Here is a 70,686-nt window from a genome sequence, read left to right on the forward strand (position 1 = left end):
GAGAAAACACAGTAGTTTGACAATAAATAGCTTCACCCAACCACTAACCATGAGTGGAGAAAAAGGTTTGGTGTTATCATTCATATTCTCTGAAAAAGGGCCAAGAAAGCAAAAATTCTGCCGGGGTATGTGAACTTTTGAGCACAACTGTAACTACTATAATACTGCCCCCTATGTACAAGAATATAACTACTATAATACTGCCCCTATGTACAAGAATATAACTATAATACTGCCCCTATGTACAAGAATGTAACTACTATAATACTGCTCCTATGTACAAGAATATAACTACTATAATACTGCCTCTTATGTACAAGAATATAACTAATATAATACTGCCTCCTATGTACAAGAATATAACTAATATAATACTGCCTCCTATGTACAAGAATATAACTAATATAATACTGCCTCCTATGTACAAGAATATAACTACTATAATACTGCTCCTATGTACAAGAATATAACTACTATAATACTGCTCCTATGTACAAGAATATAACTACTATAATACTGCCCCTATGTACAAGAATATAACTACTATAATACGGCTCCTATGTACAAGAATATAACTACTATAATACTGCTCCTATGTACAAGAATATAACTACTATAATACTGCTCCTATGTACAAGAATATAACTACTATAATACTGCCCCTATATACAAGAATATAACTACTATAATACTGCCCCTATGTACAAGAATATAACTACTATAATACTGCCCCCGATGTACAAGAATATAACTACTATAATACTGCCCCTATATACAAGAATGTAACTACTATAATACTGACCCTTATATTAACCCCGTTCAACACAGTGTGCTGGAGCAAACTTCTGGTTTTCAGATTAGTGAAGCTAATAGCCTGTGTGAAACATATCTCTCCTATATCACAAAAAAACCGAGAAGACATACACCAAATGCAGGGCTCACCATAGAAAAATTATCTATTACATAGGATACACAAGACACCAAAAATTGATTAAAAACCATTTAAAATAGACAACGGTTATTGAACATAACCTATAAACCAGGGAGCAGTAACAAGCCCTACATAGCATCAACCAATTATATACACATAATGTGTGCAGCAAGTCCGCATAATAAATGTAATGGGTATAATACACTCAGCCCTGTACAAAAAGATCTAGATGTACAGTCATATGTTAAAGTTTGGGCACCCCTATTAATGTTAACCTTTTTTCTTTATAACAATTTTGGTTTTGGCAACAGCCATTTCAGTTTCATATATCAAATAACTGATGGACTCAGTTATATTTCTGGATTCAAATGAGGTTTATTGTACTAACAGAAAATGTGCAATCTGCATTTAAACAAAATTTGACCTGTGCAAAAGTATGGGCACCCTTATCATTTTCTTGATTTGAACACTCCTAACTACTTTTTACTGACTTCCTGAAGCACTAAATTGGTTTTGTAACCTCATTGAGCTTTGACCTTCATAGCCAGGTGTATTAAATCATGAGAAAAGGTATTTAAGGTGCCCACTTGCAAGTAGTTCTCCTATTTGATTCTCCTATGAAGAGTGGCATCATGGGCTCCTCAAAACAACTCTCAAATGATCTGAAAACAAAGATTATTCAACATAGCTTTTCAGGGGAAGGATACAAAAAGTTGTCTCAGAGATTTAACCTGTCAGTTTCCACTGTGAGGAACATAGTAAGGAAATGGAAGAACACAGGTACAGTTCTTGTTAAGCCCAGAAGTGGCAGGCCAAGAAAAATATCAGAAAGGCAGAGAAGAAGAATGGTGAGAACAGTCAAGGACAATCCACAGACCACCTCCAAAGACCTGCAGCATCATCTTGCTGCAGATGGTGTCACTGTGCATCGGTCAACAATACAGCGCACGTTGCACAAGGAGAAGCTGTATGGGAGAGTGATGCGAAAGAAGCCATTTCTGCAAGCACGCTACAAACAGTCGCCTGAGGTATGCAAAAGCACATTTGGACAAGCCAGTTACATTTTGGAAGAAGGTCCTGTGGACTGATGAAACAAAGATTGAGTTGTTTGGTCATACAAAAAGGCGTTCTGCATGGAGGCTAAAAAACACAGCATTCCAAGAAAAACACTTGCTACCCACAGTAAAATTTGGTGGACGTTCCATCATGCTTTGGGGCTGTGTGGCCAATGCCGGCACTGGGAATCTTGTTAAAGTTGAGGGTCGCATGGATTCAACTCAGTATCAGCAGATTCTTGACAATAATGTGCAAGAATCAGTGACGAAGTTGAAGTTACGCAGGGGATGGATATTTCAGCAAGACAATGATCCAAAACACCGCTCCAAATCTACTCAGGCATTCACGCAGAGGAACAATTACAATGTTCTGTAATGGCCATCCCAGTCCCCAGACCTGAATATCATTGAACATCTGTGGGATGATTTGAAGCGGGCTGTCCATGCTCCGCGACCATCAAACTTAACTGAACTGGAATTGTTTTGTAAACAGGAATGGTCACAAATACCTTCATCCAGGAACTCATTAATAGCTACAGGAAGCGACTAGAGGCTGTTATTGTTGCAAAAGGAGGATCTACGAAATATTAATGTCACTTTTATGTTGAGGTGCCCATACTTTTGCACCGGTAAAATTTTGTTAAAATGCAGATTGCACATTTTCTGTTAGTACAATAAACCTCATTTGAATCCAGAAATATAACTGAGTCCATCAGTTATTAGATATATGAAACTGAAATAGCTGTTACAAAAGCCAAAATTGTTATAAAGAAAAAAGGTTAACATTAATAGGGGTGCCCAAACTTTTACATATGACTGTATATTGCTAAATGCAACAATTTAAATGCATCAAAAACCATGTCCTGAGTGCAGATATTTTCAAATATACAAAGGGGGGGGGGGGGGGGGGCAAAGATGTAGGAAACACACAATGTGTATAGTATTCTCAGCCCTATACAGAAAAATCTAGATGTATGATGTTGCTAGATGCATCAATTTGGGTGCATCAAAAACCATATCCTGAGTGCAGTTGTTAAAGAATATATGTGGGGGGAGCAAAGATGTAAGAAACACACAGTGGGACCATAATAAAACACGTCAAAATAAAGTATTGTGGCATCAAATATTAGTCCAGTAAAATAAACTGTAATATGGACCCCTGTATTAACCTGTGTTCAGTGGATAAAAAGAACTATAGGGTTAAAGGGAGCCAAAACACTTGTCAAATAAATCAGAAATAACCCTCCCTTCCCATATACTTTACCACCCAAGACAACAGGTCTTACTCTTCCCCTGAAGTCACAATTGTGACGATACGCGTCAGGTTATGGGAGCAATACCTGGTCCTCTTGCAACTATGTATAATGGTTATTTGTATTCAGTGAGCATGTCCGTCATTATTCCATCAGCCTGTTGTCTTGGGTGGTAAAGTATATGGGGAGGGAGGGTTATTTCTGATTTATTTGACAAGTGTTTTGGCTCCCTATAGTTCTTTTTATCCACTGAACACGGGTTAATACAGGGGTCCATATTACAGTTTATTTTACTGGACTAATATTTGATGCCACAATACTTTATTTTGATGTGTTTTATTATGGTCCCACTGTGTGTTTCTTACATCTTTGCTCCCCCCACATATATTCTTTAACAATTGCACTCAGGATATGGTTTTTGATGCACCCAAATTGATGCATCTAGCAACATCATACATCTAGATTTTTCTGTATAGGGCTGAGAATACTATACACATTGTGTGTTTCCTACATCTTTGCCCCCCCCCCCCCTTGTATATTTGAAAATATCTGCACTCAGGACATGGTTTTTGATGCATTTAAATTGTTGCATTTAGCAATATTATACATCTAGATCTTTTTGTACAGGGCTGAGTGTATTATACACATTACATTTATTATGTGGACTTGCTGCACACATTATGTGTATATAATTGGTTGATTCTATGTAGGGCTTGTTACTGCTCCCTGGTTTATAGGTTATGTTCAATAACCGTTGTCTATTTTAAATGGTTTTAATCAATTTTTGGTGTCTTGTGTATCCTATGTAATAAAATTGATAATTTTTCTATGGTGATCCCTTCATTTGGTGTATGTCTTCTCGTTTTTTTGTGATATATATGTAATTTGGACATACTGTGGTTGGATCCCCTCTATTTAGTCTTATTATTTGATGGTGCCCTCTGCATTCTTGTAAACATATCTCTCCTCCAGCACTTTGCCAGGGACTTTGTCACAAAGAATATAAGTAGTATAATACCGCTCGTGTGACTATCCAGTAAAGAATACAGACAGGTCACATTAGTTATTCTTATTTAATACTGTACATTGTTAAAACACACCCTCCCGCCAGCTCCTTCTGTATGCGGCAGGACACTCTGTATATACAGATGGTGGGGTCCCCGGAGTCTGTCACTATGTACAGGTCTGTTGGAAATGAATCATGTAGAGAAACCCAGGTCATGTTTTGGTCTGGCAGTACAACACTCCTCTACATGTATGATGTCCACCAAGTTTTTCGTATCTCTCCACTTGAGCTTCGTCGGAGTAAACTGTAAGTGGAGTGAATACGCCAACATACACGCCATAGTCTTCTAGTGCCAGTAGAGGGAGCCAACTGATTCAAAAGGCATGAACAAGATCCCCCCCCCCCCCATGCCGGAGAACCCCAATATGGCAGTCTTCACAAGGTGCTCTCTAGGGTGTTGTAGTTGTCTTTGAAGTTCTTCAGCTCCAGGAAGTGTTTGGGTCTCTTGCTCTTCTGGCTAGAAGGCAGGTAGGTCACCTGGATGGTGGGGGTCCCGGCGGTCTCGGGAGACGCAGTCAGGTCCTTGACAGCAGATTGGTGGTGCCTGTGGCTTCCCGCCTCCCTGGTCAGAACACTGGTGTAGAAAGAGAAAGTAGCGGTTAATAATGCTGCCCAACGGTGCACACTGACGCCGGTTGTGAAAATGTGCCTTACAATGCCGATAACTCTGCCAGCGCCTCCATGAACTTCTCGTGCTCCAGCCTCCCGTACACCTGGTAGACACAATAAAAATGAAGCAGTCACGCCATGGCGGTGGTCAACCCCCTTCCCAACCATATTTTATGGGTGAGCTCAGCTCCTGAGTCAGTCCCATACATTTTCAGTCGTGGAGTGGTTATAGCGCCCCCTATTACCAGGAGGCACAACTTAGGTAGCGTCCGTGGGGAGGAAGCTCTTACCCCGGTGCCGTAACGTGCGGAGTCATAGCCCTCAGTCAGGGCATCCAATAATGTCTTCCGCACCCCCTTGAAGGGCGAACTTGCGTTGGTCATTTCTAGAAGGTAGGCCTGAAAGTTCTTCCCCACCGAAGATTTGGGGAATTTTCCGTTCTCCCGGAAGGGGATGTCTACAAGAAGGAAAGATGGAGAGATGATGAGTGGACGGCGCCACCAAGAGAAGGAAGGACACCCCTCATCAGTAAAAATAAAAGCAAAGCCGCTGCAATCACGACTACGGAACACATCTCTCGCTTAGCTCTGATACTCTGTAACAGCCCCTCAAGAGTGCAAGCCAGTGTCCAGACACCATGGCGAATCGCAGCTCATGGCTGCATGGAGCCGCTTCTCTCTAATAATCGCTAGGAGGGCAGTTACCTGACTCTTTCACAGCATCCAGTGTCTTCATCCTGTAAAGGTAGTTGTAGCCTCCTGGAAGACACAGACAAGAAGAGTTACAGGAAGACCCGATGGGAGGAAAAGATGCCCAACATGGTTGCAGCGGCACCAATCCTCACCTGGAGAGGGCAGCTGTAGCATCCGCTCATCCCCCTTCTCCAGGAGCCGCGGCTCAAACCTTATGTCTTGCACCTTAGAGAGACGGTTATCGATCTCCTCCCGCAGGTCCTGGAGGAAATTAGCAGAAATATTTCAGAGAGGTTACACGGGAGCACCACCAACTGGAGAAAGGAAGGGAGCACCCTCCACTCGAGAAAAAAAAAAAAAAAGAAGCAACACCACTGGAAAAAGGAGGGGAGCAATACCACTGGAAAGAGAAGTTGTGCACCCTGCCACCAGTGAAAAACATGGAGGAGAGAGAGGATAGGAGAGGGTATGAGAGGAAGATATGAGAGGTGAGCACACCCAACTGCCTGCAACGTTTAGACTGTTTACCTTGGGTGCATTATGTCCTACTGGCACGTGGGGGCCACGGCGAGACTTCATTGCAAATCGCATGATCTGTCTCTTCACAAAGATGAACAGGAGGACGAACACCTGAAGACAGCAAAGGGTTAAATAAAACAGTGACCTGCCAGTAATCGGAACCCTGCAAACAGCTTGGCATCCCTGCAGCCAGGTGGCCCCTACTCATTCATTGTCCCCTCTGTGTGGCTCCCTTGTTCACTTACCTTCCCTCCCCATACAGCTCCCTGCTCGATTGTCCACTGTCCTCCGACACAACCTGCTCCATTGCCCACTTTCCCCTTTGTCAGACCCTTGCTCACTCACCCAGTGTACCCCCACACAGCCCCAAGCTGCATCTCCCACTGTTTGCACACACAGCCCCCTGCTCGTTCACCCACTATCCTCCCGCACGGCCCCCTGCTTGCTCACTCTTCCACAAACGGCCCCCTGCTCTCTCTCACTGTCCCCCCCGCACAGCCCCCTGCCCTCTCACTGTCCCCCCGCACAGCCCCCTGCTCTCTCACTGTCCCCCCCCCCGCACAGCCCCCTGCTCTCTCACTGTCCCCCCCCCCGCACAGCCCCCTGCTCTCTCACTGTCCCCCCCAGCACAGCCCCCCTGCTCTCTCACTGTCCCCCCCAGCACAGCCCCCCTGCTCTGTCACTGTCCCCCCCAGCACAGCCCCCCTGCTCTCTCACTGTCCCCCCCAGCACAGCCCCCCTGCTCTCTCACTGTCCCCCCCAGCACAGCCCCCCTGCTCTCTCACTGTCCCCCCCAGCACAGCCCCCCTGCTCTCTCACTGTCCCCCCCAGCACAGCCCCCCTGCTCTCTCACTGTCCCCCCCAGCACAGCCCCCCTGCTCTCTCACTGTCCCCCCCAGCACAGCCCCCCTGCTCTCTCACTGTCCCCCCCAGCACAGCCCCCCTGCTCTCTCACTGTCCCCCCCAGCACAGCCCCCCTGCTCTCTCACTGTCCCCCCCAGCACAGCCCCCCTGCTCTCTCACTGTCCCCCCCAGCACAGCCCCCCTGCTCTCTCACTGTCCCCCCCAGCACAGCCCCCCTGCTCTCTCACTGTCCCCCCCAGCACAGCCCCCCTGCTCTCTCACTGTCCCCCCCAGCACAGCCCCCCTGCTCTCTCACTGTCCCCCCCAGCACAGCCCCCCTGCTCTCTCACTGTCCCCCCCAGCACAGCCCCCCTGCTCTCTCACTGTCCCCCCCAGCACAGCCCCCCTGCTCTCTCACTGTCCCCCCCAGCACAGCCCCCCTGCTCTCTCACTGTCCCCCCCAGCACAGCCCCCCTGCTCTCTCACTGTCCCCCCCAGCACAGCCCCCCTGCTCTCTCACTGTCCCCCCCAGCACAGCCCCCCTGCTCTCTCACTGTCCCCCCCAGCACAGCCCCCCTGCTCTCTCACTGTCCCCCCCAGCACAGCCCCCCTGCTCTCTCACTGTCCCCCCCAGCACAGCCCCCCTGCTCTCTCACTGTCCCCCCCAGCACAGCCCCCCTGCTCTCTCACTGTCCCCCCCAGCACAGCCCCCCTGCTCTCTCACTGTCCCCCCCAGCACAGCCCCCCTGCTCTCTCACTGTCCCCCCCAGCACAGCCCCCCTGCTCTCTCACTGTCCCCCCCAGCACAGCCCCCCTGCTCTCTCACTGTCCCCCCCAGCACAGCCCCCCTGCTCTCTCACTGTCCCCCCCAGCACAGCCCCCCTGCTCTCTCACTGTCCCCCCGCCGCACAGCCCCCTGCTCTCTCACTGTCCCCCCGCCGCACAGCCCCCTGCTCTCTCTCACTGTCCCCTCGCACAGCCCACTGCTTGTTCGCCAGCCCTCCTTCCTGCTTGCTGACTGTTTCAAGTGCTCTATGTGGTGCTGACAGTACAGGATGTGATTAGAGTGATCTGATATAAAGAGGAGCTCCACCAGTACATCAAACCGGTGAAGAGAGGAGGTAGCCACATATGATCAGGATCAGCAGCTCCATCCTCACCTCTCAGTCTGATGTCTATCTCTGTGCCACCTATATACCACCGCCAGAGTCACCCTACTTCAATCCAGACTGCTTAGAGATCCTACAAAGAGAAGCCGCCCACTATCAGGGCCTGGGCAAAGTTCTCATCTTTGGAGACCTCAATGCAAGAACAGGGAGAGAAAACGACTTCCTGACCACGGATGGGAACATCTACATATTTGGAGCAGAGAATGACGGCCAAGACTCAGTAGTCACAGAGAGAAACATCTATGACAGTACAGTCAACAAAAGTGGTAAAAAGCTCCTGAACGTATGCAGAATTTTAGGACTTCATATTCTTAACGGACGAACCAAAGGAGACTCCTTAGAGAGGTGCACACTAAACTCCCATGTAGGGAGGAGTGTAGTAGATTATGCCATTACAGATATGAACCTGGCAAATATCAGCACCTTCATAGTCTCCCCACAAACACACCTGTCAGACCACAGCCAACTTCTTCTGTACCTGAAATCTACAGAGAAACCATCCACTCAAAAGCCACAGCAGAGCGGCCTCTTCACCCGGCCTCCATCCTATAAATGGCACAAAATGTCGGCATTAAAGTATAAAGAGGCTCCCAGCAGACCTGAAATACAGCGGATGCTCCACCACTTCTACAACTACGAGTACCAGCCTAACCCAAAGGGAGTGAGTCAAGCTGCAAAAGACCTCAACAATATATTCTATGCAATGGCCAGACTGTCCAACCTTACAAAAGTCAACTACAAGAGACCAAAAGAAAAACAGATCAATGGATGGTTTGACAGAGAATGTAAAGCCGTACGGAAGACCCCGAGAACAGCCTCAAACAAGAAACACAGAGACCCCAACCACCCGGGTCTGAGGGAAGCCTATGACACCATACAAAGGCAGTACAAAACCATGCTCAGGAGGAAGAAGCAGAGTTACATCTCCACCAAACTTAACCAACTCCAAGACGCCCTCCAAGACAACTCCTTCTGGGAACTATGGAACCACATGGGCACAAAAGACAAGAAAAACAACATCCATATCCAAAATGGCAACATCTGGCTCCAGTACTTCAGAGACCTCTATAAAGACATCCCAAAGGAAGAACTAAGCCAAGAACAGGAAAGCATAATGGCAAAACTAAAAGCAAATGAGGAAAAAGTAAAACATTTCCAAAACCCCGTGGATGCACCTATTACATTACAGGAAGTAGCAGAGAGAATCTCTTCCATAAGATGTAGAAAAGCCGGTGGCCTGGACGGAATCCTACCAGAAATGCTGAAGTACAGCCCACCAGAAATACAGGCCGCAATGGTTAAACTCTTCAATATTGTGCTAAGTGCCGGCTACTTCCCTCGTACCTGGAATCAAGGCCTCATCACACCCATCCACAAGAATGGGGACAGGTATGACCCAGCCAACTACAGAGGCATATGTGTCAGCAGCAACCTGGGAAAACTGTTCAACAGCATCCTGAACAAGAGGATCCTCAGTTTCCTCACCGAGCACAACGTCCTCAGCAAGAGCCAAGTAGGGTTCATGCCAAACCACCGCACTACTGACCACATCTACACCCTGCACAGCCTCATTCAGAGCCACGTCCACAATACAAAGAACGGGAAGATATACGCCTGTTTCGTGGACTTTAAAAAGGCTTTTGATTCGGTGTGGCACCCAGGCTTATTCCTGAAGCTGCTGGAGAGCGGAATAGGAGGAAAGACCTACGATGTTATCAAAAGCTCCTACACCGAGAACCTCTGCAGTGTAAGTGTGAACGGCAGAAGAATGGCCTATTTCCAGCAGAGCTGGGGAGTCAGACAAGGCTGCAGCCTAAGCCCAACGCTCTTCAACATTTACATCAACGAGCTGGCTACCGCTCTGGAATCTTCCACAGCACCAGGTCTCACCCTCCACAACGCGCAGGTGAAATTCCTGCTGTATGCAGATGACCTGCTGCTTCTGTCACCAACCGAGAAAGGCCTCCAAGACAACCTGAAAATCTTAGAGAAATTCAGCTCCACCTGGGCACTACCGATCAACCTAAAGAAAACCAACATCATGGTGTTCCAGAAGAGAAATAGAAAATCAGACCAGCACCATTCATTTGTCCTCAACAACTGCGCCCTTACAGGAACGGACAAATATACCTACCTGGGCCTAGAGATTCACCGATCAGGGAGCTTCAAACAAGCCATAGAGACCCTGAAAGACAAGGCATGCAAAACCTTCTATGCCATCCGAAGGAAACTCTACCATCTAAAGCCACCAGTGAGGGTCTGGTTAAAAATCTTCCGACTCTATCATCGCCCCAATCCTCCTGTAAGGCAGCGAAGTCTGGGGTCCTCACACCTACCCAGACTGGTCAAGGTGGGATTCAAGCCCAACAGAAATATTCCACCTGGAATTCTGCAAGCACCTTCTCCAAGTCCATCGGAGCACCTCCAACAGTGCTTGCCGGGCCGAGCTGGGCAGATTCCCTCTACACCTAATGGTTCTAAAGAGGGCACTGTCATTCCGGGCTCACCTACATAGGAGCAATCCCAGCTCCCATCACCATAAAGCCCTGACACATGTAGGTGAAACAGAAAAACCAGGATCCTCGGAACAGCTCACCCAAACCCAACCTGACCAGAACACCAATCACAGCAACCTGACAAAAGCCGGAATCAGGAAGATGGTAGACGAAGGCCAGGAGAGGTACATAAGTGACTGGAAGAACGACATCATCACCTCACAGAAACTGACCATGTACCGGAGTCTACAGAGAGACTACAGACTGGCTCCATACCTGGAGTAACTCCCGGACCCCAAAGACCGCAAGATCCTGAGCCGGTATAGACTCAGTGCCCACAGTCTGGCCATCGAGGTCGGCCGACACAGGCAGAGCTACAAGCCCAGGGAGGAAAGACTGCCAACACTGTGACCAGGAGGCCCTGGAGGATGAGACCCACTTCCTGCTACACTGCCCCAAATACTCAGCAGTGAGGCACACTCACTTCAGGAGACTCTCACATCTCTTCCCGGATTTCACCACCATGAAGGAGGAAGAGAAAACATATATCCTGCTGGGGGAAGAAGAGAGAGCAGTGGAGATAGCAGCGCAATATGTGAGCGAATGTCATAGACTGCGAGAAAGAGAACTATGATATGCCATGGACTTCTATGGCACCCACCCTGGATATGCCCCAATCCCCCATCCACCTTCCCTATGCCATGGACTTCTATAGCCTCATCCTGGATCTGCCCCCATGCCGCCATCCACCTTCCCTATGCCATGGACTTCTATAGCCCCAACCTGGATCTGCCCCATCCACCTTTCCTACAGCCCCTTCCCAACATCCCTACAGTCCCTATCCCTATTCCCTTCTGTACACCTGCTTTGGCAAAACTAATGTGCATTTAGTCCTGCCAATAAAGCTTCTTTGAATCTTGAGTGCAGGCTTTTGGGCCCACAGTGTATATGATCTTCTGCTATCCTCTTAGTATGAGGGTTTAGGTGCAGTCAGAGAGGAGCCCACTGTATTGTTGCCCTGGGAAACCCCCCTTTACAGCTCTCCCGCCCTGTTCCTCACCAGGCTGCCGTAAGCCATGATCAGCACCACGTTGACCCCAGACAGCCAGTTACTCCTGTTGTGTTGTGTCTTCACCATCTTTTTATCTCGTTTTCAATTAGTTTTTCCGCTTTTGTCACGTGACCCTTTCAACCTGCAAACCACGCCCTTGCCATCAGCCATCCAATCACTTCCAATATCACGTTCTGGAACGCACAGCCCTGTGAAACGCACCCTGGACGCGTCTTGACGCAGCTAGCGTACGTGAGAGGGGGCGGAGCGGAAGTGCGGTCACGTGGTGTCAGAGCGGAGGAGCCGCAGGTGAGGACGGAGCTTTTCTCGGCGCTCGGTGGGAGGGGGTTAATATAATGTCGGTGGCGGAGGCACGGCGGCAGTAGCTCTGCTGGGAGAGCGACCCGGGCAACGTCGGTGGCGGCCAGAGAGCACACTGAGCCTCCCCGGTTCCTCCCGCGCTGCGGCCTGTTAGGCCGGGTGAAGCCTCGGGCTGGAGTAGCGGCGGTGGCCGCCTGGGCCGCCGGAGACGGTTGCGTCGGCTTTCACAGTGTTTTCGCCAGACTCCTTTTTGGATGAGACAAGTCCTGGGTAACCTCTTCTGACAGTGATGGCACTAGCTGTTGGGACTTGTAGTTCTACCACCACTCCATGTCCTGTGTCGTGGTCTGTGGTGAGGACGACCCTCAGTTTTGTGTCCCCGTGGGGTCTGCGGTGAGGACGACCTCCCCTCCCCCGATGCTGTGCCCCCCCCCGGGATCTGCGGTGAGCATGAGCCCCCCCCCCGTGCTGTGTCCCGCCGGGGTCTGCGGTGAGGACGACTCCCCCCCGAGCTGTTTGCCTTGGGGTCTGCGGTGAGGACCCCCCCCTTTGCCGTGTCCTCGGGGTCTGCGGTGAGGACCCCCCCCCCTTTGCCGTGTCCTCGGGGTCTGCGGTGAGGACCCCCCCCTTTGCCGTGTCCTCGGGGTCTGCGGTGAGGACCCCCCCCCTTTGCCGTGTCCTCGGGGTCTGCGGTGAGGACCCCCCCCTTTGCCGTGTCCTCGGGGTCTGTGGTGAGGACCCACCCCCTTTGCCGTGTCCTCGGGGTCTGTGGTGAGGACCCACCCCCTTTGCCGTGTCCTCGGGGTCTTCGGTGAGGACCCACCCCCTTTGCCGTGTCCTCGGGGTCTGCGGTGAGGACCCCCCCCCTTTGCCGTGTCCTCGGGGTCTGCGGTGAGGACCCCCCCCCTTTGCCGTGTCCTCGGGGTCTGCGGTGAGGACCCCCCCCCCCTTTGCCGTGTCCTCGGGGTCTGCGGTGAGGACCCCCCCCCCTTTGCCGTGTCCTCGGGGTCTGCGGTGAGGACCCCCCCTTTGCCGTGTCCTCGGGGTCTGCGGTGAGGACCCCCCCCTTTGCCGTGTCCTCGGGGTCTGCGGTGAGGACCCCCCCCCCCCTTTGCCGTGTCCTCGGGGTCTGCGGTGAGGACCCCCCCCCTTTGCCGTGTCCTCGGGGTCTGCGGTGAGGACCCCCCCCCCTTTGCCGTGTCCTCGGGGTCTGCGGTGGGGACCCCCCCCTTTGCCGTGTCCTCGGGGTCTGCGGTGAGGACCCCCCCCTTTGCCGTGTCCTCGGGGTCTGCGGTGAGGACCCCCCCCCCCTTTGCCGTGTCCTCGGGGTCTGCGGTGAGGACCCCCCCCCCCTTTGCCGTGTCCTCGGGGTCTGCGGTGAGGACCCCCCCCCCCTTTGCCGTGTCCTCGGGGTCTGCGGTGAGGACCCCCCCCCCTTTGCCGTGTCCTCGGGGTCTGCGGTGAGGACCCCCCCCCTTTGCCGTGTCCTCGGGGTCTGCGGTGAGGACCCCCCCCCTTTGCCGTGTCCTCGGGGTCTGTGGTGAGGACCCCCCTCAATAGGATACAGTGACAGGAGAAACGGCTCCTTATATAGCCACGTCGAACTCTTGTCCTGCAGCTGTTGTCACACGTCACACTAGATGGCCCTTCGTGGGGGTCACCGGGTGACGTAAGGCTGTGAGGCTTATTCCACTTATGTCAACATCCTCTGCGTGACGTGTCACCAGCGCTGTTCAGCTTATTTTCCTTTTTTCATCAGTTATACAGCAGTGGCCACGTTAATCCTCTGTGGGCTGTTGCATGGTCTCATGAATACTCTGCTCTCTATGAATGGTGCGTCTGCACCTGATGTAGGACTTGGGTCCTGCAGGGGGGCTCCTGGCCCATGCTGGACCTGGTGCAGGAAGGAGGAGGTGTGCTCCATGTATATGAGGCCTTATTAGAAGCCCAGCCCTGAGGGGTATAATACAGGATAAGTAATGTATAGATCTGCTGGCCTTTTGGGGTTCCCGGCGTTAACCCTCCCTTGTCCTCTTCCTCTGCAGAGCTGTAACTTGTAAATACTGTTATTTGTATATACTGTAAATGATGACCTCGGTGGCCACAACCCGCACCCGTGGAACCTGGGAACAGACACAGAACCAGATGCAGCACAAGCAAAGGCCTCAGGTAATGGAGGTTCCCCATGAGCAGCATCCCCTGTCACACTTGCCCTATCCCACTGATGTCTCTGTCTTCTCTCCCGGTCTAGGCCACTGCAGAGCAGATCCGGTTGGCACAGATGATCTCGGACCAGAATGACGCCGACTTTGAGGAAGAAGTAAAACAGGTGAGTGTGGCCAGAGCTGAGGATCCATTACAGCATGTCCAGCAGCAGCGTTGACCTCGCCTTACCCTCTGGTTTGGTGTCATGAATCCCTGGTGTATCCCATTCTACAGCCGCTGCCTTTGCCCCTCTGTTCACCTCCATCTTTCTTTCCTCAGCTGATCGACATCACAGGGAAGAACCAGGACGAGTGTGTGATCGCACTTCACGACTGCAATGGCGATCTGAACCGCGCCATCAACGTCCTGCTGGAGGGGAACCCTGACACGGTGAGCGATGCATGAGAGAGACGTGTCTGTGATGGCCATCACTCCCGCTGTGTCCCCTGACATGCTGTGTTCTGTCTTCCACAGCACTCCTGGGAGATGGTGGGTAAGAAGAAAGGAGTGTCCGGACAGAAGGAGACAGGGCAGACCGAACAGAGCGAGGAGACACGAGAGAACCGAGACAGAGAGCGCGACTTCAGCCGCAGGCGTGGAGGGGCACCGCGGAGAGGGCGTGGCGGGAGCCGCGGCAGAGAGTGTGAGTGACGGGTACTAACCGGGTGACTGCTGCAGCCAGTCAGTCTGTCTATGTCCTGCCATATGACCATGTTACTTTGTCTTCTTGCAGTTCGGGCACAGGAGAATGGTTTGGAAGGTGGCAAATCTGGCGGCTCTTCGGGCAGAGGCACAGAAAGAGGGCGCCGAGGGCGTGGCCGGGGCAGAGGTGGGTGCCTATGTCCTCAGGCCCCACAGGTGATGGACAGGCGGCTCCACAGGGCTCTAATGCTACTGTTTCTTTCCCGTTAGGTGGATCAGGAAGAAGAGGCGGCCGCTTCTCCGCGCAGGGCATGGGGTACGTGTGCCCGACCTTTTGTGCACGTGTGGGATTCTGTCTGACCCGTCCCCTGACTATTTTGGACCCTTTCTTCCAGGACCTTTAACCCTGCGGACTATGCTGAGTCCACCAGCACTGAAGACAACTATGGGAACAGCAGCACTTGGAATAACGCTGCCAGCTTTGAGCCGGATGATGGAACAAGTATGTCCCACTTCCCCCTGTGGTCCTTACACCCCTACCATGCAACCTTCGGGGAAGGGAGTAATGCTGTGGCCACCTATGGGGAGGAGGGGTTTGAGGAGATTCTGGGAACCGCCTGCTCTAAAGCTCAATCTGATTTGTCTTTGTTTTGTTTTTTTTGTTTTTTTCCCTTTTTGTTTCAGGACTTGATTACATTGGGGGTGAGGGGTCAGATTATCCCCGAAAATTTTCCACTGCTCCTGGTATGACAAATCCAGGTGCACTCATTGCCCCTGACAACCTCGTACTTCTGACTGTTGTGTGTTTTATCTCCCTCCTAACCTGTCCCTTCCTGCACGGGCCGGGCTGGGTGTGGAGAGCATGGACTGCACCCCTCTGCAGCTGCCCTCACTGTCTGTGCAGATTTTGGGACTTGTAGTTCGCTCTGGACAAATGACTGCCGCTGGTAGTGACCCCTACGTGGCACGTCCTCTGGCCAGTGGCGCCTTGTGCAGTGCCTGCAGGGGTGACCGGGTGTCATGGCTGCTCGTAGTACATGACTTGATTAATGTATTTTCTGCTTTTTATTCCGCTCTATGGCAATATAATAGTCTACTCCAGTTACATCCAAAGCTGCGTCCTCAAGATAAAGTGGGGAGACACTAAGCTGAAATGGTGGGGAGTACAGTAGAGATTTGGGTGATTGTTTCAGGAATGGGAGTAATGAAGTTGATGAACCTCTCTTCAAGACAGTGCAATCAGTAGAAGTGTGAGCGCAGCTCTGGGTGTGAGCGGAGAGAAGACTCAATGTGATTAGTCCTCTCTGTGAACGGAGGTTTCTTCCCTGCGGCAGACATTGGCTTCACTGGTGTCCTCTCACGGTGCAGTGTCACTCAGGATTACTCATCGTTCCAGGGCGTTAATATTCTTTAAATTCAGACATGTCGTATGTGATAAGTTTGCAAATCTGGGGGTGACCGCTGCCGGGATGGGACAGGGGGCATCTGCCTATCTGTGTAATTCCCCCTCCTCCGTGTGCTTCTTTACCAGGTGCTTGGAGGACGGCCACAGAGGAGTGGGGGACCGAGGACTGGAATGAGGATGTACGTAGGATTTGCACTCCCAGTTCTGCAGCATCGCAGTTGAACTCTCCTAGCAGATGAGTAAGGTCATGAGCTTTTTTTTTTTCTTTTTTTGTTCAGCTTTCTGAAACAAAGATCTTCACAGCGTCCAGCGTTTCTTCTGTACCCCTTGCCCCTGAGAGTGTGACGATCACTGCGGGCCAGAGGTGAGTGATCGGCAGCCCGAGGAGTGGTCCCTACACGCTGGGGTTCCTTATACATGACGCAGCCTTCATCTCCTCTGTCTCTACAGGATCGACCTGGCTGTTTTACTGGGGAAGAGCCCATCATCCCTAGAGAATGAGGCTTCCAGTCTGGATCCTGCACAGAACCCCACCTTATCCCAGCCCCTCGTGTTCAGCAACTCCAAGCAAAGCTCCCTGTCCCAGGCCAGTCCTGGCAGCTCCTTCTCTCACAACAGCATGGCAAGTGTCACTGCCAGTTTACTACTGCTTGTATGTATGGGGTCCTGTGTTGGCGCAGCTCTGGGTGTGACTGGAGCAGATGTAGCTTGAGAGCTGTGCTATAAGTTGGGTAGGCTATTTGATTGCCATTCTCTGAGGCTGCCGTAGTCTGTGCCGTGCAGCATGCCAGTAGACCCCTTTTGGCTTTGTGTGGCCATTAGGGGGGGACAGCGCATGCCATAAGAACTGTTGCCTCGCACCACTACCTGTAAGCTTCTGGCTGACAGTTGTGTGGGGCACTACAACGTTCCTGTCCGCTCTGCACATTGCAGACCCTCGTCCTGCTGTCCTGGTAACCATGCCCGTTTTTCAGGTCAGCATGCTGAGTAAGGGCTTTGGTGAGGGAGAACCCAAGGGCGGCACCACCACCGGATCTCAGTTCCTGGAGCAGTTTAAGACTGCACAGGCCCTGGCGCATCTTGCCGCTCAGAATTCGGACTCCTCTGGTTCCACAACCTGGGACCTGGGCTCCTCGGCGCAGACCTCCGCCCTGGGGCAGTTTGGTAAGACTTCTCATATATCCTGGGCTCGTCTGGGGATGAGGGGACGATTCACTAAGAGCGATCTCTCGCCACAGATCTGAAGAGCTCATCAGACCCCTTCACCAAACGCCAGAGCTTCTCCCCAGCCTCCACTATGATGGATGTGTACCTGCAAGAGAAGGCAACAGTCACCAGCGCTCCCTCTGCCATGCCGGTGTGCCCATCCTCCCCTCTGATGGGCAAAACTAACCATCCCCCACAGATGTCCCCAGTGTCGCCTGAAAATCAGTCAGGAAGTCCGCAGCCGGCCCACCATAAGATGAAAGTGCAGAGGAAGAAGACGTCGCTTACGTCAAAGGTAGTGGTGGTCTGCGTGTATCTGATTACATAGCATCTATAGGACAGGAGAGAAACCTCCATCCACACACACACTACCCAGATTGTGCCCAGAATTCCCACACATACAACCGGGCCCCCCAAACACCTGCATCTCCAGTGGTGTGGTTTCCTCTTCTTTATGTCTCCCGTTTCTCCGCAGATTCCTGCTCTGGCCGTGGAGATGCCGGGAACAGCCGATATGGCCGGGCTCAACCTACAGTTTGGTGCTTTGCAGTTTGGGTCTGAGCCTGTACTTCCAGAGTATGAGTCCTCTCCGAGCACCAACACAACTGTGAGCCAGGCCCAGAGCAACCTCTACACCAGCCCAGCAAGGTGTGATGATTGGTGTGCCATATGGGAGCTGGTGCATGGCAGTAGTATACCTTTTACTGATACCTCTATAGCGGACCTCTATAGCGGCAAAGGGGTTTCTGTTTGTGTAACAGCATCACAGAGCACTTGTGGACGATACCACTGACTACTCCCACCATATGCTCTGTGGCTCCTTATCAGCAAACATGTTCTGCTTCCAGGGGGGAGTGCTGGCCTGGCAGGGGTGGTGGTGTGATGTTTGTGTGGTCTGATTGTGGGTCTAACAGGCGCCATCTCTTGCAGTGAATCGTCCAGCAGCGCGGTCAGCAGTCAGAGTCCAGAGTCTGCGTACCAAGGGAGCGGCATCCAGACCACAACATTTACCTCACAGAGCAGCACTCAGGGCCCCTTATACGAACAGAGGTCCACGCAGACCCGGCGCTACCCCATCTCCTCCACCTCCTCACCACAGAAGGAGCTCAGCCAGTCCAAGGTACTGTAAGTTGCGGGCACAGCGCAGGGGCATCTTTCTCTGCAGCATGACAGTAGACCCTTTTTGGAAGCAATTGTAGCCATCAGGGGGGGACAGCGCATGCAATATTGTGTCCGCCACGACTGTCAGTCTAGGGTCCTGGCTGCCCGGTCTGTGTGTGGTCAGTACAGCTGCCATACCGTGCTGCCTGATTGGTCCTTTATGTGGCATCTCTTCTCTTGTAGAATGGCTACAGCTCCTCGCAGATGTCCACCATGCAGACTCCTGTATCAGGAGAAGGTATGTCCTCTGTTTGTCGGGGTGCGATGACACCGGACACCCGTAGACCCTTTCCGGCTGTATGTAGCCATAAAGGGGGGACAGTGTGTCGTACAGTAATCAGAGCGGTCATATGAGGTGTGACGTTTGTGATGCCTGGGACTGGTCTGTACAGCGATAGTACAGCATAATGGCTATCCTAACCTCCACCATTTTTGTTTTTCCCTTCCAGTTCCTTCAGCCCCCACAATTAAAGCCGATTCATCATCTGCTTCCAGCATAGTCTCCCTCAGCGACTCGGGGTCTGCGTCCTCCTTACTGACCACCGCTGGACCCCACCAGTCTCAATTGAGCCACACTGAGGAGCTGCAGAACCCGGTGGTCTCGGCTCAGCTCAGCAGGTAGTGTGCACTAGTGGGTATCCTGAAGTCCCACCCCCACCCGGGACAAAACCACTTTTCCTCTTGTCTTTTACAGTACGTTACCCCCTCAGCACCAGACGCCTGTATCTTCCACAGTACGAACCTCATCGTCCACACCTTTGGTGAGTTGTAGTCCCCTCTGTCCTGCATGTAAGTTGACCCTTCTGGCTGCTGCCTATGGCCGTGAAGGGGGACAGTACATGCTAGAGCAGCTGGATCTGCTGCCGTGTGGGCACCCACATGGTGCCCGCTGGCTACAGCGTCCGTACACCTGTACGCAGCATATATAACATGTTATGTACTCCATAACGCACCTGTCTCTTCCCGAGCAGCACAACAATGTGGAGAGCGACATTAGCCTACATTCAGTTGCCACCTTCTCTACGGTGCCCAGTACCATCGCCAGTGCTGCACCCGTGTCCTCCCTCAGCGTCAGCAGTCTCAGCCTTGGCCTCAGCACCAGCTCTACCATCGCTCCCTCTACTCGAAACTCCATAGCCACCACGTCAGGTAATGCATCTGCCACTGTGTCCTATGCCAGCCTGTGTGCCAGGCTGTGCAATGTTAACCCTTTTGTCTTTTGCTTCTCGCAGGTAAAGCACCTCCAAACTTACCGCCTGGTGTCGCACCGCTGTTACCAAACCCATACATCATGGCTCCTGGTCTGTTACACGCTTATCCCGTAAGTTCTTGTAGGTCTGTGGTGGTTCCTCTACACTACTGATGTCGTCCTAGGAAACTGTCCCTTCTGGCTTCATACATCCTTTGACCGCTGCAGTAGTTAATCAGTAGCTACTGATTGGCTGCAGTGGTCATGTTATACTTGCTGGGAAAGAGAGGAGAGAGAATGGTGGGAGTGATGGCTGGTACTGCGGAGGAGGGGCAGGCTTCTTTACTGAGGTGGGCAATTAACATGGCCATTAACGTGCACCCTGTTGTGTTTCCAGCCCCAGGTCTATGGCTATGACGACCTGCAGATGTTACAGACAAGGTTTCCCCTGGTGAGTGATGCATGGTGAACCCCCACACCACCCTCAGGCCAGTCTCTCCACTGCCGGTTAACTGACTGCTCTCTGTTTTGTAGGATTATTACAGCATCCCTTTCCCCACACCCAGCACCGCGATCACCGGGAGAGACGCCAGCCTGACAAGTAACCCCTATTCTGGTAGGTGAACCTGTATTGGGAATGAGGCTGCCTCCATTATAATGCCCAGTTGCTGATGACTACCTTCTCTTTTCCCCTCCTTTTAGGCGATCTCTCCAAGTTTGGTCGTGGAGACGCGTCTTCCCCGGCTCCAGCTACCACCTTGGCACAGCCGCAGCAGAGCCAGACGCAGGGTCACCACACCACACAGCAGACATTCCTGAATCCTGCGCTGCCGCCCGGTTACAGCTACACAAGTCTTCCCTACTACACCGGGGTACCGGGTCTGCCAAGCACCTTCCAGTATGGACCCGCCGTATTCCCAGTGAGTTCCCATTTCCGTTAGTAAACGGTGTCACCCAAAGCTGTTTTTGGGGAGGGGGAGATGGGAAGCCCCTGAACATAGCATCTTATACACATGAGCCGCCCTGTGGTTCGGACACGAAGCCTCTGTATACGGGCAGTGGTGAACTGTCAGAAGTCCTGCGGATTTGGAATGGACACCTGGCCTCGGGGGGGTCTGGCACCTCGGATGTATTTTAGGGGGAGTCTGCATTTTGGACGTCTGGACCTGAGTTCTGTGTTTAGCTTAGCATTGATTGGAGGGAAAAGGGTGGACCCAGAGTGTGGTCAGGGCCGGTGTTTCCTATACGGGCCCCCAGTGGATTTCTGCTGGCTCCGTTCAACCACGAGGCCCCTAATGGAGGGTCTCCGCTCGCCGCCGACCATGCCGGGCTTGTGATAATTCATCTTTGTTGCCTGATTTGTAAAAATCTTGATACTTAATAAAAGTATTTTCAATAAAGTGTGACCCATCTGCTCTTTCCGAGCCGTCCTTTTATTGGGGGGGGGGGGTGTTGAGTGGGCGGATGCGGGGTTCGACCCCTGTGACTGTAGGTGACACTTGGTGGATGGCAGTGGCTGTGTCTTCCTTCCTGCGCCTGCAGGTATGTCTCGGCATCCTCTGCCCGCCCTCTGTGGGCCCCCTGTCACTCCCTACAGGACCTTTTTCCTGGACAACGGGCATGACATCACGCAGGCAGCCGATGCCGCCTCACCCTCATGGGCTCTGTACACCTCTTGTCTCCCCTCCAGGTGGCACCTACCACATCAAAACAGCACGGAGTCAATGTCGGGGTGAATACATCTGCTGGCGCCTTCCAACAAGCGCCAAGTTACGGCTCCCATGCCTACAGCACCGGTAAGGAGATGACACCCATGTTCTGACAGACTCCTGGAGGTGAAATGTTGATTTGGGGTGAGCAGTAATTGCCCCCTTCTCCACACCCCCCTTCCTGCTCTTTAGTGCCTCTGTCCTAACTTTTCCCTGTAGCAGTGCATCTGCCCCCCGCTGGTGGTCCGAGCAGCAGCAGGTGCCGAGCTGTGTGGAGTCTCGGCAGCATCCTTTTGTGTTGTGACATCGGAGGGGCTCAAGATTGTGGTGGGGGAGGCATGGGTGGGGGTCCCAAGGATCCCTTCCCATGCTGAGGGCTGTGTCTGTTCGCAGGCTTTGAGGACTTGGGCCAGGTTTCCAGCGTGGGTGATTTCTGTAAGGGTGCATTTAGTGGGGCTTCTGCTGCTCAGAGCAAACCTGCTGCTGCTTGCACCAATGGACCCGGCGCTGGTAAGTGCTCTCCGCTTCTTCGCCCTCTTGCCTGCCCCTGCTTTGCCTCTTTTATGTAGCAGCCATCTCCTAATCCTCCACACCTTTAGGCCCTAGCTTGCCCCATCCACCCCTCGGTATCCTTATGCACTAACCTCGTACCCCAGCCTAATTTCCACCTGCCCCAGTTATTGAGTTGCGGTGTGCCAGGTATAGAAGGGGTTAGTCATGCCTACATACAGGGTAGAGGGGTACAGCTGGCCTTGCTCAGCACATGCTCCTCTGCTGTCCCTACAGGCGTGTCCGTCACCTCCAGTAACACCGGTGTGCCGGATATCTCGGGCTCAGTCTATTCCAAGACGCAGGTAGGTGATTGGCGGAGCCACCACTAGAGGGCAGCGCTGCTGTCCCCTTCTAGGAAGGGGGCATTTGCTTTAGGGGCTGGATACTCAGAGCTTGTCCTGTCCTCACAGCAATCGTTTGAGAAGCAGGGATTCCACACCGGGACCCCGGCCACTTCCTTTAACTTGCCCTCGGCTCTGGGCAGTGGTGGCCCCATGAACCCGGCCACTGCCGCTGCATATCCCCCGGCTCCATTCATGCACATTCTGGCTCCACATCAGCAGCCGCACTCTCAGATTCTGCACCACCACCTCCAGCAGGATGCACAGGTAACTGGGGGTCACTACCAGCAGAATTGTGAACGCAGCTCTGGAGTATATAGGATCAGTCGTATGTACACACTGACTGCACCAGAATGAGTGCAGCTCTGGGGTATAAAGATACGTTCCCACCATGAGCTGTCGATAGTAAAAAATATATGTTTGCTGCTTGAAAAACACAGCGTCTTTAAACTTCCAGCAAAGTGGATGGGATTCATAGAAATCTGCTTCCCACTGTGCTTCTCTTTAACGTTGCATAAACTAACATGCTGTGCTTGTTTTTCAAATTTGCAGCTTGTCTATTTCTCTTACTAGTACACGCTGCGTTTTCTATGTGGATTTTCCCCATATACTTTCATTAGATATGGAATTGCCGTAGGTAAAAAATGCACTTGCAAGTACTGCATTTGCACTACAGAAACTTACCAAAATCACATGTAATTCATACTGAAGTATGTCAATAAAGTATCAAAAACAAAGCTACTTTATCTAAAGCATGAGGCTGTTAAAACAGAGGCAAAAAAATGCAAAACCGCATGTAACCATATTAAAATAGGTGCATACCAACTCATCGTGGGAATGTAGCCTCATAGAGGATCCTATAGAATTTGTGTGCTTTGCATCAGTAGTGGGAGTATTTCCCATAATGAGGGGTCTGAGGTATTTACTGTTGTCTTCACAGACTGGCTCTGGACAGCGAAACCAAGGCGCCTCCATGCCACAGAAGTCTCAGGCCAGCAAGTCTGCATACAGCAGTTACAGCTGGGGGTCGAACTGAACTGCAGATCTTGTAATTGCCCTCCCCCAACTGAACCACAGGATCAGCACATGAGACCTCTGCAGCCCTCCATGCTGAGCCTCTGCCGGCCTCTCCCCTCCCCAGCCCCTCCTTGTATGTAACATAGAATTTGTATTTTCCCTCCAAGTTTTCTGCAGTCGGATTATAAAATGTTTGCTATTTTCGGGGGGTGGCCGGTTCTGTTATTTTTCTTCTTTCCCCCTCATGTATTTTTTTTTTTAACCTCTTCATGCAGAGATGAGTGAGGGGCCTCAGCGCTCTGCCGCCTCTGTGCCCCTCGGAAGGATCACTAAGAATTCTGCATCGTATGAATCATTAGTTGATGTGTTTTTTTTGTACTGTGTTATAAATTTAATGGCTAAATGTGTCTTGTATATATAAAAAGAAAACACAGCTGCATCTCTGCTCCTCTGAGCCTTTATTACACCTCCGAGCCTAAACACCTCTGCGCTGCTCTGAGCCTTCACTAAACACCTTCATGTGGCTCCGAACCTTTATTACACCTCAGTGCTGCTCCGAGTCTTCATTACACCTCTGAACCTTTATAACACTTCTGCGCCGCTCTGAGCTTTTATTAAACACCTCCACGCTGTTCGAGCCTTCACTCAACACCTCTCTGCTGCTCTGAGCTTTTATTAAACACCTCCACGCTGTTCGAGTCTTAACTCAACACCTCTGTGCCGCTCTGAGCTTTTATTAAACACCTCTGCGCCGCTTCGAGCCTTCATTACATCTCCGAACCTTTATTACACCTTTGTGCCGCTCCTAGCCTTCATTAAACACCTCTGCCCGCTCCTAGCCTTCATTAAACATCTCTGCTCTGCACCTTCATTAAACACCTGCGCCGCTCCGAGCCTTCATTATACACCTCCAAACCTTTATTACACCTCTGCGCTGCTCCGAGCTTTCATTAAATACCTTCGTACGGCTGAGCCTTTATTACAACTCTGCGCTGCTCCAAGCCTTCATTACACCTACGAACCTTTTTTACACCTCTGCACTGCTCCGAGCCTTTACACCTCCGGACCTTTATTACACCTATGTGCCACTCCGAGCCTTCATTAAACATCTTCGTGCTGCTCTGAACCTTTATTACACCTCTGAGCCTCCATTACACCTCCCGCCACACGCCGAACCTTTATTTACACCTATGCGCTGCTCTGAGCCTTCATTAAACACCTCCGAGCTGTTATTACATCTCTGCGATGCTCCGAACCTTTATTACACCTCCCGCTACGCTCCGAGTCTTCATTAAAGTCTGCGCTGCTCTGAGCCTTTATTACACCTCCGTTGTTCTCCAAGCCTTCATTAAAAACTTCTGCGCTGCACCACACCTTCATTAAAAACCGCCGTGCCGAGCCATAACCACCTCACTCCAAGCCTTCATTAAATACCTCCCCACTGCTCCGAGCCTTTATTACACCTCCATGCTGCTCCGAGCCATCATTACACCTCTGCTACGCCAAGCCTTCATTAAATACGTTTGCGCTGCTCCGAGCCTTCATTAAATACGTTTGCGCTGCTCTGAGCCTTCATTACACCTCTGCTACGCCAAGCCTTCATTAAATACGTTTGCGCTGCTCCGAGCCTTCATTACACCTCTGCGCCGCGCTGTGCCTTCATTATATCTTTGCGCCGCTCCAAACTTTTATTAGAACCTTCAAAATTTTATTCCATCCACATCTCTGTATTATATATCTGAATTTCTGAGTTTTTATTCCCATATTGCTTGTCTGCACATCCATACCTTCATTAACTCCCAAATGTCCTCTGAGCCTTCATTACACCTGTGCACCACTTGGAACTTTAATTAGAACCTTCAAGATTTTATTCCATCCATCATGTCTCTGCTTTTGTTTTATACATTTGCATTTGTTTTTATTCCCCCGCTGCTTGTCCGCACACTCACTCCCAAATGTCTATGCTTATATTCCACACGCACATGTCCTTGCCCTTGTTCCACGTCTTCATTCCACCCTCTGTGCGCCTCCGCGCCCTTGTTCCACCCTCTGTGCGCCTCCGCGCCCTTGTTCCACCCTCTGTGCGCCTCCGCGCCCTTGTTCCACCCTCTGTGCGCCTCCGCGCCCTTGTTCCACCCTCTGTGCGCCTCCGCGCCCTTATTCGTTCTACATGTATTGCCTGTGCTTTTTCTTCAGCCTCTGCGTTGGTATTTTGAAGGTGTGTGCTTCCTTGTAGTTTTCCCTCACATTCCTTTCTTGTGCAGCTTCTCGTCAATCTGAGGTATCTTCTGTTCTACGCTTTTTATCACAACCACGTTCAGTTCGTTTTTCTCTCCATGTCCTAATCTGAACCTGATGCGCAGAGTGTTTCCAACCATCCGGCTCTGGATAAGAAAATTGGTGCACCGCCATAAATCCACGCCAGACTGCTGGCTGATGTGACCATGGTTCTACAAGGATCTGTCCTTTGTACACCATATGCTCCACCACCTGACCTTAGGCCTCTTTCACACTTCAGTTTTTTGTGTCAGTTAAAATCCGCCAAAAGGACGGATAGCGGATCCGTTTTAGTACTGATGAGAACGGATGCCACCTGTCCGGTTTTTTGATGGATCCGCCAAATGAAGAATGTTAAAGGAATTGCAGCCTGGAAAAGGAGAGAGATTTTTTTTTTTTTTGTCCAGCACCCAGAAAGAATTTGGGGTTAATTCAGTGTCTGGAGGATCCGCCTGCCAAAAAAACGTTGCAAGCTCCGTTTGGAAATCTTTGAGGATGTTAACGGACAGCAACATTATGGCGGATCCTCACAAAAACGGATGCAACGGATGACAATCCGTCAGGATCCGCCAATAATGAAAGTCAATGGGGAAAACACGGATGAAAAATGGCGGATCCGTTTTTTTCCAAATCGGCGGATCTTGACTGATTGTCAAAAACGGAAGTTGAAAGAGGCCTTACAGCGGCGAGACCAGGGTAGGTGTGTGACGCAGCACATTACTGCAGACACCGCAACGGCTTGGTCATCTGTATTGGAAAGTCAGCGACTCCTGGGAGCTGTAGTGACGGGCCTAGCAGGATAGTTGCATACCCTGTGTTGGTGAAAGCGCAAACTGAAGAAGTATGGTTCTTGACGTATCCTGCTGGCTTTCAGACGCTGAGGTGTTTACGGAAGTGTATCCGTGAGAATCAAGGTTGGGTGTACCCTAGCGGAAGTGACCTCAAGACTGGCGGAAGTAGTTTCTCTGCTTTGTGTGGTTGGCGGAAGTGGTGGCTAGCGCTTTTCGTGTCACAGGCGCGAACATGAGCGTGTTCGAGCTGCTCCGGAGGTTCTTCCACCCCCCGGGGATGAGGTGAGCCCTTCGGAAGTGGGCGCTGTGTGCAACATACCGAATTATTAGGGGCGTGTTTTCACATGCCGGTTAATTTTAGGGATCCGTTCTTTGGGGGGATGATTGAGGACGAGGAGGACGATGACTTCTTCCTCGATTCACCAGAATTCGGTCAGGAGCCGCCGTCTTCTCGCTCTCGTCCTCCGGTTGGAGACCCCTTCGGCTTTGATGATATTTTCAGAGACTTTAATGAACTGTTCGCAGATTTCGGGTCAATGATTCGTGACGTCCCCCGTAAGTCACAGCTGCTATATGCAGCTCTGGGTGTGACTGTAGTGTAACCTGAGGTGACAGCTGCGTTATGTGCAGCTCTGGGTGTGACTGTAGTGTAACCTGAGGTGACGGCTGCGTTATGTACAGCTCTGGGTGTGACTGTAGTGTAACCTGAGGTGACAGCTGCGTTATGTGCAGCTCTGGGTGTGACTGTAGTGTAACCTGAGGTGACAGCTGCGTTATGTGCAGCTCTGGGTGTGACTGTAGTGTAACCTGAGGTGACAGCTGCGTTATGTGCAGCTCTGGGTGTGACTGTAGTGTAACCTGAGGTGACGGCTGCGTTATGTACAGCTCTGGGTGTGACTGTAGTGTAACCTGAGGTGACAGCTGCGTTATGTGCAGCTCTGGGTGTGACTGTAGTGTAACCTGAGGTGACAGCTGCGTTATGTGCAGCTCTGGGTGTGACTGTAGTGTAACCTGAGGTGACAGCTGCGTTATGTGCAGCTCTGGGTGTGACTGTAGTGTAACCTGAGGTGACGGCTGCGTTATGTACAGCTCTGGGTGTGACTGTAGTGTAACCTGAGGTGACAGCTGCGTTATGTGCAGCTCTGGGTGTGACTGTAGTGTAACCTGAGGTGACAGCTGCGTTATGTGCAGCTCTGGGTGTGACTGTAGTGTAACCTGAGGTGACGGCTGCGTTATGTACAGCTCTGGGTGTGACTGTAGTGTAACCTGAGGTGACAGCTGCGTTATGTGCAGCTCTGGGTGTGACTGTAGTGTAACCTGAGGTGACAGCTGCGTTATGTGCAGCGCTGGGTGTGACTGTAGTGTAACCTGAGGTGACAGCTGCGTTATGTGCAGCTCTGGGTGTGACTGTAGTGTAACCTGAGGTGACGGCTGCGTTATGTACAGCTCTGGGTGTGACTGTAGTGTAACCTGAGGTGACAGCTGCGTTATGTGCAGCTCTGGGTGTGACTGTAGTGTAACCTGAGGTGACAGCTGCGTTATGTGCAGCTCTGGGTGTGACTGTAGTGTAACCTGAGGTGACGGCTGCGTTATGTACAGCTCTGGGTGTGACTGTAGTGTAACCTGAGGTGACAGCTGCGTTATGTGCAGCTCTGGGTGTGACTGTAGTGTAACCTGAGGTGACAGCTGCGTTATGTGCAGCGCTGGGTGTGACTGTAGTGTAACCTGAGGTGACAGCTGCGTTATGTGCAGCTCTGGGTGTGACTGTAGTGTAACCTGAGGTGACGGCTGCGTTATGTACAGCTCTGGGTGTGACTGTAGTGTAACCTGAGGTGACAGCTGCGTTATGTGCAGCTCTGGGTGTGACTGTAGTGTAACCTGAGGTGACGGCTGCGTTATGTGCAGCTCTAGGTGTGACTGTAGTGTAACCTGAGGTGACGGCTGCGTTATGTGCAGCTCTAGGTGTGACTGTAGTGTAACCTGAGGTGACGGCTGCGTTATGTGCAGCTCTAGGTGTGACTGTAGTGTAACCTGAGGTGACGGCTGCGTTATGTACAGCTCTGGATGTGACTGGAGTGTAAAGTGGGGTGGCGGCTGCGTTGTGTGTTGCTCTGGGTGTGACTGTAGTGTAACGAGAGGTGATAGCTGTGTTATGTACAGCTCTGGGTGTGACTAGTGTAATCTGAGATCTGAGGTGATAGCTGCCTTATATACAGCTCTGGGTGTGACTGGAGTGTACCCTGAGGTGACAGCTGCGTTATGTACAGCTGTGGGTCTGACTGGAGTGTAATGTGGGGTGGCAGCTGCGTTATGTACAGCTCTGGGTGTGACTGTAGTGTAGCCAGATGTGACGGCTGCGTTATGTGAGGCTCTGGGTGTGACTGGAGTATCTGTGCTCATCTTTCGCTCTCTCTGTCTCTCAGGACTTCCTGGTGCTGAGCCAGCTCTTAGGGCACCAGGGGGTTCATTGCGAGATTTCATGTTGAAGTTTCCGGACTCGCACCTGCCCAGAGAGCAGCCGCCTCTGTCTGTGGCCCCCGGCCCCCAACCCTCTCTCGGGCTGCCAAGATGGCCATCTAGATGGGTATGTGGGGAGACTCATTTGTGTCACTAATGGACGTGTCTTTCTGGTCCATAGTCACATTGTCTTCTGTCACTTCACAGCGAGAGGACAGTGTCGTCACTTTGCCTCCTGGAGAAACCAAGCAAGATAAAAGTAAGTGTCCCCCTCCTCCCTGACCACTTCTCCACTGAACTCGGTCCTTGTACTTGCATACCAGTATATATTGGCGCCCTCTGGTGAAGGGCTGGTGTACTGCGAGGTGTGATATCACTGTTGCCCCTTGCTCATCACTCATCTGTTCTGCCGTCCAGTCCTGGACTCGGAGGTCTCTTCCCACGGGCTAGATTCTATCCTGAGGCCGGATGAACAATCACCACCTTCATCGTATTTCCGCAGCGTCTCGGTCTCCAGAGTGATGAAACCTGATGGGGTGAGTCTGGCGGTTGTCTGTTGTATCTGCTCGTGTAGCCACCATTATCAGTGGCTCTGTGGTCACACTGTCTTCTGCTGCAGACGGTGGAGGAGAGGAGAACGGTGCAGGACAGCGAAGGTAACGCCACTACCACGGTGACGGTAACAGGCGTCGATTCGCCTATAGGTAAGTTCTCCATCCTCTAGGGACAGTAAGGGGCCGTGCGTCTTCTGTCCGCTATACTTGACACTCTCCTCTCTTTCTGTAGATGTGACCCTGGGCCTGCACCAGTCAATGCCTGATCTCTCTGATTCACAGACTATTCTGAGCCGCCTCCTGCAGCGATGGTTTTCCAACTGAGAACGTAACTTGTCAGAGGTCCGGGACCCCTGCTGCGGCAGGAGTGCGGGGATCATATAAAAAATGTATAAAGTCAGCCTTGCCCTTCTCTGTAGGGGCCTGAGGCTGCTCTACAGATACGTCCCCTGCAGTGTCGCTTACATCTTGGCTGATAACATGACAACAACTTGCTGTGTTGCCGCCCTTGGTGTTGTGTTCTGGTCACGCTTCTATTATTAGATTATTGTACAGGGTTTATATATAAGAGGCACCGGTAAATGGAGGAATAAATATGTCTGCTACCTGGGACTGAGTGCTCTGCAGAATGATGACACTTGGAGTACAGGCTACGGAGTTGAGTGCTGATGGCTGTGGATTACTTTGGCCGGTGTACTCTATTCTGCCACCAGGTAGCGCTCTGACTCGTCCTGTGCTCTGGTTATTTGTAGTAATCTGTTGGGGGTTGTGTTCCTCATGTCGCTGTTTCATGATGCAGATGACTGCACTCTGCGAGCAGGAAGTGCATTGTGCGTGTAATAATCTGACCCCCGAAATTACATGTTACTCCCTCACCTTACTGCTGCCACTCAGTGCACAGTCAGACAGCTGCTGCTACAGGATTATGTATTGCGATCCACATAACTGGACTTGGTACTCGCCATGTCTGAGGACCACCAGAAAACTTGGTCACTTCTCTGTAATATGAGTAGGTGAGGGTCCTAGTTCTGGGAGTGTGCTATGGTCCCGTCAGGCTTGCAGCGTGGTTATAAAAACTACATATTTGCATTTCCCATAAACTGTAATAGAAGAAAGGGAACTGGGTGAGCAGCCACGCCTCCTCTGGAGGGAAGTATCTGTGGACAGTAGCATGGCCCTGGGAGCATAAGAGGTTGGCCAAGAATGTTTATCCACCACCAAAAATTTACTCAGAGTTAACACTAAATTCCTCATTGAACTGGATCCATGCACCTTCGATCCTGGCAAATGTGCAGACCCCCCCCCCAATAGGAAGCCTTTAGCAACCAGTGCCTGATGCTGTACACATCTATAGGGCCCTTGCACTCCACCCCACATTAAGCCCCAACAAGGTTCCACCAACCGAACACTGGAAAAGGTCATGAAAAAGGGCAAACAAGTGACTTTTGGCATCGCCAGCATGGTGGAGACCTGTTCGCTTCCACTGCTTAGTCAACACTGTGAAAATTAAACCCAAGAAACAAATGTGGAAATGCACTTTTTTTGTTTTCTTTTCCATAATTTTCCTGGAAGAAGTGGAGGAATAAACAAATCTGCAAAAAAAAAACAGAAAAAAGCCATGTCGGCCAAGGGGATAAAAGGTTTATGGAATTATGAGGTCAGTCCATCCAGACCATTAATGTCTGGTGGTTGAACCCTGCAATCGCCTATACAATGTCCTCTTTGCAGATGTACTCGGTCAGGGGGTCTACCTATGCACCGCTGCATTCTCGTTGGGGAAGAAAGAGATGATCAGGCTTAAAACCGAACAGTGCTGAAACCTAGACGTGTTCTGTATCATCCTACCGCGCCTCCTCCACGATCTGTCACCTCCGCCAAACAATCCTTAGGTTCCTGCCAAAGTTAGATGGAAATGTCCCTGATTACCACCAAGTGCTAAATATTAAGACATCACAAGAGTCACACGGTTAATGAGTGATGGAAAATGCCACTTTCCTGACCAAGAAACAAAGAGGTACTGTCGGGGCTGTGGAGTCAGTAAGCCAAAAAAAGATTCTTACTCCTCAAATTTTGCTACTCCCCATCACGGGTCACTACTGATCATGTACATAAAATGCAGCAAGAGATTAATCTCCGCTAAAAGCCGAGATCTGTAGATAAGGAACAGAACAGACATTTATAGGACACTTAACAATTTTCTTTAATTAATATGAAAACATTTACAGCACATCCTGCATTGTACTACTGTACTAGATTTACTATATTTTTTTGTGTCTGTCCATTTTATACCGACTCCTACTCCACAGCGCTATGTATTGTGCAGTGTACATATACAGAATAATACAACTACTGAGGATTACACCCAGTATACAGGACAGGAGAAGTGGTACTGTGCAGTGTATATATAGAATAATACAGGTACTGAGAATTACACCCAGTATACAGGACAGGAGAAGTGGTAATGTGCAGTGTTTATACAGAATAATACAGATACTGAGAATTACACCCAGTATACAGGACAGGAGAAGTGGTACTGTGCAGTGTATATATACAGAATAATACAGATACTGAGAATTACACCCAGTATACAGGACAGGAGTAGTGGTACTGTGCAGTGTATATATACAGAATTATACAGATACTGAGAATTACACCCAGTATACAGGACAGGAGTAGTGGTACTGTGCAGTATATATATACAGAATAATACAGGTACTGAGAATTACACCCAGTATACAGGACAGGAGTAGTGGTACTGTGCAGTATATATATACAGAATAATACAGATACTGAGAATTACACCCAGTATACAGGACAGGAGAAGTGGTACTGTGCAGTGTATATATACAGAATAATACAGATACTGAGAATTACACCCAGTATACAGGACAGGAGAAGTGGCACTGTGCAGTGTATATATACAGAATTATACAGATACTGAGAATTACACCCAGTATACAGGACAGGAGTAGTGGTACTGTGCAGTATATATATACAGAATAATACAGGTACTGAGAATTACACCCAGTATACAGGACAGGAGAAGTGGTACTGTGCAGTGTATATATACAGAATAATACAGATACTGAGAATTACACCCAGTATACAGGACAGGAGAAGTGGTACTGTGCAGTGTGTATATACAGAATAATACAGATACTGAGAAGTACACCTAGTATACAGGACAGGAGAAGTGGTACAGTGCAGTGTATATATACAGAATACAGATACTGAGAATTACACCCAGTATACAGGACAGGAGTAGTGGTACAGTGCAGTGTATATATACAGAATAATACAGATACTGAGAATTACACCCAGTATACAGGACAGGAGAAGTACTGTGCAGTATATATATACAGAATAATACAGATACTGAGAATTACACCCAGTATACAGGACAGGAGAAGTGGTACTGTGCAGTATATATACAGAATAATACAGATACTGAGAATTACACCCAGTATACAGGACAGGAGAAGTGGTACTGTGCAGTGTGTATATACAGAATAATACAGATACTGAGAATTACACCCAGTATATAGGACAGGAGAAGTGGTACTGTGCAGTGTATATATACAGAATAAGGCCGGGGTCACACTAGAGAGGAATACGGACGAGTAAGAGGCGTTAAAAGCACTCATTACACACGGACAAATGATTATCTATGGGTTTGCTCCCAACAGCCGTATAATTCTCGCCCGTATTCTACGGTCCGTGCCAATCGCAGCATGCTGCGATTGTCAGCGTACTACGGCCATAGTACGCCAATGAAAGTCTATGGGTACGCTAAAAATACGCATTACACACGGAACACACGTGACTTGCGAGAAATACGCACCCGGTGTCTTATAAAAGCCGGCAATTCAGTGCTCTATACATTAAACTCACACTGACAGGTTTCATAAAGAAACGAAAGAATAGATATATACACATAGAATACATATATATATATACATGTCATTGTGACAAACATATATATATATATTTATATTTCACAGAGTTCTTCATAGCAGAATAGCCTCTAATTCAATTGCCGGCTTCTATCAAATCATTCCCCAAGCCGACATGAAATGACACATGGTTTACATTCAGTAAACCATTTCATTTCATGTTTTTTTTTTATATGTCCCTGACTAATAATTAGATGAGGGTTTGTGTGCAAAATTTGGGAGGTGTAGTTATTTTAAGGGGTTAATTCGTTGTCAAAAAATGCGTGGGCTTACGCTGTAATTTGTCAACCAGACAGGTTAAGCAGGTGAGTGAGGGCAGATTTTAATAGCCGTGAAAGGGACCATTGTTTTTGGCCCCCCCCCGCTACAAAAATCTGCCCCCAGACACGGCGCATCTATAAGATGCGCCAATTCTGGCACTTATCTCTATTCCCATTGCCCTGTAGCAGTGGCGAATGGGTTAATATAACAAAGGGTTAATGTCACCATTCGATTGTAAGGTGACATTAAGCCGATCAATAATGGAGAGGTGTCAATAAGACACCGATCCACTATTAACCCTATACTAAGAAAGGGTTAAAAACCACACACACATTAATTAAGTCATTTAATGAAATAAATACCCCAAGTTTTTGACAAATTTTTATTAGTCTTGTAATCCCACAAAAAACCATGACCTGCAGAAAAAAACATAAAAAAACACCAATATCCTTACCTCTCCGCCGTTCAGTCATGTCCTACACTGCAATCCATCAGAAGGGATTAAATAGTTTACAATGAGGACCAGTGCTAAAGCGACCAGCCCCACTGTAAACTACTACTAAATGAATTGATTCAGCTCTGCGCAGCCTCAATGGCTGCCTGTAGATGATCTAATTACTGTGGGAAAGTTTCTGACTTTTTTCCCACGGTTATTAATTCATTCACAGATCAGCTGGGGACTCCCGCTGACGTCACAGAGGCTGCGGGGAGTGTCCAATCTCAATTCCAGCCAAAAGCGTCAAATGGCGCTGCTTCCCTTCCGAGTTCTGCCATGCGCCCAAATAGTGGTTTACCCCCACATATGGGGTATCAGCGTACTCAGGACAAATTTCACAATAACTTTTAGGGTCCTGTTACCCTTGGGTAAATAAAAATTGGGGGTGAAAAGATCATTTTTGTGGAAAAAATATGATTTTTTTAATTGTACCGCTGCACGTTATAAACTTCTGTGAAGCCCTTGTGGGTTCAAAGTTCTCACCACATATCTAGATAAGTTCCTTGGGGGGTCTAATTTCCAAAATGGGGTCACAATAAATTTTGCAGTCCAATTTCTCCTGTTACCCTTGGTAAAATAAAAAAAATTGAACCTGAAGTATTTTTTTTGTGAAAAAAAGTTAAATGTTCATTTTTTTTAAATATTCAAAAAATTCCTGTGACGCATCTAAAGGGTTAATAAACTTCTTGAATGTGGTTTTGAGCACCTTGAGGGGTGCAGTTTTTAGACTGGTGTCACTTTTGGGTATTTTCTATCATATAGACCCCTCAAAGTGGCTTCAAATGTGATGTGGTCCATAAAAATAAAATGGTGCTGCAAAAATGAGAAATCGCTGGTCAATTTTTAACCCTTATAACTTCCTAACAAAAAACAAATTTGGTTCCAAAATTGTGCTGATGTAAAGTAAACATGTGGGAAATGTTACTTATTAAGTTTTTTGTGTGCCGTATCTCTGTGATTTAAGAGCATAAAAATTCAAAGTTGGAAAATTGCGAACTTTTCGCCGAATTTCCATTTTTTCACAAATAAACGCAAGTTATTTAAATGAAATTTTACCACTAACATGAAGGACAATATGTCACGAGAAAACAATGTCAGAATCACCGGGATCCATGGAAGCGTTTCAGAGTTAGTACTTCATAAAGGGACAGTGGTCAGAATTGTAAAAATTGGCCGGTCATAAATGTGCAAACCACCCTTGGGGCTTAAGGGGTTAAATGACTTTTTAATTAATGTCTGTGTGTGGTTTTTAACCCTTTCTTAGTATAGGGTTAATAGTGGATCGGTGTCTTATTGACACCTCTCCGTTATTAATAGTTTAATGTCACCTTACAATCGACGAATGGTGACATTAACCCTTTGTTATATTAACCCTTTCACCACCGCTACAGGGCAATGGGAATAGAGAGGATAAGTGCCAGAATTGGCACATCTTATTGATGCGCCATTTCTGGGGTGTCTGGGGGAAGATTTTTGTAGCCGGGGGGGGTCAAAAACAATGGTCCCTTTCACGGCTATTAAAATCTGCCCTCATTCACCTGCTTAGCCTCTCTGGTTGACAAATTACAGCGTAAGCCCACGCATTTTTTTTTTTACAACGAATTAACCCCTTAAAATAACTACACCTCCCAAATTTTTCACACAAACCCTCATCTAATTATTAGTCAGGGACATATCAAAATACATGAAATGAAATGGTTTACTGAATATAAACCATGTGTCATTTCATGTCGGGTTGGGGAATGATTTGATAGAAGCCAGCAATTGAATTAGCGGCTATTCTGCTAAGTAGAACTCTGAGAAATATAAATATACTAACTGAAGAGCCCGGCGCTGCCCGGGCATAGTAACTAACTGGTTAGTTATAACAAATTATAATTATCCTCCCGTGCCCATATACCCATCATACATATACACCATCCCGTAGGCCCGTGCCCATATACCCATCATACATATTCTCCATCCCATAGTCCCATGCCCATATACCCATCATACATATTCGCCATCCCATAGTCGAGTGCCCATATACCCATCACACATCCTTCATCTCATAGTCCCATACCCATCATACATGTCCTCCATACCATAGTCCCGTGCCCATATACCCATCATACATATTCGCCATCCCATAGTCCAGTGCCCATATACCCATCATACATATCCTCCATCCCATAGTCCAGTGCCCATATACCCATCATACATATTCTCCATCCCATAGTCCAGTGCCCATATACCCATCATACATATCCTCCATCCCATAGTCCCGTGCCCATATACCCAACATACATATCCGCCATCCCATAGTCCAGTGCCCATATGCCCATCATACATATCCTCCATCCCATAGTCCCGTGCCCATATACCCGTCATACATATCCGCCATCCCATAGTTCCGTGCCCATATACCCGTCATACATATCCTCCATCCCATAATCCAGTGCCCATATACCAATCACACATCCTCCATCCCATAGTCCCGTGCCCATATACACATCCACCATCCCATAGGCCCGTGCCCATATACCCGTCATACATATCCTCCATCCCACAGTCCAGTGCCCATATACCCGTCACACATCCTCCATCCCATAGTCAACCATTATGACATCATAATGAGCGGCGGGGCTTGATGACATCAGCGTCGCCATGGCAACCATTGTGACATCATAATGAGGGGTGGGGCTTGATACGCACACACTGTTTCCCCATTATGTAGATAGGGGCATTATGACATAATGAGGGGCGGGTTTTGACGCGCACACACTTTTTCCCCATTATGTAGACGGGCAAAATTGTTTGGTGAATTGGAACGCGCAGGGTTAAAATTTCGCCTCACAACATAGCTTAGGACGCTCTCGGGGTCCAGATGTGTGACTGTGCCAAATTTTGTGGCTGTAGGTGCGACGGTGCGGATGCCTATCCCGGACATACAAACACACACACATACATACACACTTTGAGCTTTATATATTAGATATGTGTCTCAATGACATGTATGTATGTATGTGTGTATATATATATATATATATATATATATATATATATATATATATGCATTCTATGTGTCTATATCTATTCTTTCATTTCTGTTAGAAACCCTGTCATAGGGCTCCATTATATGTCCATTTTGCAAGCCAGCGATAAAATCTCAGCATAAGGATTCCATATGGATGCTTACATGCGCAAAATACGCGACCACACCTTGCTTACGGATGACATACGGAGCACGATTTAGGGGTCATTCATCCGTATTACGCATGTAAACTACCAATTGTATTTTGCGTCGGTTAGTGTGACCCCGGCATAATACAGATAGTGAGAATTACACCCAGTATACAGGACAGGAGAAGTGGTACTGTGCAGTGTATATATACAGAATAATACAGATACTGAGAATTACACCCAGTATACAGGACAGGAGAAGTGGTACTGTGCAGTGTATATATACAGAATAATACAGATACTGAGAATTACATCCAGTATACAGGACAGGAGAAGTGGTACTGTGCAGTGTATATATACAGAATAATACAGATACTGAGAATTACACCCAGTATACAGGACAGGAGAAGTGGTACTGTGCAGTGTATATATACAGAATAATACAGATACTGAGAATTACATCCAGTAAACAGGACAGGAGAAGTGGTACTGTGCAGTGTATACATAGAAGAAGTCTCCAGACTCCTCTCTTCTTCTCGTCCGACTACATGCACTACCGACCCCATTCCCTCACATCTCCTCCAGTCTCTCTCTCCAGTCGTCAACAACCCACCTAACTACAATCTTTAATCTCTCCCTCTCCTCGGGCATTTTCCCATCCTCCTTCAAACACGCCATCGTTACTCCACTACTAAAGAAACCTGCTCTCGACCCATCCTGCACAAACAACTACAGACCAGTCTCCAATCTCCCCTTCATCTCTAAACTTTTGGAACGCCTAGTTTACTCCCGCCTTACCCGTTACCTCTCCATTCACTCCCTTCTAGACCCTTCACAGTCCGGCTTCCGCCCCCTACATTCGACTGAAACTGCACTCATCAAAGTGACCAATGACCTTCTGACAGCAAAACGTAACGGTGACCACTCTCTGCTCATTCTTCTTGACCTATCTGCAGCTTTCGATACTGTTGACCATCATCTCCTACTCTCTAGGCTCCAGTCACTAGGCATTAAGGACACTGCACTCTCCTGGTTCTCTTCCTATCTCTCTGACCGCTCCTTCAGTGTTTTGTTCTCTGGCTCCACGTCATCTCCTCTTCCTCTTGCTGTCGGGATACCTCAGGGCTCAGTCCTTGGCCCCCTTGTTTTCTCTCTCTACACGGCCCCAATTGGACAGACCATCAGCAGATTTGGCTTTCAGTACCATCTTTATGCTGATGACACACAACTATACACGTCTTCCCCCGACCTTACCCCCGCTGTACTACAGAACGCCAGTGACTGTCTGTCCGCAGTCTCCAATATCATGTTCGCTCTCTATCTGAAACTCAACCTCTCCAAAACTGAACTTCTTCTGCTCCCGCCGTCTACTAACCTCCCTAAATCTGACATTTCCTTCTCCGTGGGTGGTACCACAATAACGCCCCGGCAGCAGGTGCGCTGTCTGGGTGTTATGTTTGACACCAATCTCTCCTTTACATCCCATATACAATCCCTTGCCCGCTCTTGCCGCTTACACCTAAAGAACATCTCTAGAATCCGCCCTTTTCTCACTATGGAAACAACAAAAACCCTCACTGTTGCATTGATCCACTCTCGCCTGGATTACTGCAACGCTCTATTAATTGGCCTCCCCGTCACTCGACTATCCCCTCTCCAGTCCATACTCAATGCAGCAGCCAGGATCGTCCATCTGGGTAATCGGTACTCGGACGCGTCCGCTCTTCGCCAGTCCTTACATTGGCTGCCCATTCATTATAGGATCCAATTCAAAGTACTTGTTCTCACCCACAAAGCTCTCCACAGTGCGGCACCCCCTTACATCTCTTCTCTCATTTCTGTCTATCGGCCTAGCCGATCGCTGCGCTCTGCAAACGACTTTCGACTAACCTCTGCACTAATCCGTACCTACCACTCCCGACTCCAAGACTTCTCCCGTGCTGCTCCTATCCTCTGGAATGCTCTACCCCAAGAAATCAGGACTATCCACAATTTGCATAGTTTTAGGCGCTCCCTCAAAACACACCTGTTCAGAGCGGCCTATCACATTCACTAATCAAAGTCATTCTCTGTGTAAGTGTGCGTGCGTAGCCCATTCACTATCTCCATCCATCCTTCACTCCTGCAAGATGGCTGGACCTTCATTGTAAATACACCATTGTAAATACACACCTGTACTCTGTATCTCCCTCACCTCATTGTAGATTGTACGCTCTCACAAGCAGGGTCGTCTTATTTCGTCTTATTTTGCTTTAATTATTGTATTGTTAGCGTTGTTACTTATGACTTGTGTTTTGAAACTGTTAAACTGTAAAGCGCTGCGGAATATGTTGGCGCTATATAAATAAAGATTATTATTATTATACATACAGAATAATACAGATACTGAGGATTACACCCAGTGTACAGGACAGGAGAAGTGGTACTGTGCAGTGTATATATACAGAATAATACAGATACTGAGAATTACACCCAGTATACAGGACAGGAGAAGTGGTACTGTGCAGTGTATATATACAGAATAATACAGATACTGAGAATTACACCCAGTATACAGGACAGGAGAAGTGGTACAGTGCAGTGTATATATACAGAATAATACAGATACTGAGAATTACACCCAGTATACAGGACAGGAGAAGTGGTACTGTGCAGTATATATACAGATACTGAGAATTACACCCAGTATACAGGACAGGAGAAGTGGTCCTGTGCAGTATATATACAGAATAATACAGATAGTGAGAATTGCACCCAGTATACAGGACAGGAGAAGTGGTACTGTGCAGTGTATATATACAGAATAATACAGATCCTGAGAATTACACCCAGTATACAGGACAGGAGAAGTGGTACTGTGCAGTGTGTATATACAGAATAATACAGATACTGAGAATTACACCCAGTATACAGGAGAGGAGAAGTGGTACTGTGCAGTATATATACAGATACTGAGAATTACACCCAGTATACAGGACAGGAGAAGTGGTCCTGTGCAGTATATATACAGGCACAGGAGAAGTGGTACTGTGCAGTGTATATATACAGAATAATACAGATCCTGAGAATTACACCCAGTATACAGGACAGGAGAAGTGATACTGTGCAGTGTATATATACAGAATAATACAAATACTGAGAATTACACCCAGTATACGGGACAGGAGAAGTGGTACTGTGCAGTGTATATATACAGGATAATACAGGTGCTGAGAATTACACCCAGTATACAGGACAGGACAAGTGGTACTGTGCAGTGTATACAGAATAATACAGATACTGAGAATTACACCCAGTATACAGGACAGGAGAAGTGGTACTGTGAAGTGTATATATACAGAATAATACAGATACTGGGAATTACACCCAGTATACAGGACAGGAGAAGTGGTCCTGTGCAGTATATATACAGAATAATACAGATCCTGAGAATTACACCCAGTATACAGGATAGGAGAAGTGGTACTGTGCAGTGTATATATGCAGAATAATACAGATACTGAAAATTACACCCAGTATATAGGACAGGAGAAGTGGTACTGTGCAGTGTATATATACAGAATAATACAGATACTGAGAATTACACCCAGTATACAGGACAGGAGAAGTAGCGCTGTGCAATGTATATATACAGAATAATACAGATACTGAGAATTACACTCATTCTGTATGTCCTGTATACTAATACAGATACTGAGAATTACACCCAGTATACAGGACAGGAGAAGTGGTACTGTGCAGTGTATATATACAGAATAATACAGATACTGAGAATTACACCCAGTTTACAGTGCAGGATAAGTCGTACTGTGCAGTGTATATATACAGATATTGACAATTATATCCAGTATACGGGACATGAGAAGTGGTACTGTGCAGTGTAAATATAAAGAATAAATTCAGATACTGAGAATTACATCCAGTATACAGAACAGGAGCATTGGTCATGTGCAGTGTATATATACAGAATATTACAGATACTGAGAATTACACCCAGTGTACATGACAGGAGGAGTGGCACTGTGCAGTGTATATATACAGAATAATACAGATACTGAGAATAACACACAGTATACAGGACAGGAGCAGTGGTACTGTGCAGTGCATATATACAGAATAATACAGATACTGAGGATTACACCCAGTATACAGGCCAGGAGTAGTGGTACTGTGCAGAGTATATATACAGAATAATACAGATACTGAGAATTACACCTAGTATACAGGATAGGAGAAGTGATACTGTGCAGTGTATTTATACAGAATAATACAGATACTTTGAATTACACCCAGTATACAGGACAGGAGAAGTGATACTGTGCAGTGTATTTATACAGAATAATACAGATACTTTGAATTACACCCAGTATACAGGACAGGAGAAGTGGTACTGTGCAGTGTATATATACAGAATAATACAGATACTGAGAATTGCGCCCAGTATAAAGGACAGGAGAAGTGGTACTGTGCATTGTATATTTACAGAATAATACTTGTAACGGGGTCTTCTGGGCTGTAATACCTCTTACATTACCACCCCGTGTTTCAGGAGGTCCACTCTTCCTTTCCTCGGTTCTGAATGAAGGGTGCTGACTGGAAAGGCTTTGTAACATGGGAACATATAAAAGACACTCCTACGCCATGTATTTCCAGTATGACAACATTTTACTCAATGGTCTCAATATGCATACATACAGAGGGCAGGACAGTCTGTCGTGCCAGTAGATAACAGGCTCCAATTAAGATGCCAGACATACATTACAATAGCCGTGGGATTTACAAAGGTGGGGGAAGAGCAGAAGTGGGATATCTTGTATACCTCTGCCCAGGGGGTCGCAGCCGGTCGGTTGCATTAAGGGCATACATCTATTCGGTGTGCTGGGGGGTTCTGTAACACGGCTCCCCCTTTTCAGCAACACGATTGGCATACACAGTCTGATCCTTAACGGATCGGCTTTGGGATGACCGAAGTCTATGCGGTTGGTACAAGTTCCGTTTGTGGACTTAGTCCATCAGCATTATCTTTGTTTGCCAGGTCTGAAGTGGATGGTGAAGTCTAGAGATTGTAGGGCTAAACTCCACCGCAGTAATCTGGCGTTGTCTCCAGAGACCCGATTAAGCCACACTAGGTGATTATGGTCTGTTAGGAGGGAAAACTGTCCTCCATACAAATATGGTTGTAACTTCTTGAGTGCCCATACTACTGCCAGGCATTCCTTCTCGATGTCCGCATAGCTAACTTCGCGGGGCAATAGTTTCTGACTCAGGTAAGCTACCGGGTGGTCTTGACCGTCCGGCCCGACTTAGCTCAGCACTGCCCCCAATCCAAACATAGAAGCATCTGTGTGAACCAGGAAACGTTTAGTTGGATCGGGTGCGGCCAATACCGGGGTATTTGTGAGGGCGTCCTTTAGCTGGCAGAAGGCTTCCTCACACTCGGGGGTCCAGGTTACCTGGCGGGGGAGGTTCTTACGGGTCAGATCAGTGAGGTGCTTGGCTACACTGCTGTAATTGGGGACAAATTTCCTATAATACCCTGCTGTCCCTATAAACGCCATGACCTGGGTTTTAGTGTGTGGGGTGGGCCATTTGGCTATGGCCTCAATCTTGGCTGGTTCTGGTCGCTGTTTCCCACCCAATGTCCTAAATACTGAACCTCTGCTTTGCCCACATGACACTTGTTGGGGTTCAAGGTGATTCCGGCCTTGTGGATCCTGTCCAATACGGTCTCTAGGTGATTTAGATGCTCATCCCATGTCGCGCTGTAGATGGCGATGTCATCCAGGTAGGCACAAGCATAGTCCTGGAGACCATCCAGAAGCCGGTCAGCCAGTCTCTGGAAGGTCGCAGGGGCATTCTTCATCCCGAATGGCATAACTCAAAACTGGAATAAGCCGAACGTGGTGACAAATGCAGACTTGGGAATAGCGACAGGACTTAGGGGGATCTGCCAATAGCCTTTGCATAGATCGATGGTGGTCAAATACCTTGCCCCCGCCAGCCGGTCTAACAACTCATCCACACGCGGCATGGGATACGCATCTGTCACCGTTTTCTCATTTAGCTTGCGATAGTCTACACAAAACTGGGTAGTTCCATTGTGGCGCCCCTGAGGCTCAGTCGCCACAAAGGTACGGCACCTTCTAAGGTGTGGTGCCCCACCATCCAGGTAAGTTGGGGTCTCCTGACCACGCTCCAACACTCGTACCCCACACAGTAGAGTAGTTCAGCACAACCACATTGCGGCTCCTTGCTTAGAGAGAAGAAGAGCACGTTTGGTGGTTCCCTGCTTGGAACACTAGACGTGCTGGGAGGTGGGTGCAGTTCAGAATATATATATTGAGAGGGATGGTTTAGGATTACAGGTCAATCTGACAGGAGGTCAGTGAGAGAGGAAGCCACTCAGGAGGAGTGGGGATCCCTGGAAGAGGGATGGAGGAAGGAGTGCTGCAGCTGCCTCAGTGATCTGAGCCGGCTGGCACGGGAAAGGAAAGAAGGAGAAAGACATTGAACTGAAGCCTGAGCTTCCATAGAAGGGAAAAGACAAGTACGGAACGTAGGAGTAAAAGGGAACATAGAGGACGTGGGTTAGAGGAAGAACCCTGCCTAGAAGTTCTAAGCGCAAGGCCGGGGCCCGGTCCCCGAGGTTGTATGGACACTAATGGTTCTGCAGCAGACACTGGTGGAGTAGTGGGCTGTAAATGCACTACTCCCATCTAAGACTTGAGGGCACAACAGCAACACGGATAGAGAGCCGGGACTTAGGAGTAGAGAGTCCCCGAAGCAGGCTACAACTGTCTGCCGTGCAAGTAGAGTTCTTGGAAACATCTGTCAGGAGGAACTCCAGTGTAACACAGTACTAGGAGATCTTCACACTTAAGGCGCTATAGAGGAGACGTTCAGGAAAGGCACATAAGTTGGCGGAGTGTGGAAGGGAGCATTCCATCTTGCCTGGAGGTTGACTGAGTCCCTGACCCGGAGTACACGGCACAGAAGCGGGCACTACAGACTGTGAGTAAAGCTTTGGAACTACATGCCCTGGTGTCCTCCCTTCCTGCGTCTATCCGCCTGGCACTGCTACATCCTCTGCGCCGGACACTACACCATCTAAGTGTCTCCACATCTACACTGCCCTGGGACAACAGCCCTGTCTGTGGAGGGCTATACCATCCTTGCTGCACCACACCATCTGTCCCAGAGGATCTGTCTGCAGCGTCGGCTTAACACCTCCCTTGCCGAACACCACAGGTGGCGTCACGAACTATTCATTTAACTACATTCCATCATTCACAACTTCCTATTACTTGGGCGCCCAGGGCCACGGTCCGGGTCACCGCTGCTGTGACACATCCTGCTGATACCGGCCCGGTACCGAGTACCCCACAGCCCTGGGAGGGCGACCCACCATCCTTCTTGGGCACTAACACTACGGGGGATGCCCAGGGACTATCTGACTCTTCAATGACCCCTAAACGCAACATCTCTTGCCACATCCCTTCTCGTACAGACTCAGGGACGCGGAAGGGGGGTTGTCTCAGGGGGGTCTGATCCTGGGTCTCAACCTTGTGCTGTTCCAGGCGGGTGTACCCCTCTGAAAACATCATCTGTTGCTGCCTCAACAACGCCTCCACCTGCTGTCTCCCGGGGCCCTAGGTTTTCTCCCAAGTGTACCTGGTCCCATGTTTTAGACTGAGTCCTCTCCCCTAAGACATCAGGCAAGGGGAGTACTGCTAAATCCTCTGTTTCAGGTGCACAGATGGCCACTACCTATTCAGGGCACTCCCGGTAGGGCTTCAGCATATTCACGTGGAACATGCAGATAACCCTGGGGTCGTCACAATCGGCGAAATTGTAGGTGGTGTTGGCTATTTTCCCCACTACCTGGTAGGGCCCCTGCCATGCAGCCTTGAACTTGTTCTGCCTAGTTGGTTCTAACACCAGGACCTTCTCTCCTATCTCAAAGGTCCGTTCTCTGGCCCTCCGATCGTACCATACGCGCTGGTGCCGCTGGGCTGCCTGCATGTTCCCACGTACAGTCTAAGTCAGTTCCTGTAGGCGGTCCTGGAATTCCAGCACATAGGGCACAATAGGTATCCCTTCTATGGTTCCCTCCCCTTCCCAGTGTTCTCGCACTAAGTCTAGGGGTCCCCTTACCCGCCTCCCGTATAACAGTTCAAACGAGGAGAACCCCCTGGGTTCTTGGGGTACCTCCCGATAGGCAAACAGGAGGTGTGGCAAGAATTTCTCCCAGTCCCTGTAGGTCCTGGTAAAAGCCCCAATGAGTTGTTTTAATGTTTCGTTAAAACTTTCACACAACCCATTGGTTTGCGGTTGGTATGGGGCGCTTCTAATGGACTTTACGCCGCACAGCTTCCACAGTTGGTTGGTCACCTCTGCTGTAAACTGGGTACCCTGGTCCGAAATAACCTCCCGGGGAAATCCAACCCGTGAGAAAACCTGGAGCAGAGCAGCCGCCACTGTCTCTGCCAGTATGTTAGGTAATGCAACCGCCTCTGGATACCGTGAGGCATAATCTACCACTGTCAATATATACTTTTTCCCTGACAGACTGGGTTTGGCTAACGGCCCTATCAGATCGACCACTACTCGGCTAAATGGCTCCTCCACAATGGGGAGGGGGTGTAGTTTGGCCTTGCAGTGATCTCCCCTCTTACCAATGCGCTGGCAACTGTCACAGGTCTGGCAGTACTGACGAACATCATAGGTTACCCCCGGCCAAAAGAAGTTTTGTGCCAGACGATGCCTGGTGCGACTGACGCCGAGGTGCCCGGCCAAGGGTACAGTCATATGTAAAAGTTTGGGCACCCCTATTAATGTTAACCTTTTTTCTTTATAACAATTTTGGTTTTTGCAACATGTATTTCAGTTTCATATATCTAATAACTGATGGACTCAGTTATATTTCTGGATTCAAATGAGGTTTATTGTACTAACAGAAAATGTGCAATCTGCATTTAAACAAAATTTGACCGGTGCAAAAGTATGGGCACCCTTATCATTTTCTTGATTTGAACACTCCTAACTACTTTTTACTGACTTCCTGAAGCACTAAATTGGTTTTGTAACCTCATTGAGCTTTGAACTTCATAGCCAGGTGTATCAAATCATGAGAAAAGGTATTTAAAGTGGCCACTTGCAAGTAGTTCTCCTATTTGATTCTCCTATGAAGAGTGGCATCATAGGCTCCTCAAAACAACTCTCAAATGATCTGAAAACAAAGATTATTCAACATAGCTTTTCAGGGGAAGGATACAAAAAGTTGTCTCAGAGATTTAACCTGTCAGTTTCCACTGTGAGGAACATAGTAAGGATATGGAAGAACACAGGTACAGTTCTTGTTAAGCCCAGAAGTGGCAGGCCAAGAAAAATATCAGAAAGACAGAGAAGAAGAATGGTGAGAACAGTCAAGGACAATCCACAGACCACCTCCAAAGACTTGCAGCATCATCTTGCTGCAGATGGTGTCACTGTGCATCGGTCAACAATACAGCGCACTTTGCACAAGGAGAAGCTGTATGGGAGAGTGATGCGAAAGAAGCCGTTTCTGCAAGCACGCCACAAACAGAGTCGCCTGAGGTATGCAAAAGCACATTTGGACAAGCCAGTTACATTTTGGAAGAAGGTCCTGTGGACTGATGAAACAAAGATTGAGTTGTTTGGTCATACAAAAAGGCGTTATGCATGCGCTGTATTGTTGACCGATGCACAGTGACACCATCTGCAGCAAGATGATGCTGCAGGTCTTTGGAGGTGGTCTGTGGATTGTCCTTGACTGTTCTCACCATTCTTCTTCTCTGCCTTTCTGATATTTTTCTTGGCCTGCCACTTCTGGGCTTAACAAGAACTGTACCTGTGTTCTTCCATTTCCTTACTATGTTCCTCACAGTGGAAACTGACAGGTTAAATCTCTGAGACAACTTTTTGTATCCTTCCCCTGAAAAGCTATGTTGAATAATCTTTGTTTTCAGATCATTTGAGAGTTGTTTTGAGGAGCCCATGATGCCACTCTTCATAGGAGAATCAAATAGGAGAACTACTTGCAAGTGGCCACTTTAAATACCTTTTCTCATGATTTGATACACCTGGCTATGAAGTTCAAAGCTCAATGAGGTTACAAAACCAATTTAGTGCTTCAGGAAGTCAGTAAAAAGTAGTTAGGAGTGTTCAAATCAAGAAAATGATAAGGGTGCCCATACTTTTGCATCGGTCAAATTTTGTTTAAATGCAGATTGCATATTTTCTGTTAGTACAATAAACCTCATTTGAATCCAGAAATATAACTGAGTCCATCAGTTATTAGATATATGAAACTGAAATAGCTGTTGCAAAAACCAAAATTGTTATAAAGAAAAAAGGTTAACATTAATAGGGGTGCCCAAACTTTAACATATGACTGTATGTCATGAGAGATTCGCAGTAGCTCCTGCCTATACTTCTTGGGAACTACCAGCTGTCATTTTATAGTGGGGCTCGTCCCTGTGTGGCGCTGCTCTGTAACCTGATAGAGGAGTCCCTGATGCCATACAAACTGTTCCCTTTCCAGTACTCTTCTCCCCTCCTGTGCCTTCCCACGATACCCCTGTAATGAGGGATCCTCAAGTACCTCCCTTTTAAACTCAGCTGGGGTGGCCCAATAAATGTGTCTGGCTATGGGGATACGTGTAGGGCTGGGGTGTCTTACCTGGGCCTCCTCTGAGTGTGATTCCACCTCCTCAGCTCGAGCTTGTCTCTGGGTGGTCACAGGATAGGTCTCAGCCAGAGGGGCGACCGAGAATGCAGACAACATGGGCCCCAAGTAATTTCCCAGCAAGACGTCTGCAGGCAAATCCTCCATCAGGCTGACCTCAACAAGGCCAACCCCGACGCTCCAGTTCAGGTGAACCCTGGCAGTGGGCAGTTGATGTATGGCTCCCCCTGCTACACGGACGGTCACTGTCTGGTCCGTCTTCTCTTGGTCACAGACGAGATGAGGCTTCACAAGGGTCAAAGTTGCTCCGGAATCTATTAGTCTCTGCATACATTTCCCATTAACCCACACCGCCTGTCGATGCTGTTGTCGATTATCTGCCCGGTCTGCCTGCACGGGGTCTACTTCATGCAGCACTTCCTCCATCTCTTTCATCCCCGGATTAGTCATAGCCCCCAATGCCGGGTCAGCTTCGTCCTGGTAGTAGTGTACAGCGGCCCGGTTGACGGTAGCCGTTCCCGCCTTTGGCCACTGGGTACGCGGAGTCTGGTTAGGACATTGTCTTTGCAGGTGGCCCAGCTGATGGCAGGTGTGGCATCGCACCCCAGGGGGACTCTGGTAAGCTGGGGTTTTAGCTGGTCCCCCGACAATCTTCTGTGGTTTAGGGGCCTCCAGACCCATGGGAGGGCCTCTAGTGACAGTCTTTGATCCTGACAACTGAGATCTCCTGGCATCATGATGTTCATCGGCCAGACGAGCGGCCTCCTCAAGAGTCATTGGCCATCTTTCCTGAAGCCATTCTCGTGTCTCGGGGTTTAGTCCAGTAAAGAATCGCTCTAACAAGAAGAGCTGGAGGACGTCCTCCTTAGTGGTTGCTTGGCTCCCTTGTACCCACTGTAGCAGTGACCGCCGTAGTTTACAAGCCCATTCAGCGTGGGTATCTGTTACCTGTTTTATAAGTCCGCGGAACTTTTGGCGGTATGCCTCTGGTGTCAGCGCATACCGGGCCAAGATCACTTCTTTAACCCGCTCATAGTCCATAAAGTTCTCATCAGGTACCGTGCGATAGGCGTCCGCTGCCCGGCCTGTCAGCTTGCTGGCCAGAACCTGAACCCAATCCTCCGGCTTCACTTGATGAAGGGCACACTGCCGCTCAAAGTCCTGCAGAAAGCCATCAATGTCTTCCTCTGCCTCCCTCAACTGTCGGAAGGCATTATGCTGGATCTTTTTGTGGCTTACTGCTGACGGTACCTGGGCGGAGGCCAGAGCTCCCCCTGCTCGCTGACTCTCCTCTCTCTGCTCTGCCATCTCCATCTTGGCTAGCTCTATCTTGGATAGCTCTACTTTGGTCTGCTCTGCCATCTCCATCTTGGCTAGCTCTATCCTGGTCCGCTCTGCCATCTTTTCCTTCAGATCAGTACGCACATCAGCCATCACCTCTCGTACGATCTCTACTGCAGGGTTTGGGCCATAGAACGCCAGTCTGCTCTTTACCTCCCTCTGGAATTCAGTCTCTTCCACGTTCACATTGGGGGGCGCTGCACTGTCGTGTTCCATGATGGCTGCTATCAAATCCGCTTTTGTTTTGTTGCTGGTGATTAATCTTTGAGCTTCCACAAGGTCTTTTAATGTATTCCCCTTTAACTTCTGGTAGTTGTTTTCCATTCAGTCCTTTACTCTTATAGACGGGGTATCATATCCCGCTGTCTGCCACCAGGTAACGGGGTCTTCTGGGCTGTAATGGCAGGCACGGTACTGTTTAAGGATCGTGCATCTGGCTGTAGAGCCCCCATGGATTTGATTATAAAGGGCCTTTCACACTAAGCGATATTGCTAGCAATATCGCTATAACGTCACTGGTCTTTGTGATGTTATAGCGATATCGCTAGCGATATCGCTATGTCTGATACTTACCTCCGACCGCACCCCCTCTGGTTATCGCTGATCGCACAAGAACGTCCTGAGCCGCTTCTCGTCGTCAGCTTCCTGCTGGGGCTTCCTGCTGTGATGACGAGCGACGCGTGGACATGGGCGGGAGGACGTCAGAATTGCCTCGTCTGACAGGTAAGTAGCGACCCCCAACCCCTACGATGTCGCTGGTGAGATCTGCCTGTGTGGCAGCTCACTAGCGACCACTTAGCGATGTACCAGCGATCCTGACGGCGTCATATCGCTGGTCGGGATCGCTGGTACATCGCTAAGTGTGACAGTACCTTAAGTGAACTCCGTGCAGTGCCTCCCCCTCCCACTACTCCCCCCCAGGTGATGCCATAATTAGGACGCCCCACTGACCAATGGAAAGAGTGAGGAAGGGGCATCCGACCACACCCTCAGGGGTTAAATTCAAGTGCTGGGGTGGGGGTCTTTCTCTTTTCTCTCCGCCTGATACCTAGAAGCTTTTGTTTTTGTCCAGGAATCCCCTGAAGCCATGTCTGAGGCATTGATCGCGGCCCTGCGGCAGAGAGCAGCACAGGTGGGTGATCCATGTATTATAGCCCTTTTATCTAAACTGGATGCGCACCCACCTGTGCCCTCTCCTGATCCCTTATTGCCGCTGGCCTCCCCTTTATCTCCCGGGGCCCAATCCTCCCCTGGGCCCCAGGCTTCTCTGTCACTCCTTCATCCAGCTCCAGCTCTGCCCTCACTGCATGCAGCCTCCTTATCCCTCCATGCCCCGACCTCACCAGTCTCCTCCACTGGCCTTCTCCCCCCTGCAATGTCCTCTTCTCAGCAGCCAACCGGCTTATCTGGCGCTGCTCCAGCCTCCTCATCAGCAGACTCGGCGAGACTTGGCAGGCGCTCTGAACGCTCATCGCGCCCACCGGAGCGTCTCCATGTCTGTGGTGGTAGTCACCGACGCCCTCGGACTGCTGCAGCGGCTGCTCCAGTCCCCGTTCTGTCCACTCGCGCCGCCTCAAGTAGGCCGCAGGCCCGGACGCCATTGTTATGCTCTGGGCGTCTATCCAAGCCCGTAGCCATGCCCACTTCCTCCACCATCGGTCCGCCCATCTCCCCACCCACCCCTTGTCTAGTGCCGAGCCGAGGGCTGAGTTGGTCAGAAGCTCCGCCCACTTCCGCCCAGCGTCACCACAGAGGCCTGCCCATCAGTACGCCCACCTCTAATATTTCAATAGGTGCCAGTCATCAGAGCCGGCCGCAGGCTCCGCCCACCCAGCGTCACCTCAGTTCCAGTGGCCCGCCCAGCAGAATCCCCACCACTACAATACCGAGGCCAGGGCAACAGCCTCTAGAGGGCAGGCAGCACAGCACAGTCCCCACTACAACAATACCGAGGCCAGAGCAGCGTCCTCTAGAGGGCAGGCAGCGCAGCACTGAGCACAGAATCACCCATAGTAGTAACGTCCCTCTCCTGCGGGCACAGCATTGCCGCCCGTGCGGAACGTCGGGAGTTCGGGTGGAAATAGCCATGCTGCTGCCGAGCGTGCTGTCCGGTCCAACCCGACCGCTCAGGATGCTCTGCAGCAAAACCTATGTGTAGCACAAAACACAAACACAGCACACTACACACCACCAACCCCCTCAATGTCACAAACATCGTCGCACACTATTCCATTGGCGGTCAGAACGCCATCCCCCTCGATACTTGCAACGCAGCCAGTGAACGCCTATAGTGATAGCAATAATAACTCCACACCACTTATTCGCGAATCTACCAACCAGCATACACCCAACCATCACAGACGTAGTCACATATGTCACAGATCCTCCACACCCTCCTCAGCGGATTCCCACCATCACCATTCTCGCTGTCCCTCTGTCACTGTTCCCATTACAGGCGAAGGCGTAGCTCCAACAGAAGCCGCCACAGGTCACGCTCCTCCAGAAGGAGGTCACCTTCCACATCAGGACGGTCCGAGGGGCACCGCAGCAGGCGTTCTTGGACATCCAGCAGAAGACGTCGCACGAAATCTCCACCCCAGACCACTAGTTGGAGGTGCATCGATGAAAATCTTGCGACCTCCAGCCAGACCATCATTCAGGAAGGAGCGCTGCCATGAGCTCACGACAGCCTTTGGCTGCCACGTGCTCCATCGTCGTCATCAAGCCGAGAAGATCCATCCGTATCCATCATGGCCCAACATCATCAAAGTTCTATCACCGAATCAGGATTTCAGCCACGTTCCGTTGGCCAACAAATTTCCGGGCCATATCGGGCCGCCAGCTGGGAGCAGGATATCGCCAGGGTACCTCCTTTACCTGGAGACACTCGATCGGCGACAGACAGCGGTGAGTCTCGTATAACCAACACACTTAACAAAATACACAACACAGAAGAGAGCGACCTGGCATCTGCCATCAGGGTGCTAGTCGACCACTTTAATCAGCCCGGAGGTCAAACCATCACCAGGAACATACCTCAATCAGCTAGTCTACACAAAGACACCTTTTTCTGCGGAATTAGTCCGCTAGGTACACACATAGACCTAGAGAACAAAGAGAAGATCTGGAATAATGACTATGTAGACATATGGTCACTCTTATCAGCGGACCAACAGTCAGTAGATAAGGAAAGGAGGACTGGCGAGTGGTCATACGATAGAAATTGAGGTAAAATAGCGCATACAATGAACAACTGGCCGCAGGCCTTCGCTGTCCTAGGATGTATAATGGGCCAAAAACACCCAGAACGCTGCTCTGAGTTATTCATATACCAGGATTTAATATATAACTCCCATAAGTCTCATGGCGGTGTTGCTTGGAGACGCTATGACGAGGAGTTCCGCAGGAGGCTAGCCCTGCAAACAGATCTAGGATGGGGTGTAAAAGCCACAGATGTCTGGCTACGACTAATGCTTACACAAAAACACCCTCCCTTTTCATCGACGGCCACTAGTTTCTCAGCAGCCGCAGGCCAGAACTCAGTGGTCGTACGGAGACCAGGGGCCTGCTTGTTATACAATGATGGAAACTGTCGCTTTCAGGCGGCATGCAGATATAGACACGATTGCTCAGCCTGTGGAGGCGGACACCCTGCATCAAGGTGTACACGCCTCGCAAGCGGAACTGCTACGAGGCAAAACCCCGGTGAGCGTAGCCGCCATGGGCCCATGGCTAAGCCTTTATCCCAATAAAGAAGCTGCTCAGCAATTATACGACGGTTTTAAGTACGTTTTTTTCATCCCCTTTAAATTTAAGCGAGCACCAACATCAGCAAAAAACCTAAATTCAGCTCGAGAGTTCCCGGAGATTTTACAGCAAAAAATCATAAAAGAGGTCGAACTTGGCAGGATGGCGGGCCCATTTCAATCATTACCATTTAAAAATTTCAGAACATCGCCTTTAGGTATTGTGCCCAAAAAAGAACCCGGTAAATATCGGCTAATACATCACCTTTCCTACCCAAAAGGCGATTCGGTCAATGATGCAATACCCCCAGAAGACTCGTCGGTAACCTACGCTTCGTTTGACAGAGCAGTTGAGCTTGTGCGCGCAGCGGGGCCCGGTGCCCTGCTGGCAAAAACCGACATAGAGTCAGCTTTCTGTCTTTTACCCATGCACCCTGAATGCTTTCATTTGTTGGGGTTGTAAGGTAGACCAGCTTTTTTATTTCGACATGTGCCTACCAATGGGCTGCTCCATTTCCTGTCACTATTTCGAGCTTTTCAGCACCTTCTTAGACTGGGTAGTGCATCATGAAACAGGCAGCAATTCAACAATCCACTACCTCGATGACTTTTTGTTCGTCGCACCTAGGGAATCTAAACTCTGTTCTTTTCTTCTTCAGAAGATTAAATTTATTTCCAGGCGTTTCGGTGTCCCACTATCGCTGGAGAAAACGATATGTCCGTGTAACGTTCTCCCTTTCCTCGGTATTGAAATAGACACAAATGAGATGATTTTTCGTTTACCGGCGGATAAATTGGAAAAAACACTCCAAATGGTTAAAAGTTTCCTCGTTGAAAAGAAAGTCGCCCTCCAGCAAATGCAGTCCTTACTAGGTTTACTTAACTTTGCTTGTCGCGTAATGTCAGTTGGCAGGGCTTTCTCACGCAGGTTATCATTAGCTACAAAGGGCATCGCCCAGCCGGGTCACAGAAACAGAATTAATCGCTCAATGAAAGCGGATTTGTCCGTCTGGAAAACATTCTTGGAAAACTACAATGGGCATACATGTGTTATGTCTCAGGAAACACCAAACAGCGCCCTATGTCTACTGGTGGGTGCGGATCTCACAAATGGTTTTGTCGCAATCTACAGCAACCAATGGTGCAAAAGCAGATGGCCGGTCCTATGGACCTCTGCCAACTGGGGCCACAACCCCGTTTTGTTGGAGATATTTGCCATAGTTACATCGGTCGAACTATGGGGTGACGAACTGAAAAATGCAAATATCAGATTTCTAATCAAAAACCCAGGAAGCGCTAAATGTTTAAACAGTATGTCTTCCTCATCACCACCGATTCTTGCGCTGTTGTGCCGCCTTGCACTATTATGCCTTAGACACAACATCTGGTACCGAGCCAGAGCGACGTCTTCTGTAAATGATAAGATGGTTAACTCTCTGTTGTCTTCCGATTGGCAGGCCTTCAAAGTCTTCCTTCCAAGCGCAGAACCAATGGGCCTACTGTGTCCTCCCTCTGGGACACAGTGGCCAATCACTGATGCCCTTGATCAGCGCCTCAGTGACACCGGCTACCTGGAAGGTTTATGGTAAGGCTTGGGAAGAGTGGTGCTCGCTAATTAAAGGGAGGCCAGTCGATACATGTGATCGGGCGAGATGCGACGTGGTGGTAGAACGCCTGAATCAGCTCAAGAGTAGAGGCGCGTCGGGCACATTAGCGCAGCATCATTTATCGGGAGTAACTTTTTTCTTTCAGCTAGTAGGATGGGCCGATGTAACTAAATATTTTTTCATAAAGCAAGCCGTTAAAGGCTGGAAAAGGCTCCAACCCAGTCAGGAATGTCGTCGCCCTGTTTAAGTCTGTTGCATGATATTATAACAATATCTAAAGCGGTGTGCAAGTCGCAATACGAGTCTGCCCTAATATCTACAGCGTTTGCAATCGCATTCTTCGGAGCGCTGCGAATTAGTGAACTAGTGCCGCATTCTAAAACAGCATCAGTAGGCGGGTTAATATATGAGGATCTCGTAATATGCATCGACGCTCTACGCATTAGAGTGCGGAAATCTAAATGTGACCCCACCTGCAGAGGGTTGTGGGTCCTGGTCAAGGCTCTAGATAGCCCCATATGCCCTGTCAAAATAGTCAGACACTACGCGGCTATAAGGCGCGAAAATAGATATTTTCTCTCTCACATCGACGGGTCCCTGCTTACTAAATATCAATTTCACACAATCTTTAAGAAATGTATACAAGCTGTTGGTGTAGACCCCAAAGAATACAGAACGCATTCTTTTAGAATCGAAGCGGCCACTGAAGCAGCTAGGGCCGGTGTAACAGAAGCTGAAGTGCAGAAATTGGGACGTTGGAAATCCACATGCTTTGCAAGATACATAAGACCAGACCTGCTATAACACATCTTGTCTCTTACAGGAGGTCATAAGCCCACAGTTTGGGTAGTGGGACACTCATTTATTTATTGGGCGTGCAAAAGAGCCGAGATACGCCCTGGTGGAAAGAATTTTTACTTCCCACAACTAGAGGTCAACTGGAGAGGCATCAGAGGGCTCCAGTGGGATCAGATCTTCCCGGAGTTGGTTAAAATTTCTAAAATGGCAAAAGGGCCGCTGATATTGGTGTTACATGCTGGTGGTAATGATTTGTGCAAGACAACAGGTGCATGGTTCTTCACGACAATGAAGACGGATTTAAAGCGGGCTGTTTGTTTTATACCAGATGTGGTGGTGTGGTCCGATATATCACGAACGGTCTGGCATGGAGCTAAAGACCTTAAGGCCATCGACAAATCAAGGAGAAGGATAAACGCAAAGATGGCAACGTTTGTCAAGGAGACCTACGGCATCGTGGTTCACCACCACAATCTGGAGAAAGACATCTCACTCTTCCTGAGACAGGACGGAGTGCATCTTACAGATATTGGCCAAGATATGTTTTTAACTAATTTACAGGACGAGGTTGAACAGGCCTTATTGATGTTGTATAGGGGTTGGAGTCCTGTGTAGGTCATACACATGATCCTCCGTGGCGGTAGTGTAGAGGGGGGCAAGGTTCGTAACCTCTCATCAGCCGACTTGCCCACTGGTCGCGGGCCTACAGCTTTGAGTCCATTGCGAATTGTACTTGCCTCTCTCTGCTTATTAATAAACTGTGACCAACCTGTTCAACCCATCCATGCTTGTCAGTGTTTTGTTATTACGGGATTGGTGGGAGGCAGGAAGGCACTGCTTACGACACATAGGTCTCTGCAGTCTACCTCTTACATTACTACCCCGTGTTTCAGGAGGTCCACTCTGCTTTTCCTCGCTTCTGAATGAAGGGTGCTGGCTCAAAAGGCTTTGTAACATGGGAACATATAAAAGACACTGCTACTCCATGTATTTCCAGTATGACAACATTTTACTCATTGGTCTCAGAATATATATACATACAGAGGGCAGGACAATCAATGTGTGTCGCTCCAGTAGCTAACAGGCTCCAATTAAGACGCCAGACATACATTACAATAGCTGTGGGATTTAGGGAACCGTTACACATAGCGACGCACCAACGATCCCGACAACGATACGATCTGGCTAAGATCGTTTGTGCATCGCTAGTAAGCAAACAGGCCGATCTCCATAACGACGTATCAGCCATCAGCGATGTTACTAACGACCACGGCGATCGTTGGGACCTTGTCACACACTGTCTATTGTAACGATTCAGACTTTGAATAGGCGTCCTTCAGCGTTACCTTTTCCACGCTTCTCCGCACCAATTGGTGGCCTCAGCTGCGCTCTTATTAATCATTGGGCGATGTATTTTACAATGCCCCTCTTCTCCGACTGGCGGCCACCACTGCGGCCACATTATGAAATCGAACTTATTTGCCCTCCCATCATTTGTTCCGGAGCACTGTGCGCTATTGAGCTCTCTTTGGCTTCACTTTGTATTTGCTTGCCTCAGCGACACTATCGGAGATGCTACTGCGTTCTTTTTCCCCCCCTTGTTCTTCAGGATTTTTTTTCTGTATTTCAAGGTAAGCATAGTTTGCTGCATTTACATTTAATGGACATATATCTATTATATTTAATCATAAATTGAATCACCTTTTTGCTATGCTTTATCTCCCATTCTAGTTTTCCTGCCGCGCCCGCCACCGCCATTTTAGGTTCTTGGCAGCGTTTAGATTTATAGGGCCATCATTTCCTTTTATATAATAATAATTTGCTTCTCCTTTTTTTTTCTGACTTTGCACTGGCATGATCACCCATTTTTGTTTTCCTGCCGCGCCCGCCACCGCCATTTTAGGTTCTTGGCAGCGTTTAGATTTATGGGCCATCTTTTAATTTCATATAATACTAATTAGCTTCTCCTTTTTTTCAGCCTTTGCACTGGCATGGTCACCCATTTTTTTTTTCTGCCGCGCCCGCCACCGCCATTTTAGGTTCTTGGCAGCGTTTAGATTTATGGGCCATCTTTTCATTTCATATAATAATAACTCGCTTCTCCTTTTTTCCTGCCTTTGCACTGCCATGGTCACCCATTTTTTTTTCTGCCGCGCCCGCCACCACCATTTTAGGTTCTTGGCAGCGTTTAGATTTATGGGCCATCTTTTCATTTGATATAATAATAATTTGCTTCTCTTTTTTTTCAGCCTTTGCACTGGCATGGTCACCCATTTTTTTTTCCTGCCGCGCCCGCCACCGCCATTTTAGGTTCTTGGCAGCGTTTAGATTTATGGGCCTTCTTTTCATTTCATATAATAATAATTCGCTTCTCCTTTTTTTCAGCCTTTGCACTGGCATGGTCACCCATTTTTGTTTTCCTGCCGCGCTCGCCACCGCCATTTTAGGTTCTTGGCAGCGTTTAGATTTATGGGTCTTTTCCTTTCATATAATAATAACTCGCTTCTTTTTTCCTGCATTTGCACTGCCATGGTCACCCATTTTTGTTTTCCTGCCGCGCCCGCCACCGCCATTTTAGGTTCTTGGCAACGTTTAGATTTATGGTCCATCTTTTCCTTTTCTATAATAATAATTCGCTTCTCCTTTCTTCCTGCCTTTGCACTGCCATGGTCACCCATTTTTGTTTTCCTGCCGCGCCCGCCACCACCATTTTAGGTTCTTGGCAGCGTTTAGATTTATTGGCCATCTTTTCCTTTCATATAATAATAACTCGCTTCTCCTTTTTCCCTGCCTTTGCATTGCCATGGTCACCCATTTTTGTCTTCCTGCCGCGCCCGCCACCGCCATTTTTGGTTCTTGGCAGCGTTTAAATTTATGGGCCATCTTTTCCTTTCATATAATAATAACTCGCTTCTCCTTTTTTCCTACTTTTGCATTGCTATGGTCACCCATTTTCGTCTTCCTGCCGCGCCCACCACCGCCATTTTTGGTTCTTGGCAGCGTTTAGATTTATGGGCCATCTTTTCCTTTCATATAATAATAACTCGCTTCTCCTTTTTTCCTGCCTTTGCACTGCCATGGTCACCCATTTTTGTTTTCCTGCTGTGCCCGCCACCGCCATTTTAGGTTCTTGGCAGCGTTTAGCTTTATGGGCCAGCTTTTCCTTTTGTATAATAATAATTCGCTTCTCCTTTTTTCCTGCCTTTGCCCTGCCATGGTCACCCATTTTTGTTTTCCTGCTGCGCCCGCTACCGCCATTTTAGGTTCTTGGCAGCATTTAGATTTATGGGTCTTCTTTTCCTTTCATATAACTCGCTTCTCCTTTTTCTCCTTCGTCTCATTGGGGGACACAGGTACTATGGGTGTATGCTACTGCCGTCTGGAGGCTGACACTAAGTATACAAAAAAAAAGTTAGCTCCTCCTCCGCCGCATACACCCTCGCCCCGATTGCAGGCGGAAACCAGTTTTTTGCTTAGTGTCCTATGGAGGCACACGCAGCTTGGATCTCTCCAGACTATTTTTTTCTAGTTTACCATGAAGATGAGACAGGGGCGACGGATCCTATTGAAAGGGTCCGATCTCCCCAAACCATCAACGGGCGAGCACGCGTTGAGTATCGCCTCCACGTATCCTTTCCCGCACAAAGGGACATATCTGGGACTTTTCCCCAGACTTCTATTTTTTTTTTTATTTTTTTTTTAAATGAGACAGGGGCAACGCATCCTATTGAAAGGATCCGATTTCCCCAAACCATCAACGGGCGAGCACGTGCGAGTGTCCCTCCACGTATCCTTTCCTGCGATGTGGGACATTATGCCAGACTTAGCCCTGTCCACCCCTAGGTATTGAAACCGTGGGCTTGCACAGAGAAACAAGACTAGTCTGTGCGGCCCCCACTGCTCCACCAACGCAAGACGGCGGTTCTGCATGGCGGCGGACGGTCCCTCTCCTTGCCCCTACAGGGCAGACGGAGCTAGGGTGCCTGCACCGTCCTAAGATCAAATACCCCAGGTGCCGCTACCGAGGCAAGGCCATGATGTAGGTATGGAGCTGGGGAGGGCTCTCGGCAGCGTTTTCTCGTAGGATGGACCCCCCTGTAGAGTCCAATAATAGTCGGGGCAGCTGCGATTGCAGCGGCCATGCAGCTCCTCGGGCAGGGCCAGGCTGCGATCGGCAGCACCATCCCCCCCCGTCTCCCTTCCTCCTCTCTTCCTCCCTCCGTCCTCTTCCTCCTCGTCTCCCCTCCTCCCTCCGGGTACCTGCGCACGGCTGGGTCAGGGAGGCTCTCCCGCGGACCTGCGCCGCCAGCGGATGGAGGAGAGCAGCGTGGGGGATCCAGATCGCCGGGCCAGCGGGGGAGCCTGCGCTCGAGCGGGCAGACGGGTCTAATTTAGCCCGCGGCTTTGGCCTAGGCCGCGGGTGGAAGTCCCGCCCCCCGCGCGACGTCATATCCGGCCCCGCCCCCCGTGACTAGGGCTGGCGCTGGATAAAATTGAGGCCCTGGTTTCTGAGCAGGGTAGGCCGCGATCAGAAAAGCCACTCGCAGCCTACCCAGAGGTGAAGGAGCGCATCGGAGGCAGTCCCAGGAGCGCAGGGGGGGGGACACACAGGAGCAGGGTAAGTGTGACCCCGTCCCGGAGCTACGCTACAGGCATTTAAGGGTTACCGTCCGCCTCCTCCTTTCCCCTTGAACCTTCATAAGAGTTGGCCTAAGCTGCGATATGTCTGTGAAAGGAAAAACGCGCACGTTCCTTTATGCCGCATGTGTTTCCTGTGGGGTTATGTTCCCACGAGCGCAGACTATTAAATTATGTGAAGCCTGTGACTCCGAACGTGCCCAGGAGCCCTCCCCTGCGACGGAGCCCAGGGGTCTGGATCCCCCGGAATGGGCGTTATCACTTTCTCGGTCCATGGTTTCCCTTTCGAAGGCGATTGAGAACCTTCAGGCCCCGGATAGGGGTAGAGATGACAACTCGCCTGTTGGGGAGGGTTCATCCACCTCACAAGAGCCTCCGGCCTGCAGGGGCCGCACTCTCTCTAGGCAGACGCATAAGAAGAGAACCCACACTGCGTCTCCAGGCCCCTCCGGTGCTTCGGCATCTGTGAGTGCGGCGTCTCGCTCACCATCACCATTTTCCGGGAGCGAGCAGAGTTTAGGTTATGACGGGGAGGAATCTGTGGACCTGGATACCCCGGGGTGTCGGGAGACGGTAGACAGTCTCATTGAAGCGGTCAATCAGACTTTGGGTATTGAGGACGTCTCTCTAACAACAGGTCATAAGGTATCCTTTAAGAAGGCCAGGAGACCGCATAGAGTATTTAGCACTCATCCAGAGTTCGAGGACATAGTCCAGCGACATAGGGAACGTCCAGACAAGCGTTTTTCGGGCCAGAAAACGCTAGAAACGAGATATCCGTTTGCACCAGAGCTCTGTAAGAGATGGGCGGATTCTCCGGTTGTGGATCCCCCAGTGTCACGCCTGGCCTCGAGATCTTTGTTGTTGGTGCCTAGTGGTTCTTCTATTAAAAACCCCACGGATCGGCTCATAGAAAGTTTAGCTCGCTCGGTGTATGAAGCATCAGGATCAGCACTCTCCCCTTCATTTGCGGCAACATGGGTAGCCAAGGCCATGATGTCATGGTCAGATTCTTTAAATAAGGTCCTACAGGATAGAGACCTGCCGACGGAAGTGTCTGAAATAGCAGGTCAGATCGCGATGGCAGGTGACTATTTAATCAATGCGTCCTTGGATGCGGCGAATTGCGCGGCACTAACGACGGCGAATGCAATCGCCATTAGGAGAGCCTTGTGGTTAAGGCTATGGCGGGCTGATTCGATTTCCAAGAAATCTTTGACTTCCCTGCCTTATCAGGGTAGCCGCCTATTTGGGGAAAAATTAGACAAGCTCATCTCAGATGCTACGGGGGGAAAAAGCAGCTTTCTCCCACAACAGAAGATTAAACTGCCGTTTCGTCAGCCTCAGGCGCGCTTTCGGGCATTTCGCAGCCCTGGGTGGATGGCAGCGGCCAGTTCTTCCGCCCAGCTCGCTACAACCAGGACAAGGAGCGTCAGGTCGCGTATAGAGCCAACCCGCTGGGCAGGATGCGAGGCCGCCCGCCCAGGTCAAGGGGAGCTAGATCCCAGAGGCCCTCAGCGAAATGACTCGGGCCATCCGGTACCCGAAGATGGCAGAGTGGGCGGACATCTACTCAGGTTCTGCCACGTTTGGGTCACGGTGGCACGCGACACATGGGTGGCGGAACTAGTGTCGCCGGGGTACAAAATAGAATTCGTCAGAGATCCTCCAAGACGATTTTTTTCTTTCACGGCTGCCCATAGCAGAATCCCAGGCAGAGGCATTGCTAGGGGCCATCAAGGTGCTGCAGCGCAACGGGGTCATGGTCCCTGTACCAGAGTGTGAAAGGACTCAAGGTTTTTATTCCAACCTGTTCACGGTCCCCAAGAAGGACGGGACAGTAAGGCCAGTTCTGGACTTAAAGCTCTTGAACAGGTTCATCAGAATCAGGCACTTTCGAATGGAATATCTCCGTTCAGTCGTATCTTCCATGGAGCAGGGAGAATACTTGGCCTCGATCGATGTCCAGGATGCTTACCTGCACATCCTTATTTTTCCCCCACATCAAAGATTCCTATGTTTTGCAATCGATGGTCAGCATTTCCAATTTGTGGCTCTGCCTTTCGGGTTGGCTACCGCCCCCAGAGTGTTCACGAAGGTAATGGTGATTGTCATGGCCATTCTACATTCTCGGGGCATAGTGGTTTTACCGTACTTAGACGACCTCTTAGTGAAGGGTCTGTCCTTTCAGGCATGCAAGGAAAATGTCAGCATCACGCTGGATACCCTGTCTCGCCTAGGATGGTTGGTCAACGGGAAAAAGTCCTCCCTTGTCCCAGCTCGGAGGATCTCATTCCTAGGGATGATTTTTGACACCTCCCGAGGGTTGGTAATTCTCCCTCGGGACAAGGCTCGAGCGCTCCGTCAGGGGGTGTGGAATCTTCAACGACTAGGCCCTCACACCATTCGATTCGGGATGAAGGTTCTAGGGAGGATGGTGGCGGCAATGTAAGCGATTCTGTTTGCCCAATTTCATCTGCGTCCCCTGCAGCACGCTCTCTTGACATCTTGGGACAAGAGTCCATTCACGCTCGATCATCAGTGCAGGTTGTCCTCTCGAGTCAGACGGTCACTTCAGTGGTGGACGCGCGACTCCTCTCTTCTTCAGGGGAAGCCCTTTCCTCCAGATCAGTGGTTGGTGATCACAACCGATGCGAGTCTTCTCGGTTGGGGAGCAGTTTTCCGCCATCACACGGCTCATCAGGAGAGGCGCCTCCCGATCAACTTGTTGGAGATTCGAGTGGTGCGGTTGGCACTGCAGCATTTCCAGCACTTTCTAGCAGGGCGTCCGGTCCGGATTCAATCGGACAACGCTTCGGCGGTGGCGTACGTGAATCACCAGGGAGGCACGCGCAGCAGGGCAACCATGCGCAAGATAGAGCATGTACTACGCTGGGCCGAGGGGAACCACTCGGTAATCTCAGCAGTTCACATACCAGGCGTTTAAAATTGGGCAGCAGATTTCCTAAGCCGGCAGGGTGTCGCGGCCGGGGAATGGTCCCTGCACCCCGAGGTCTTCCAGCAGATTTGCCAATTTTGGGGGACTCCGGACGTGGATCTGATGGCCTCCAGGGAAAACGCCAAGGTAGCCGTGTTTGTCTCTCGGTCTCAAGACCAGCGAGCAATCGCAGTGGATGCGTTGGTCCTACCGTGGAGCCAGTTTCGGCTCCCATACCTGTTTCCCCCGTTGCCACTACTTCCGAGGGTCATCAGAAAAATCAAGGCAGAGGGGGTTCCGGCAATTCTGCTGGCCCCAGACTGGCCCCGTCGGGCATGGTACGCAGATCTGGTGCAGCTCCTCGCAGACGGTCCTTGGCGTCTGCCGGAACGGCCAGACTTACTGTCTCAGGGGCCGATCTGCCACCCGGACTCAGGGGCCCTGTGTTTGACGGCATGGCCGTTGAATCTTGGATTCTGACCCGGGCGGGGTTTGGGCGCGAAGTAGTTGCTACAATGGTTAGTGCCCGGAAGCCTTCCTCGGCGAGAATTTACCATCACACTTGGAAGGTTTTCTTTCGGTGGTGTTGAGAGCACGGGGTTGCTCCACTGTCTTTTTCGGTTCCCAGCATCCTGGCTTTTCTTCAGTCAGGTCTAGACGCAGGATTGGCCCCAAGCTCCCTTAGGAGACAGATATCGGCCTTGTCTGTCCTCTTCCAGCGAAGGATCGCTACTAATATGCAGGTCAAGACGTTCATCCAAGGGGTCTCCCATTTGGTGCCCCCCTATAGAGCGCCCATAGACTCCTGGGATCTTAACCTGGTCCTGGGTGTCCTGCAGGAAGCTCCTTTTGAGCCGTTACAAGAAGTTTCATTATCATATCTTTCCAGGAAGGTCGTATTCTTGGTAGCCATAACTTCCATTAGGTGGGTTTCGGAGTTGGCAGCCCTATCTTGTAAAGCACCATTTCTGACTTTTTACAAGGATAAGGTAGTCCTTAGACCAGCTCCCCCCTTTCTGCCGAAGGTCGTGTCCTCATTTCACATTAATGAGGACATTGTTCTGCCTTCATTGTGTCCAGCGCCAGTACATAGGGTGGAAAGGGCGCTCCACATGTTGGACCTAGTAAGAGCGCTCAGGAGGTACGTGTCGAGGACTGCACCTTTTCGCCAGACAGACTCGCTGTTTGTGATCCCCGAAGGGCGCAGGAAGGGGCTCGCAGCCTCAAGGTCGACCATAGCCAGATGAATTCGTCTAACTATTCAAGAGGCTTACCGTATTAGAGGCACACCGATTCCAACAGGGATAGGGGCGCACTCTACTCGGGCAGTGAGCGCATCTTGGGCGCTTCGGCACCAGGCTTCGGCAGAGCAGGTGTGCAAGGCGGCAACCTGGTCCAGCCTGCATACTTTTTTGAAGCATTACAATGTGCATACTGAGGCTTCATCAGATGCGAACCTGGGTAGAAAAATTCTCCAAGCGGCAGTGGCGCACCTTTAAACAGGAGGGCATGCGGCTTGGATTGGTGAGTTGACTTCCCACCCAGGGACTGCTTTAGGACGTCCCATAGTACCTGTATCCCCCAATGAGACGAAGGAGAAACATGGATTATGGATTTTTGTGAGTACTCACTGTAAAATCCTATTCTCCGAGACGCTCATTGGGGGACACAGCACCCACCCTGATAGCCAGTTGGCTCTTGTTTATTTAATTAGTATAATTCCTTTTTTAAAAAAAGGTAGGGTGGTCCTTTTTAAGACATATGTATTCTGCGTTAAGGTTAATTTGTTTTGTGTTCTCCTACTGCTGTAGCACTAAACTGGTTTCCGCCCGCAATCGGGGCGAGGGTGTATGCGGCGGAGGAGGAGCTAACTTTTTTTTGTATACTTAGTGTCAGCCTCCAGCCGGCAGTAGCATACACCCACAGTACCTGTGTCCCCCGATGAGCGTCTCGGAGAAAAGGATTTTACGGTGAGTACTCACAAAAATCCATGTTTTCCTGCCTTTGCACTGCCATGGTCACCCATTTTTGTTTTCCTGCCGCGCCCGCAACCGCCATTTTAGGTTCTTGGCAGCGTTTAGATTTATGGGCCATCTTTTCCTTTTCTATAAAAATAAATCGCTTCTCTTTTTTCCTGACTTTGCACTGCCATGGTCACCCATTTTTGTTTTCCTGCCGCGCCCGCCACCGCCATTTTAGGTTCTTGGCAGCGTTTAGATTTATGGGTCTTCTTTTCCTTTCATATAATAATAACTCTCTTTTCCTTTTTTTCTGCATTTGCACTGCAATGGTCACCCATTTTTGTTTTCCTGCTGTGCCCGCCACCGCCATTTTTGGTTCTTGGCAGCATTTAGATTTATGGGCCTTCTTTTCCTTTCATATAATATCTCGCTTCTCCTTTTTTCCTGCCTTTGCACTGCCATGGTCACCCATTTTTGTTTTCCTGCCGCGCCCGCCACCGCCATTTTAGGTTCTTGGCAGCGTTTAGATTTACGGGCCATCTTTTCCTTTTATATAATAATAATTCGCTTCTACTTTTTTCCTGCCTTTGAACTGCCATGGTCACCCATTTTCCTTTTTCCTGCCGCGCCCACCACCGCAATTTTAGGTTCTTGTCAGCGTTTAGATTTATGGGCCATCTTTTCCTTTTATATAATAATAATTCGCTTCTCCTTTGTTCCTGCTTTTGCACTGCCATGGTCACCCATTTTTGTTTTCCTGCCGCGCCCGCCACCGTCATTTTAGGTTCTTGGCAGCGTTTAGATTTATGGGCCATCATTTCCTTTTATATAATAATAATTCGCTTCTACTTTTTTCCTGTCTTTGCACTGCCATGGTCACCCATTTTCCTTTTTACTGCCGCGCCCGCCACCGCTATTTTAGATTCTTGGCAGCGTTTAGATTTATGGGTCTTCTTTTCCTTTCATATAATAACTCGCTTCTCCTTTTTTTCTGCCTTTGCACTGCCATGGTCACCCATTTTTGTTTTCCTGCCGCGCCCGCCACCGCCATTTTTGGTTCTGGCTGCGTTTAGATTTATGGGCCTTCTTTTCCTTTCATATAATATCTCGCTTCTCCTTTTTTCCTGCCTTTGCACTGCCATGGTCACCTGTTATGATTGAGTCACCGTAGGAGGCAAAAATAGAAATGCTAGCTAAGTCCAGAAAACCAGAGAAGTTGGCAGCTATCGGATTGCAGACCCCTGAACCTATCAACACAACTAGCAGTAGCCGTGGGGGGCTCCTACGATGCCCTAGGCCCCTCGATCACAGCCGGAGGACTACATAGCCTAAAGACAGAAAGGGAAATCTAAACTGCCCCAGAGCAGACCCCAAAGTAAAAGGCAGCCCCCCACATATAATGACGGTGAAGCAAGAAGAAAGAACAAAACACAGACAGAAAGATAGACTGAGCAAAGATGGGGCCCACGCTAGCTTAGATAGGAAAGGACAGGAAGGCTGCTGTCTGCAATCCGTGAAAAACCCTATGAAAATAAGAGCCAACAAACTGACAGTAAAAAAGGCCCTGAAGACGCTAGGCTTCAAAAAAGCTATGTCAGTACTCAGGAATATTCTGAAGACAGAGCAACAGGCAAAAGGAGATTCAGCTCACCCCAGCAGGGAATGGCAGAATCCAGAAAAGCAAGGAAAACAAAACACTAATGCAAAAAGGCAAAGCAGAAATCTTAGCTTTAGATGAGCAGGAATCAGACTGGTTTCCTAGAAGTCCACAGAGAAATCACCCGCAGGCCAGAAGGGCGTCGGCAGCCTTATATCCAGTCATTAACTCCACTCAGCCAATCATCATCATCAGCCCCAGGTGTTTGACAATCAGGCTCACTACCTTTCTTCACCAGAAGAGGGAGTTCCTCGGGCCTCAGTAGTGAAGGGGAAAATGAACTCACAACAGTACCTCCCCCTTGAGGAGGGGTCACCAAACCCTCAACCACGCCACCAGGGCGATCAGGGTGAGCCCGATGAAAGGCACGCACCAATCTTTTGGCATGAATATCAGAGGCAGAGACCCAGGAATTATCCTCCTGACCATAACCCTTCCACTTAACCAAATACTGGAGTCTCCGTCTAGCCAGACGGGAATCCAGCACTTTCTCTACCTCATATTCCATGTTACCTTCAACCAATACAGGGTCTGGAGGTGCAACCCCCGGAACATCAGGTTCAACAAACCTCTTCAACAAAGATTTATGGAACACATTATGGATTTTAAATGTGACAGGAAGAGCCAAACGAAAAGAGACTGGATTAATAATCTCCAAAATCTTGTAAGGTCCAATAAATCTAGGCTTAAACTTAGGAGAAGCCACCTTCATAGCAATATTTTTTGATGATAACCACACCATATCACCAACCTTAAATTGGGGACCAATGGTCCTATGTCGGTTGGAAAACCGCTGGGCCTTTTCCTTGGAGAGAGATAACTTATCCACCACTTGGTCCCAGATCTGGTGCATTCTCTCCACCACAGTGTCAACACCTGGGCAGGCAGAAGGCTCCACCTGCCCTGATGAAAATCGAGGATGAAACACAAAGTTACAAAAAAAAGGTGACATCAAACTGGCAGAACTAGCTCTATTATTTAAAGCAAATTCGGCCAAGGGCAAAAATGAAACCCAATCATCCTGATCAGCAGAAATAAAACATCTCAAATATGACTCCAAGGTCTGGTTTGTTCTCTCTGTCTGCCCATTGGTCTGAGGGTGAAAAGCAGAGGAGAAGGACAACTGAATTCCCAGCTTGGAACACAAAGTTCTCCAAAATCTAGACACAAACTGGACTCCTCTGTCAGATACAATGTTCTCAGGAATCCCGTGCAAGCGAACCACCTGTTGTAAAAACAGGGGCACCAATTCAGAGGAAGACGGCAACTTAGGGAGTGGTACAAGATGAACCATCTTAGAGAACCTATCACAAATCACCCAAATAACAGTCATCCTTTGAGAGACAGGCATATCAGAGAAGAAATCCATTGAAATATGGGTCCATGGCCTCTTGGGGACAGGCAAAGGCATCAACAACCCACTAGAGCGAGAACACGATTTAGACCGGGAGCACGTCCCACAGGACTGCACAAAATTCCTGACATCACGAGACAAGGAGGGCCACCAAAAAGACAGACTCACCAGATCTCTAGTACCAAAAATACCTGGATGACCAGCGAAAGCAGAGCAATGAACTTCAGACATCACTCTCTTCTTCCACTGGTCAGGAACATACAACTTTCCACTGGGACAACGCTCAGGTTTGTCCTCCTGGAACTGTTCCAGAGCATGTCTCAAATCGGGCGAGATGGCAGAAAGAACTACCCCTTCGCCTAAGATGGTAGCAGGCTTGGTCACCACAGGAGAATCAGCAAAGAAGCTCCTAGAGAGGGCGTCAGCCTTGACATTCTTAGTTCCAGGAAGAAAAGAAACCACAAAATCAAAACGTGTAAAAAACAAGGCCCACCTAGCCTGTCTAGGGTTCAAGCGCTTAGCCGACTCTAGGTAAATCAAATTCTTGTGGTCAGTGAGGACCACAACTTGATGCTTAGCTCCCTCCAACCAATGTCTCCACCCCTCAAATGCCCATTTCATGGCTAACAGTTCCCGATTCCCCACATCATAGTTACGTTCAGATGGAGAGAACTTTCGGGAAAAGAAAGCACAGGGATTCATTTTAGATGTTACAGGATCCTTTTGGGACAAAACAGCTCCTGCTCAGAAGCATCCACCTCTACCTGGAACGGAAGTGAGACATCAGGTTGCCGCAAAACCGGGGCGGAGGTGAATCTTCGCTTCAGCTCCTGAAAGGAAGAAACAGCCTCCGGAGACCAATTTAACACATCAGCACTCTTCTTAGTCAAATCAGTCAATGGCTTGGCAATACTAGAAAATTTTGCTATAAATTTCCGATAAAAATTAGCAAAACCCAAAAACTTCTGGAGGGCCTTCAAAGAAGTGGGCTGAACCCAATCGTAAATGGCCTGTACCTTGGCCGGGTCCATTTCAATAGTTGACGGGGACAAAATAAATCCCAAAAAAGAAATCCTCTGTACTCCAAAAAGGCATTTAGATCCTTTGACATACAGGGAATTCTCCCTCAAGATCCGGAACACAGTCCGAATATGTTCCACATGAGAATCCCAATGTCATGTCGGACGCTGTTCACACCACTGCATCCGGCAGGCAGAGGTAGTTCCACCTCCAGCCACTATAGCCTCAGTGGCGCCGGCTTGATCTTCAGGCTCTCGGGGGTTAATCCTGCTGGAGACCAGGTTGGATGGTTAGTCACGCCCACGGTCTTTAAATAGTCATGCTGGCCTATGGGCGTCGCCGATTATAGCTTGTGTTTCATACCAAGTGGTTCCGGTCTGGAGTGGAGGTGTTGCAGAGAGAGAGAGATTCGTGTCTGGTGGCGTATGATCCGTTGTTTTCCTTTCTCCTTCCCATATTTGTGTTTAGTTGAGCCCTGTTCACATTACTGTATATTCCTGTGTGTGTGCGGCGCAGTGCAGTTTAAGTTCTCCCTGTCTGTCATATTTGTGTGGGGGCTTTGGTGTTGTGACTCCTCACTGGGTGGAGGGTTAAGTGCAGGGCTGAGCAGGAGATAAGGAAAGGGTGGAGGCTCAGGCATTTACACCATCAGCAAGAACCCTGGGTTGAGGGTCAGACATGGTTTCCCCTAGTTATAGGGACATCACAGGGGCCCTGGGAGTTACAGCCTTAGTTGAACTAAGCCCCCCGTGACATTATAATCGGCCCCCATTTTTTCAGGAGTCCATGGATCCATTAGAGTCCATAACCCGCCAGTTGGCGGCGCTGTCCATACAGGTCTCCGAGTTGAAAGGGGCAGTTCAGCAGCAGGCCCTGGTAGTAGCAAAGGTGCAAACGGCATCTGCAGGTATCGGTGCAGAGCCGAAGTTTCCGCTGCCAGAACGATTTTCAGGGGATCGCAGCAAATTTGTCGTATTTCGGGAGGCCTGCAAGTTATACTTCCGCATGCGGCCAATCTCCTCAGGTAATGAGGCCCAGCGGGTAGGGCTAGTGTTGTCATTACTGAGTGGTGACCCCCAAGCATGGGCATTTTCTTTACCAGCTGACTCTGCTACATTTCATTCTGTTGATAATGTTTTTTCTGCCCTCGGGCTCATTTACGATGATCCTGACCGACTGGCTCTAGCGGAATCTAAAATCCGCGCCCTCCGCCAGGGGGAGCGCTTGGCAGAGGACTATTGTTCGGAATTTCGCCGCTGGGCCGTAGACACACAGTGGAATGACCCAGCCCTGCGGAGCCAGTTTATTCATGGGGTATCAGGGAGGGTTAAACAAGCCCTCCTGATGTATGAGGCTCCGGCATCGTTGGAGTCTGCCATGAGTTTGGTGATACGTATTGATCGCCGTTTTCGTCAGGGGGCACAGGAGACGCTACCTCTGGGGGAAAGCAGAGGTGCAAGTGTGGTTGAAGTTGATGAGTTCCCTGAACCTATGCAGATTGCTGGCGTGGCACAGGTTAAGCGTCGCGCTCCGGGA

General features: G+C 49.4%; 3 protein-coding genes across 9 annotated transcripts; 2 read left to right on the forward strand and 1 right to left on the reverse strand.

Moving 5' to 3' along the window:
* Positions 1-4,298: 4,298 nt before the first annotated feature.
* CUNH1orf43 (chromosome unknown C1orf43 homolog) lies at positions 4,299-11,846 on the reverse strand. Its single transcript, XM_073566838.1, has 7 exons — positions 11,693-11,846; positions 6,135-6,236; positions 5,759-5,867; positions 5,619-5,672; positions 5,205-5,371; positions 4,960-5,018; positions 4,299-4,879 (listed from the first exon to the last, which is right to left on the reverse strand). Exons 1-7 carry the CDS (start codon positions 11,768-11,770, stop codon positions 4,681-4,683), a joined length of 768 nt encoding a protein of 255 aa, XP_073422939.1. The 5' UTR covers positions 11,771-11,846; the 3' UTR covers positions 4,299-4,680.
* Positions 11,847-11,856: 10 nt separating this feature from the next.
* On the forward strand, positions 11,857-23,870 carry UBAP2L (ubiquitin associated protein 2 like). 7 transcript variants are annotated; one of them, XM_073566830.1, is made up of 29 exons: positions 11,857-11,992; positions 14,050-14,173; positions 14,256-14,333; positions 14,489-14,599; positions 14,684-14,852; positions 14,943-15,038; positions 15,122-15,167; positions 15,247-15,353; positions 15,536-15,610; positions 16,383-16,435; positions 16,535-16,620; positions 16,707-16,878; positions 17,231-17,420; positions 17,495-17,757; positions 17,938-18,110; positions 18,393-18,582; positions 18,807-18,861; positions 19,073-19,241; positions 19,318-19,384; positions 19,595-19,772; positions 19,856-19,944; positions 20,210-20,263; positions 20,347-20,428; positions 20,515-20,732; positions 21,503-21,608; positions 21,915-22,031; positions 22,308-22,375; positions 22,484-22,681; positions 23,355-23,870. In XM_073566830.1, exons 2-29 carry the CDS (start codon positions 14,090-14,092, stop codon positions 23,448-23,450), a joined length of 3,390 nt encoding a protein of 1,129 aa, XP_073422931.1. In that variant the 5' UTR covers positions 11,857-11,992; positions 14,050-14,089; the 3' UTR covers positions 23,451-23,870. The 7 variants fall into 7 exon arrangements, with proteins under 7 accessions (XP_073422931.1, XP_073422934.1, XP_073422935.1 ...); XM_073566833.1 differs by having other exon boundaries at positions 15,536-15,595; XM_073566831.1 differs by lacking the exon at positions 11,857-11,992 and adding an exon at positions 12,027-12,274.
* A 2,754-nt stretch (positions 23,871-26,624) lies between these two features.
* On the forward strand, positions 26,625-30,122 carry HAX1 (HCLS1 associated protein X-1). The gene is made up of 7 exons (XM_073566839.1): positions 26,625-26,781; positions 26,861-27,054; positions 28,923-29,083; positions 29,164-29,215; positions 29,374-29,492; positions 29,576-29,660; positions 29,743-30,122. Exons 1-7 carry the CDS (start codon positions 26,732-26,734, stop codon positions 29,832-29,834), a joined length of 753 nt encoding a protein of 250 aa, XP_073422940.1. The 5' UTR covers positions 26,625-26,731; the 3' UTR covers positions 29,835-30,122.
* The last annotated feature ends 40,564 nt before the right edge of the window (positions 30,123-70,686 follow it).

Source organism: Dendrobates tinctorius, unplaced genomic scaffold, assembly GCF_039654945.1.
Source record: "Dendrobates tinctorius isolate UK_male_01 unplaced genomic scaffold, ASM3965494v1 ptg000019l, whole genome shotgun sequence".
Lineage (NCBI taxonomy): Eukaryota > Metazoa > Chordata > Amphibia > Anura > Dendrobatidae > Dendrobates > Dendrobates tinctorius.

Coding starts and splice junctions, on each gene's coding strand:
- UBAP2L (XM_073566830.1), top strand. CDS start 14,090: ATGATGACCTCGGTGGCCACAACCCGCACCCGTGGAACCTGGGAACAG. Junction 14,334..14,488: donor TTGAGGAAGAAGTAAAACAG/GTGAGTGTGGCC, acceptor TTCTTTCCTCAG/CTGATCGACATCACAGGGAA. Junction 19,945..20,209: donor GTCTGTTACACGCTTATCCC/GTAAGTTCTTGT, acceptor TTGTGTTTCCAG/CCCCAGGTCTATGGCTATGA.
- HAX1 (XM_073566839.1), top strand. CDS start 26,732: ATGAGCGTGTTCGAGCTGCTCCGGAGGTTCTTCCACCCCCCGGGGATG. Junction 26,782..26,860: donor TTCCACCCCCCGGGGATGAG/GTGAGCCCTTCG, acceptor GGTTAATTTTAG/GGATCCGTTCTTTGGGGGGA. Junction 29,084..29,163: donor CAAGATGGCCATCTAGATGG/GTATGTGGGGAG, acceptor GTCACTTCACAG/CGAGAGGACAGTGTCGTCAC.
- CUNH1orf43 (XM_073566838.1), bottom strand. CDS start 11,770: ATGGTGAAGACACAACACAACAGGAGTAACTGGCTGTCTGGGGTCAAC. Junction 5,673..5,758: donor GCTACAGCTGCCCTCTCCAG/GTGAGGATTGGT, acceptor TGTGTCTTCCAG/GAGGCTACAACTACCTTTAC. Junction 4,880..4,959: donor CTGGCAGAGTTATCGGCATT/GTAAGGCACATT, acceptor TTTCTACACCAG/TGTTCTGACCAGGGAGGCGG.